Source organism: Gymnoscopelus braueri (assembly GCF_963280865.1).
Source record: "Gymnoscopelus braueri genome assembly, chromosome: 23".
NCBI lineage: Eukaryota > Metazoa > Chordata > Actinopteri > Myctophiformes > Myctophidae > Gymnoscopelus > Gymnoscopelus braueri.
In genome coordinates, this window is record NC_137625.1 from 40,737,537 (window position 1) to 40,798,484 (window position 60,948).

Consider the following 60,948-nt stretch of genomic DNA (forward strand, 5'->3'; position numbering starts at 1 on the left):
TTTGTCCTTCAGCAGCTTGTTGTCCATGTGCGAGAGGACGGTGTGGAGAGCCATGGCAATAGCGTCGTCGGTGGATCTGTTTTTGCGGTATGCATACTGCCACGGATCCAGCGAGGCAGGTAGCGTGGAGCTGATGTATTCCCTCACCAGTTTCTCGAAACACTTGCTGACGATCGGGGTGAGAGCAACAGGTCTCCAGTCGTTCAGGCATGTCACTTTGGCCTTTTTGGGAATGGGCACAATGGCTGACATTTTGAACCCTGCAGGGACCACAGCCAGGGAGAGGGAGAGGTTAAAGATGTCAGCGAAGACACCCGCCAGCTGGTCTGCACATGTCTTAAGGACCCGGCCTGGAATCCCATCAGGTCCGGCTGCCTTGTGGATGTTGACCCGTGTGAAGGCTGTACGCACTTCTCTCTCCGAGATGGTTAGAGGGTTGTCCTCTAGCCACCGGACAGTCAAATGTTCTGCCCACTTTAAGCCCTAATCATTTTGACAGTCTGTCAACAGAACCTACTTTAGCAAGTTCACACTTTTGAGGGTTACTTGCATAATATCCTATAACCACACTAACCACACTTCACACCCACAATGTTTACATTTCCTTCTTCTGCTGTGTGTTTTTAAAAGTGTTGCATAGCGAGTGCTGACAACTTAATTCGCTATTTTCGTGCCTTTTATACTGGTTTGTGGTTTTAACAAGAAACATGGAGACTGCTCAACTAAAATGAGAAAACAAAGCGTCCTAACCTACATACATTGTATTGAATGAGAGCAGGGTGGAGCGCAACTGTGGATCAGCAAGACCAATATTTAAAATAGATAAGGGCAATTTCTCCTATGAAAGCAAACAGGCAGGTGCTCGAGCACTGGTTGGCTCCTATGTGTGTACCTGATGGAGGCCCTGCATGCTACACAGGTTAAACAAACTGCATGCTAAACAGGGAGTCACTCGTTGCCAAATAAATTAGTGCTTAATTGTCAGATGCCATGAAAGCTGTGAAGAAGCTGTGAAGAACACACTGCTCTACTTCACCATTCTGAGGTTCGATGGATTTCACACGGAACAGTATGTGTTGTCACGCATGGTGAAGTTATGTGTCTTCTAGCTGGCTGACAATTTGGTCTAAAAGGATAACACAAAAAAGTCCTGTGGACTTTGAGGTCCTATATATTCAATTAATCAACATAACAACAAATAACACCAAAATACAATATCATCACAAATACAAAACACTAAATGTGCAGAGTAGGGGGGAAAAAGGGGGGGAAGTGGAGGTAAAAATGGGGCGGGGGGGTCTGGGTTGTGAGCTGAACAGAATTTTAAAGTTCTATGCAAGGCCACAATGCACACGCCATTCACATTTTTGTATGACAGCATGGAAAGCATTCTAAAAAATAAGAATATACAGTATGGGGTCCCTGGCTTCATCTCTCTGGGAAACTTAGCCCCAAAAACTTTGAAGACCCCGGATCTACATAAAAGCGGAAATACATCAACCAGGCGCGCAAACGTATCCATATATCCACCACTTTTTTTTTGTTCTTGTTTCATCTATAAAAAAAAACTACGGTAATGGCGACAGCAACAAAGGAATGCGCTAAGTCCATATTTGTGATTTCAGGGATGAAAAACGCACTCACAGACCAAATAAACATACATTATAAGGTTCTATAAATTAATTGTGAAAACATTAGGGACCAGTCGAAATTTACAGAAGGGGGTCCCTGGAGGAAAATAGGGGAGGGTCATGGCTTTCTAACTTTAGTCCAAGGGAGGGTCAGCTAATTTGACTTTGAATCCAAGGGAGGGTCATGCAATTTTGAATTGATAAAATAGTCCGTTTTTTATATACCTTTTAAGTACAGCAGAACAGTGGTCAATGACCCCTCTCTATTTCAAAGGATACAAAGAATTCAAATCAAGTAAAACAACTTGGTCTATTTAGAATTAATGACGGTCGTTAACAAGCCATCAACGTACAGCAAGTGAACGACCCAGTCAAATCTATTCAGTGTCTTAACGATGGTGGTTGAACAATTACAGGCATTCAACAGGCATTAGGCATATTGGAGAGATGCATTATCCCAATTTCCAACACAGAGATATCCTCTTTCAAGTGTGTTTTTGTTGCTCATAGAATTACATACACCAGGTAGGTTATACAATGACCAATTTATAACTGGAAATTCATAATCATTTGAAGTAATTCTGTGCATGTGATTAATTTGGACCTATATGGACAGTTGTGTATCCACACGTTTCCTAGGGCGTTGTGGGCATCACTTCCTGTCGATTTAATCCAATGAAATCCAATGATATCCAATGAAATCGACAGGAAGTGATGCCCACAACGCCCTAGGAAACTTGTGGATAGATGCCAGCCTAGATCCATAAGTAAAACCAGAATCATCAGGCCATAATTGCAGGGCTGCCAACATTGGACTGTCAGAATCCAGGAGACACACGGCCATAACTTTTGAAGGAAACATCCGGAGACAAGATAAAATAAATCCGATACAATTTGGACCCAAGGAATAAAGTGATTATTGTTAAGATTCAAGCACATCTTGACTCTATATTAGGCTACAGGACAAAAACAGCACAAAAAACTGAGCTGAAAATGTTCATATCATATATTTCTGTTTTTACTAAATAGTTCTTACCAACTGCATTTTCTTAATCCTTGACGTGTGTATTTAAAATTCTGCCATGTACCAGACTGAAATAATGTCCCACAGGGTTAATTTTTAACCCTATGTTACACCCAAAAGGGAAACATAGCAAATATCTGGAAGAATACAACATACAAACAAACACATATTCCATACAATTTGGACTCGAGGAATGTATTAAAATTGTATTCTTAAGCATATCTTGACTCTATTTTGGCCATAAAACTGAGCCAACAATGTTCAGATTACATCTATATTTGTCTTTTTACTAAATACTTGTTGATAGTTTTCTTGACGACTATTTTCTCATAATCCTTGGAGTGTGTATTTAAAGATTGCGTGTGTGTGTGTGTGTGTGTGTGTGTGTGTGTGTGTGTGTGTGTGTGTGTGTGTGTGTGTGTGTGTGTGGGTGTGCGCGTGTGTGTGAGTGTGAGTGCACACGTCTGCGTCCCTGCATTCCCAGTAGGCTATGAAGGCTTACTTTGTGGCTCCTAGAATCTCAACCTAGAGAGAACTTTCAACTATCAGGCTGCTCTCCTGTTGAAACCATCTTCGAGGTTTGGTCCAGGAGGCAGACACTGTTAGTTTAAGAGCAGGCTAGGCTTAAAACGTTCCTTCCATTTGGGGAACAACAGCACCATCAGCATCCATAGTCTCTAATGTCGTCATAGCCAGTGCAGTGCACGTTTGATTACCTCATCAACAAATGACATGACCTGCCTGGTGAAACATGTTCAACAACTCTTCCGAACGTGTGGTGAGGTGAAGTAAGTAAGTATGTACATTATATTTGTACAGTATATAACACTTCTCACAGAGAGAACTCACAAAGTGCTTCACATACAACAGAAATAAAAACACAGCATGAAACATTCAAAACAACAAAAACACACACAAATTCCAGAGGCTGCAGCTCTCAAGACCTGTAGAAGGGCATTCCATACATTTTAGTTTTTGACCTTGACCTTTTTTTGTCCCGCGGGGGAACTCCTCCTCCGCCTCCTCCAGCTTAAAAAAAACAAAAAATATAAGACATTCCACAAAATGCTTGTTTAAACAGTAATGTTTGTAAGTGGCTCTAAAAAATTCCACAGAGGCTGACTTTTTTCGTTCCACCTCTCAAGACCTGTGGAAGGACATTCCATACATTTTCTTTTCTTTTTTATTATCTTTCTTCATCTTGTGGGGGAATGCAGAGGGGGAAGCAGTTAGGGCTTAAGTGTCTTGTTCAGGGACACTTCGAACCTTAGGCTTCCCAGGCGGGCTCTCTAACCATTCAACTATGGCCGCCAACCTGGTACGAGGAATAATAAAAATAATAAACGTTATTTATATAGCACCTTTCACGACATAAATGCAGCGCAAAGTGCTTTACAGAACAAAACAAAAACAAACAAAAATAAAAATGTATAAAATACACAATAAAACAGTGGCATAAAATTTATGGCTAAAACAATACATAACAGGCAGTGAGGCAGTGAGCAAAACAGTAAAGACATGAATAACAACGCAGAGATTTAGAAGAGAAAAAATCAACTAAAAGCAAGAGTGAAGAAATATGTCTTGAGCTGTGCTTTAAAACTGTCCACAGAGGGTGCCTGTCTTATGTGTAATGGGAGTTTATTCCAAGCCGTCGGACCGTAGAAGCAGAATGCTGCTTCGCCGTGTTTTTTATATGACATTTCAGGCACTTCGAGTAGGCCTGCACTAGAAGACCTGAGGGGGCGGTTTGGAACGTATTTAGGGAGGAGGTCATAGAGGTAGGAAGGTGCCAGACCATTGAGAGCTTTATAAACAAGTAAAATTAATTTAAAATCAATCCTAAAAACAACCGGGAGCGAATGACCAATAGACTCTGGACGGCTGACCTTAGGGTCCTGCTGGGCACATGATATTGTTGTAGCAGGTCATTGATTGATTGATTGGTTGAATATTTTATTAGGCAAAAATGTAAAAGAGCACAGTTACATTTAAAATACTTTGTCTAAAAGGTCTGTTCAAAAAAGTCCTTGCGGTCTTGTTTCCAATGAGGTCCTTGGTATTCAATTCATAGTCATATATAGTGGCACCACAGTTCAAATATCAATACAAAAATACAGAAAAAGATAGCACTATGTACAAACAAAAAATAAAAGAAGCAGGGAAAAAAATAATAATAAAGCTGATGTACAAAAAGGGGGGGGGGGGTCGTCTGTCTAACAGGAAAAATAGTATACCTCCTTTTTTGGCCTCTCGTCCTAATAAAAATAGCGAAATCAACAGGAAGTTAAAACATTTTATTAAAAAAACAAACACTGGGTTTGGTGATGCTCTATATTGTCTGAATTTTTATGTTTACGTTTGTTTACATGCTAAAAGAGTGACTTTGAGAGCTGTTTTACCGTATAATGTAAGTCAACGAGGAGCATATTTAGAATAATCAATGACTGACGCACACAAGTATTTAGTAAAATGACAAATATAGATGTAATCTGAACATTCTTGGCTCAGTTTCTTTCACTTTTTGCCCTAAAATAGTGTCAAGATATGCTTGAATCTTAATAATACCAATTTTTATGAATTCCTTGAGTCCAAATTGTATGGAAATTGTGTTAATTTGTATGTTGTATACTTTCAAATATTTGCTATGTTTCCCTTTTTGGGTTTAGGTAGGATAAGTGTTAACATAGGGTTAAAAAATGAACCAGTGGGACATTATTTCAGTCTGGTACATCATGGTCTGGTACATCATGGTGATCATTTTGGCTCTGTTTTTTAGGTGCTGTTTTTGTCCTGTAGCCTAATAAGAGTCAAGATGTGCTTGAATCTTAATAATAACCGCTTTAATTAATTCCTTGGGTTTTATTTGTCTCTAGTTGTGTCCTTCAAAAGTTGTGGTCTTTTCTATTTCTTCCATTTTCAGGTTTGGGTTCAGGATATAATAATAATAATAATAATAATAATATTATTATAGGATATGTGTAATAAAGGGTTATTATTATTTATATTATATTATTATTTCACCCTGATACCTGACAGAATCTTAAAATACACACTTCAAGGATGAAGAAAAACCAAGTGACGGAAAAAATCCACCCTATGCGCGTGGACCCCACTTTCTATCTAGACTATGTACTGTATGATGGCATGCACTGATCACCCACCCCCAAGCGGGGGGTCTGGGGGTCCTTCCCCAGAAACTTAACATAGGAGGATTTCCTGTGTTCTGGTTTTGGGATTTTGATACATAATCCAGGAGAAAATCAGGAGACATGTCAATCCATGAGATTATCAGGAGATCCTGCAGGATCCAGAAGTGTTGGCAGCCCTGCATAATTGATAGCCTAATTTGTTTTATATATAGGCAACAGTGTAGTCACTGTAGTTAATAATTAAAAGGGCAGTGACAAATTTGTAAAACTACTGGTTACCAAATACTCAACTTCAGATCTTCAATCTGACCAGGATTCAATGGGTTTCCCACATGTAAATTGAGAACACTATCCATTCTGCTACCACTACTACAGATACTACACTGTGCATTTAGCAAGACGTATACAGTAATGTTCTAATCAATGTGGAAAGCAAAACATCGGACATAATCAGTTTTAAATGTCATGTTGTTGTATTTGATGGGGAGGGTTAGGGGTGTCAAGATGTAAGATGTCACGATACGATACATGATGTTGGGCATATGATATCGATATGATACATTATTAATGTTCTTTTCTCATGTATCATCAACATTGGCCATCATCTTTAGTTTAAAATAACTTTATAAAGCACTTTAAAAAACAATTACAAAGTGCTTTGTACACACAAATAAATACATTTGTGCAAGCTTAAGGGAGAAGTGAAGTTCTCACTAACTATAAACCCATTGTTTCAGAGGACAGATAGACACTAATATAACAAATATAATATAATATAACACTGCATAACTATAAATTCCACAAACCTCATATTTTTGTAATCTGGACTTTTTAATTTAATTGCTTTGATGCATGTCACATTAACGAGCGTCAACGAGCATCAGCTGACACACAACACCTCCCCTCTGCAGTGCTTTAATCTGAAAGTGACTGGAGTCTGTTACATTTCTCTCCAAAATACTATGAATATGATGGAAGACATGATTAATAATTACTGTGATACATGCTTACATTTCATATCATACATCATACAGTAACTAAGAACTCCTATTTATACAAAAAATAATATATATATATATATATTACGATACAGTATGACATCATGACAATACCTATCGTCACATTTTAATGTCACGATAGGCTATATCGTCGGACAATATATCGTGACACCCCTAGGCGGGGAGGGTTACTCTTTTTTTTTAATCACTTGGGGAGGGTCATTGATTTTTTTTTGTCAAAGGGAGGGTCATGGCATTTTAGATCAGGGCAAATAACTTTATACTTTCAAACTGAAATATATATATACAAATATATATCAATACAGCACAATGCAACACATTTTCTTTTGGAAAATATATGAAAATGTTAATGACAATTATAATTGTCGATTATCTCAAATAATCGCAATTAGGCAATTATGTAATAATTGTGACGGGCTGTGCATCTAACACTTTTCATTTGGGGTTTTGGGTGCACCACTCAGAAAGATGTAAAATTCTAGTCTGGCACACTCCCTCTCCCCTTGTCGCCTTCTCCTCTTGCAGCCTCGTGTCAGCCTCCTGGGAGCATCAACCCTGCTGTCCACGCAGCAGAAGCCTGCCTTGAGTGCCTCTCCCCTGGCTTCCTCAGCCCCCCGGGTCCTCCGTCCTTGATCAACTGCCTTCCCAACTTATCTCAGAGCCTCATCTGTAAACTCTGAGCGATGAATCTGTCCCCCCCCCCCCTCATTAAAGCAGTGAAGGAAATACAGCCCCCACAATGCCTCTGGAGCAGTGGTTCTCAAAGTGGGGGACCTCGTTGGGGGCGGGGGGGTTCAAGGGTGTCCCCAGCGGAATCGGTTAATATAGCATTGAAATCACTTTAACCACTTTAAAGCTATACTGTATATGTCAGCTGTTTGAAAATAGCCGATCGTGAGCTTGTAGATCGGCTATTTATTTGTTTTAATCATGAAAAAATATATATAATTGTGAAACCCCCAACACATATCTTGTGTTGGGTGGGTCCCTGATACAAAAATATTTCCAGATGGGGGTCCGTGACCAAATCCATATTAATTTCGGGGTCCTTGACATACAAAAAAATACCCAACAACATTTGGGAGTCCTTGACATTTGAGAACCACGGCTCTGGAGGAAACTGCTGGATAATGTATCGCAATATTATCAGTGATTCTAGAGCACTGAGAGTAGTGAGCAGATCCTCAGTAACTTAATACAATTCTGACTTTTACCTCCTAAGCTATTATCCATATAATCATCCTTTCATTAATGCTGTGTGAAATAATCAAGTCAATGTTTCATGTCACGAAATATGGTTATTGTGTGTAAGTGTTGTTGAGTCTTTGAATGAATCGCTATACAATCAATATGTCTAAGTTACTAAATGACTTGGCAGAATTCCATTGTGTGTGTGTGTGTGTGTGTGTGTGTGTGTGTGTGTGTGTGTGTGTGTGTGTGTGTGTGTGTGTGTGTGTGTGTGTGTGTGTGTGTGTGTGTGTGTGTGTGTGTGTGTGTGTTTGAAAAGCATAAAGCCTACAGCTGTAAGAGTTATTCGCTTTGGACAATGTCACAGATATACAATAGTTAAATAGACCTGCTTCTACATAATGCTTCTGTAACCACTTGGATTCAAACCAGAGTCTCCCCCATGGGAGATATTAAACTTATGGGCTACAGGCGGGGCTACTCTGTTACATTCACCTCCAGTTGACACCCGCCCCACCAGGCAGGGCTACTCTGCTTCAATTCCTCAGTGTTTGACCAGAGATCTATTTCCCATTCACACACCCTCCTCTTTCCCACATCCTTTTGTGTTTGTGGAGCCGTTTACAGTAGCTTTGGCAAGTTTCAATTTCTATGAGGAAAAAGTGCAAAAAGACACGCATCCGATCCCACACCTACAGCACAGGGTGCTGGATCAAAAGTTTGTCAAATAAAATAAACAAAATAAATGTGTACGACAAACAAAGCTCCTGTTTGCAAAATGTATTTGAGAGTGACCATGCTCTTCTGAGTAATATATACAGTATAGTGTAATAATAATTTAATTTTTATTTATTTATATTGCACGTTTGAAACAAATCTCAAAGTGGTAAAGTGCAGAATTGTTTTGTTGTTGCATAAAACTATCTAAAAAAAAAAAAGCAAGGGGGGGAAAGAAAACTTAGGGGGTGAAAAACCTGAATAGCTAAACGAATGCTTTAATAAAAAGGAAAGTCTTTAGTCCTCTCTTGAAAGCATCAACAGTAGACTGTGGAGCTCTTAGTGTCATGCAAAAGTGGCACTTTTCAGCTACAGTCACCTTTTTGAACCCAAATAGGGCAATTGTGTGACACCTGACCCGAAAGAAAACAACATGTTGTCACCTTTTTCACCTCGGGGCTGTTTGCATGCCTGTAGTGTATAAGTCTGAGTTAGAGCCATGGTGGCTCAAAACGTCTCTCTCAAATCATTTCTGCAAACGGGAGATGTGTTTGGCGTGCACATTTATTTTGTTTATTCTACACGTTTCTATTTATTATCACCGGAAGCAACACTGATATTGATTTAAGGCATGACATCAAACAATTCTCCAAATATGGAACTGGTGTCATTTCATACCTGTACTTGTTACTAGCAATGCATTTGGCTGATCATGCTACTCTGTGAACATTTAATGCATTTTGTGTGTGCTTACTGGAACACACTTTCTAAACACAGAGCCTTACTCACCTTTCTGTACTCATTAGAGTCTCACATATATTTACCACTGTTTCCTCTGGAGAAAATAAATCAATACACTAATAATAATAACAATAGTAATAATAATTAATAATGACAGTGCCCTGTCGTACAAGCACAAACTGAATGCATTCCAAATATGACATACTGGTTGTGAGCGACTGTTAGCATCATATCTAATGCTGCAAAATGCTACAGTATAGGTTAATATGCAAGGCTGACTTGATTTATTTCTTTTCTTAACTATGGTTGGATCCAAACAGTGTTCAGACTAGTAATGGCTTCTTGATGTGGTAGTAGTTAAAGGTTGTACTTTACTTTAAAGTTGTATGTGTGCTGTCCATTAGACAAAGTGGTAGTACTAGATCAGTGGTTCTCAACATGTGGGTCGGGACCGCCATGGGGGTCCCCAAATGATTGTGAGGGTCCCCTGATGATTAGCTTAATGTGCAACATTGTTTTCTCACTCGACAGTAAACAAACCAACATACAGTATAATTTCCACATTTCTATTAATAATAATAAATGTTATTTATATTGCACTTTACATTTGAAACAAACCTCAAAGTGCTACAGTACAGAATAAAAAACATTTGCATATAATAATCTAAAAAAAGGAGCGTCTTAAAAAAAACTGTTCAAAAAGCAAGGGGGGCAAAGAAAACCTAGAGGTTAAAACCTGAATAGCTAACCGAATGCTTTATTAAAAAGGAAAGTCCTTAGTCCTCTTTTAAAAGCATGGACAGACTGTGGAGCTCTTAGCTGGTCCGGGAGTGAGTTCCACAGTAGAGGGGCAACTGAGCAGAAGGCTCGGTAACCCATGGTGCGTTTCTAAATGACAATTTACTTTTGACTTTTAAGACCTTTTTAATACTGCAAAAAAATAATAATAAGACTATTACTGCGTCAGAAGTTATCAACAAACTATACATTAGCCAAAATAACTGAGAAAGAGGCACAAATTGTGAAAATTGCTGATCTACATGCTCACAACGCCTCGCAATGCATGTAGAACAGCTATTTTCACAATATTTATCTGTGGAACAGAGTCAAACAAAATTTACTTCCTCAACTCCTACAATTCCAAGTGCTTGTCAGGGTGGTGGCTCCCCAGTTCAAATGTGTTTTTTTTGGGGGGTCGCTAGAGGCTGTTCCCAAGCTAAATGATAGTTAGCTTAGGGTCCTTGAATTTAAAAAGGTTGAGAATCACTGTACTATGTTTACAATTATGGACACCATTTTGCAGTGAATATTAGTTTTGTTGTCAAACCTACACCAACTTTAGATTTTTCTACTGCACGCACTATAGGCAAATAATGTAAAAAGCATGGCAGCATCATGACACACAAACCAACCAATCAACAAACTGCCAAAGATTCATTTCGGGCTTTCACATTACAGCTTTTTAACATTTGTGCCTGAATACATCAATTAACTGACAATTTAATTACTTGGGTTTGAAAAAAAAAAAAATATTACTCCAATTTATTGAGGAGAAAATGTGCTTGAATATAAATTTGGGGGTTTGGGTCAGGCAGAGCACAGACTTTTACAAGACTATGTGAATGTCTACAGCTGAATGTCTACGGCTGACATAAAGATAATAGTAAACGGATTTGTTGCAAGCTTCTACTAGAAGAAGTTGTGTACAATTAGAGCGTATGACTTCCTTCTCACTATTACCATGCTGTGTGCAGTATTATTGAAAAGCAACCATCTGGAATTGCATTAATTGGGTGCTCTTGGCTGTATCTATAAAACAAGGTCATGGCATGGACCCTAATGTCAGTTGGGGAGTCTGGGGACATTGACAGCAGGCTTATAGCTGTATAGCTACATGCTAAAGAGAGGAGTAGCATAGAGGTAATGGAATAATGCAATTCATTCTTAATTATATCGCTGGTGTTGAGATCGTGGCAACAAATTATGACAAACCTGTAATTGAAATGTAACCTGTTTGTCTTGGCAGCCCCACCTGGCTAGTGAAGTACAAAAGTAGCCTATTTATGACCTTCCTTTTGATGATGATGATGATGATGATGATGATGATGATGATAGAGTATGATGATTGTGAGGAACAAGAAAATGGAAGTTAATTCTACATAATTTACATTTATATGGGAAGAGCATTGGCCAAGCCCAGTAAATTCAGTGCTCTTCTTATCCTTCATTCAAGATAATTCAAGAGCCCCCTTGATAAGTTCAGTAGTTGAATGGACCTGAGGATTGGGAACTATTGTCCTAAGTGATTAGCCTTTTGTGGCTCTCAAAATGTAGGATATTTAACAGAATAGTCTTCAAAGATTTCTCTGGCCCCAAATCAGGTAACCAGAAGAACTTTGGCCTTTGTACTTTGAAGAAGGGTTGTGTCGAAACAAACAGGTTACTTGTTAGGCTATGTACGTTTGTCAACATTTTTGAGAATGTGTGTTGGCAATAAATGAAATGATACTCAACTAAGCATCCTTTATTTGGTGGATATCATGGATGTATTACATGATGACACTGAAGAAGACAAACCTCAATCAGCAATACTATGTAATAGCCATGTAATTGTCAGTCTTACTGTATTTAATAAGATCCTGCCTTTCAAATGATTAATAAATGACCTCTAGTTAGTAGGGGAATGCAGCGTTCGTTGGCCTGGTATGAATGCTTTTTTTCTCCACTGATATTAATTCAGACATAAAGACCTTTTATAAAGGGTAGCATCCATTTTTCGGTTAAAACAAAAACTTTTTTGTTAAAACGTTAAAGCTCTATATTCTGATAGTAAACATTGCATGTTTGTTCAGTAACAGGGGTCACCGGGAATGACCCATCTGAAATCGGGAGAGAGTACCCATTTATCAGCTTTCATTTTATAATGTTTCAGTTTTCCTCATCACTTCCAATTTCACTTATTATATCTTGCATCATGCATGAGTTCTCTCTCAAAAAAATTGTTATCCAACCTAAAAATGCATTTTCTGTTTTTCTAAAGATCACTATCAGAATCTAGAGCTATTTTTAACCAAAACAATTTAAACAAAAAATAAATAAATACAAATAAATAAATACTTTCCCTACTTTTAATTTAGCAATCAAAGAAAAATCCTTTAGAACAGGGGTCTTCAACAGGGGCGGGGGTATCAGAGTTATTACAGAGGGTCCGCCAAATCTTTGTGTGATATGATTGATAAATGTTTTTACATTAACCACTTGAGCCTTGGAGCATCCCTTCTGAGGAGAACTTTAGCCCAAAATAGCAGATCTACAAGCTCACAACGCCTCGCCCTGTGAGGTGTTGTGAGCTTGTAGATCGGCTATTTTCCCTTTAGTTTGGTGTAGAGGGGAAAAAAAGAGCAGAGAAAGGACAAGTATTGGGGGGTTTAGTGGGTAACCGTCTGAAAATACATATTGACATGAATCCAACACAATGCTACACATTGATTGTTGTGCTGCTGTCAAACAAGTTTATGAAGCTATCTATGAAATCTATGAAAAAGTTGAATCTGCAACACAGTGATATACAATATGTAGGGGGGGGGGTGTCTCTGCTTCATCTTTCTCTCAGCTAAGGGGTCCCCCTTGGCCTGAAAAACGCTGAAGACCCCTAGCTTTAGAACAGTGGTTCTCAACCAGTGGTCCTTGGTGTGGGGGGGGGGTACCAGGGGTCCACAGCTAAATTAGGTAACATAGCGTCACAATCATTTTCACCACTTAGCTTTGGCTATTCAAAAACAGCAGATATACAAGCTCATAGCGCGGAGTGCCGCGCTATGAGCTTGTAGATCTGCTATTTTTGAAAAATCTTGAAAATGTGTGCATATATCTTTGAATATATATATATATTTTTTTTTTAAAGCGAACATTTGAACTCAAATTTGCTTCTGGGGTCCCTGGCACAAAACATTTTCAGATGGGGGTACGCGGCCAAATTTAGGGGTCCTTGGCCTGAAAAAGTTGAAATTATGCCACTGCAGACACGCCCATTTGTGTGGACACGCCCACACAAATGGGTTTGGACTGGAGAATGGCCATTTAAATTAAGGGCGGGACTACTCCTGATGCCTGCTCTGCTGCTCCACCATAACATGTCCTTCTGTGTCTGTGACTCACATGAACAGTTCATTCTAGTAGACATAGAAGGAATCGGCCATTAACAAACCTCTCACACAATGTATGACCGAATGAGGAGGCAGTACAGTGCCCCTGATGGCCATCAGACTGATGGTCAGGAGTTCAGGAGGGTCGCGGTCAGAAGAAGGGCGTCTGTAGGTGTTGTGCACCGTGTGCACCACCACGCTGCTGTAACAGGTGAGTGGACCGCGTACCGCTGTCCGTGCACCGTGCACGCCTCAAGACGATAGATTAAGCTACTCTACAAACATAAATAAAGTTGCACGAGTTGCCAAGTTGGACCAAGAATGTTGTGCAATATTTTTCAAAGTGATATGACTGTTATGAATAGTCAATATCAGATTGGCATTGCATCCCTCTCCCCAATGTAATATACTATTCAATCTACCAACCCAAGGAAACTATTTTTGCATAAAGATCAAGGCCACCCTCTGGACTAATGCCACTGACCCTTTTATGCTCCCATTTCATTTTCTATGTATTTTTGCAGCTGTGAATTACAGTACGTCTGCTTTTGATAATTTTCTTAGCGATTATTCCATTAATAACTTTTTCGATTAACAGAATAATAGGGAAGCACAGTTTAAAAAAAAAAACAAGCTCACAAGCTCGAGCTCTGAGCTTGTACTGTAGATAGGCTATTTTCATTTATTTTTTAAAATCTCTTGAATTTTATTGAAACTTTTCACCAATAATGACAAGCCCAAAATGGTGATAGATTATTAATCGGTTATTTTATTAAATGATCAATATATTTATTTTGTATTATCAATTAAATCTATTAGCTTGATTAACTGTTGAACCCATACTGTGAATGATAACTTCTGATCAGAGTCTTAGAGCATCTCAACCCAACAGACAGGCTGAGCAGTCCTCTTGATTGATTAAAATGGGATATAGTCCTGCTCTCAGATGGAAAGCATTGTCTTTGTGTCTTGGTTATAGCTAGCCCCTACGGAAACTCTCCCTCCGCTAAGTAGCTCCAAGATGAGGTCCCTCGTTAATTCCTGCCGGCTGCGGTCGACATTTTCGCACATTTTCCAGTTTTACATGTTTCTTACCCCTTTCTGCACATCGTATCCAAAAAGCAAAGCAATTGCGCCACTCTCTCAGATGTTTTAAGTTCTAGCGGAACATAACAGCTTCCAACGTGTTGAAGAAAGTATTTAATTTGCCTCGGTTTTCATCCGGTTCCATGTTTTTAAGACATTGCGCAAGAGTTGCGCCCGTAGAGATAACATTACTGATTACCCTACTGGTCAAATGTTGAATTGCATCTTCTAATGCAAAATATTATGGAACCGGATGAAATCCGATGCAAATTAAATACTTTCTTCAACACGTTGGAAGCTGTTATGTTCCGCTAGAACTTAAAACATCTGAGAGAGTGGCGCAATTGCTTTGCTTTTTGGATACGATGTGCAGAAAGGGGTAAGAAACATGTAAAACTGGAAAATGTGCGAAAATGTCGACCGCAGCCGGCAGGAATTAACGAGGGACCTCATCTCGGAGCTACTTAGCGGAGGGAGAGGTTCCGTAGGGGCTAGGTTATAGCCTACTTAAACTTTTGTCTAGCCAAACTAAGCCAAAGTAATTTCCGCTAATCAGGGCAGTGTTTGACACTTTGCTTTGGCAAGGTAAACTAATGTTTTTCATGCCAATAAAGCTCCATTGAATTAAACACATTTTTTCTCATTTTTTTCTTCTTTTTGGACCAATGCAAGAGAGCAATCTAATTAGTTTTTATTTATTTATTTATGTATTTTCTTTTAGAGTGAGAGGGAGAGGGAGATGGAGAGAGTAATAGTAATGAAATGTTACTTTGTAGCTACTGTAAGGAAGTACTGCTCCGTGTAACCATGTATTATACTGGGTGTTAACCACATAAACCATAACTTCCCTAATCTGGGGACGAATATTTGGTGAAAATAGCCGAACTACAAGTACACCACGCGTCCGCAATGTGTAGTGATCTTGTTGATCTGCTATATTTGCCGAAGATATTTGATTTGATGTAGAGGGAAGAAAGGAGCAGACCAAGTATAGAACCCTGGGGGACCCCGGCCAACTATAGGGTTTATGTGGTTAATAAATACAGAAGTGAAAATAAGGAATCAGGCTTGCAAAACTGCACATGACCAACAAAACCTTTTTTTTTGCCCAAGCTGATCATTCTGCTTAGTTCATTGTGGTACGTGATGTACGAAGTTGAACTTTGCTTATAGTTTGCACAGAAAGAATCAGGCATTCCTAGAATAATAAGCTTGACGACAACAACATGAGGTAAGCGAAGCACAGTTGGCTGTATGATATGAATGTAACGCTAGACTCCACGCAGACCATTTTGACTCTTTCTGAGTTAAACTAACAATCAGGATTTTGTTTAGGGAACGAGAGGACTAAAAATACTCTGTTACAAGTAAAAGGCCTGTGTTCAAAATGTTACTTGAGTTAAAGTACAAAAGTATTAGCCTCAAAATATACTTAAAATATCAAAAGTAAAAGTACTAACATGTTTGAAAAAAGCAGATCTACAAGCTCACAACGTGTCGCAACGCATTGTGAGCTTGTAGATCTGCTATTTTCAATAGCCTATGTATAAAATGGGGCTAAAGTGGTTAATGCATGTTTCATAATATCATAATTTATATCTGAAAAGTAGCTAGTAACTGAAGTTGTCAAATAATTGTAGTGGAGTAAAAGTACTAAATTTGCCTCTGAGATGCAGTGGAGTAGAAGTAAAAGTACTGAAAACTGGAAATACTTGAGTAAAGTAAAAATACGTCAAAATTGTACTTAAGTACAGTACTTGAGTAAATGTACTAGTTACTTTACACCACTGGTACTGAATACATTAGACTTTGCAAAGAGAGATTTCCAAGAACATTGGAACAATGTGGCGTGCATTTTTTGCTACATCATGTGATATTAAATAAATGGTTTTGTGCAAGTTCACCTTCAGAAGAGGAACAAGGCCGTTAAACCACATCTGTTCACTAACTAAGCAGTTTAAACCCGGTGTCCATATTTCGGGCATTTCGCATTTCATTATAGCCAAGTTATAATGGGTTTATCTAGTGAAGGGGGCCTGTCTGATTTAAAATGAATATCAAATATCTCAATTTTGAATCAAGCAACATAACCCATTAAAACCGGGAAAGCGTCCGTCATTTTAGATTTTAGCGTTGTCTATTCAAAAATAGCAGATCTACAAGCCCACAACATGTCACTTTGTGCCGCACTGCGAGCTTGTACATCTGCTATTTTTTTAACATTTTTGAAAAATCTTGAAAGTGTTTGAAAAATGTAGTTTAGTGGCTTTTGTAGAATCGGCCTCAGGTCTTAAAGGGATAGTTCACCCAAAAAAATATCTTTTTTTATTGATTAGTTACCCCATGGAGACTTGAATTCATGGATATATATATATTTTTTGGACCGGTAGGCAGCGGTTCCGGTAGGAGTCAAGTGTCCATGGGGTGACTAATCGATAGAAAAAAAGCCATTTTGAGGGTGAACTATCTCGGTTAAACTGTCTGGGGTGCACACAAAAACCAGAGTAGATGTTAACATGACCCAGAAAGTGTTTTTGAGTTCTCATTAGATGTTAATGTGTGCTTGTTTCCAGGCAGTGGTGAGCAATGATGTGTCTGACTCACATACAGTAGCTGTGGGAGACCATGTGACAACTTCACATCACCTAGAAGGATCATTTGGTGTGTGTGGGTGGGTGGGGCGCACGAGACTTTTCACATATTGTGATTTAATAATCCCAGATTTCCCAGAATCCCAGAATCCTTCCATATTTGTCCAAAAATGATGGCATCAATATGACATCAGAGACCCACATGGAAGCAGTGGTGGATAAAGTACTCAAATGTTTTACTTAAGTATGCAATGTAGAAGTACTCGGTTATAAGTTAAAGTCCGGAATTCAAAATTTACTTGAGTAAAAGTAAAAAGGTATTGGTATCAAAATTGTACTTTAAGTACGAAAAGTAAAAGTACGCGTTGTGAGCTTGTAGATCTGCTATTCTCAAATAGCCTAGGTATAAAATAGGGTGGTTAATGTATGTTTTATAATGTAATAATTTATATCTGCAAAGCAACTAGTAACTAAAGTTTTCAAATAATTGTAGTGGAGAAGTAAAAGTATAATATTGAAAATTGGAAATACTCCAGTAAAGTAAAAAATACCTAAAAAAGGTACTTAAGTACAGTACTTGAGTAAATGTTCTTAGTTACTTTACCCCACTGCATGGAAGCCATGCCGTTATTAGACCCAGTCTATGTTTTCTTGTTTATTTTTTCCCCCTAACTGAATATGTATTTGCATCATGTGAATTAGCATATGCTACATCATGACTAGGTGCTAAAACGGTGTGCTATATGGGAAGGAGCACTGCTGTTGATAATTCTACCATACTGTCTCCTACAGGGACTCTTAACCCAGCTCACCTGCAGAGATCCGGGAAGTCGCCAATCCGGGAAGACACCAATGAGTCGACACCCCTCAGTCTACCCAATAGGGGCATTGAGAGCTGCTGTAGTAAGCCTGCCAAGTTGTCCCCAAGAAGCCACAGCCTCCTCATGACACGGCGCCAGACACCCAGCCCCTTCCAGAGGAGGACAAGAAGCTTCAGCCCGGCCAGGAATTCCAAATCCTGGATTGGACAAAACAGAGACCCTAACACCAGGTTCAAGCATTTCTTTAGTTTTTGTGATTTGTCTTGTAAGACGAATCATAGACTCAACGCAACAGCACACTAGAATTAGTCTGTTATTGTATTTGTTAAATTTAACTGTAACCATGATGTGTAAATGGCTACTTTTATGACCCAAAAACGGTACATTTTGTTCCCCCAGTCAATCCATTGAGAGAAGGGGACGTTCCCCATTGAAACCACTACTGTCTGCCAACTGCAGTATGTCTACCGCCAGGACCAAAGCGCCGTCTAATTGCAGACTCAGCCCTACCACAAACGGAACAGTGGCCCACCTTGACCCCGGCGGCACCACAGGGCTCTCTCTGGAACATACCAACGGCGTGACCCTGGGGAGCGAGGAAGGGAAAGAGGGCGTCGGAGGGAGAACCGCCGTATTGGACTCCTTGTCAATGTCACCCCTCTGCTTGAATGGGACGGCCGTGGAGAACAGGACGACTCTGGAGGGGTCTAGAGATGAACAGACCGGGGAGGTTCAGTGGAAGAAAGAGCAAAAGCAGGAGGAGAGCAGAGAGCAGCAGCTGTGGAGGACGGCCAATGAGCTCCTGCAGACAGAGAAGGCCTATGTGGATCGGCTTCACTTGCTGGACCAGGTTGGTAATGCTGTATTTGGCCTTTCATCATGGATTAAACTTAAACTCAGGACCCCACAACTGGTTTCAGTAATTTTTATAAGATTAAAGAGAATTAGAACGGGTCAAACTAGCAATAGAATACATGTTCTATTAAATTGTAAAAATCGATGTTCAGAAGCATCTTCCATAAAACCCTATTTGGTCTCGGGTATTTCATAAAAGCAAAGGTTAAAGCCTCATTCTGCAATTTCTTCAACTGGTTGGCTGTATGTACAGCAAGAACATAGGTTTAGAACGATAATGCCTAAACATCATGATTCTACATAATTATTCAGCTTATTATTCTGCTAATTGTTAAAAAAGGAAACCCAGCACTAGTGTGGAGGACTATGTTTTCGCTGTAATCTCTGCTTTATTCAAGATTTGATTTGATACAGATGGCGTTATTATTCCTTTTGTGCACCTTATCAGAGTAGAAGCTGTGTAATGAAACGGCAAAGTCTTTCTTTACCCATGTCATGCTAATGTCCTGGTTCTCAAACTCCCGTCCTTCTCTCCAGGTGTTCCGTGTGCGTCTGACAGAAGAGGCGGCTCGAGGCTCGTTTCCTCCAGAGGTGGTGAGGAGCATCTTCTCCAACATCTCCTCCATCCACTCCTTCCACAGCCAGTTCCTCATGCCTGACCTGCAGCACCGCATGGACCACTGGTGGGCCCCCAAATAATTGTCAAACACTTAAGATTTTAATGCACATTTTTTGTTACAAAAATTACATGCAATTTTTTGTTCAAAACCTTGATGAAGAAAATGTGTTTTCATTGTGATACAGATAAAGAAGAACTTAAAAGTATACTACGTTAGTTACATTGATCCAAGCCCGAGCACAATTGATTGGATGATCATTAAAATAAACATGCTCTGAAAATGCACGAAGCCCACCAATCTGACCACTTAACATGGCAGCTGAATGGCTGCCGTGTTAAAGGGGAATACCACTCATGTTCAACATTGAACCATGTCATAATATACCTTAGAGCTGTTGTGTGGAAATAAGGAAAAAGTCCACCCCCCCCTCCCCCCTCCCTTCAATGTCGCCTAGAACTGGAGAATCAATTGTTGGGGTCATGTGATCAGTGACATACGGAAGGTGTACTCTTTGCCCCGCCCTCTAGGCTGCCTCATTCACTAGAATGGGGAATCTCACTTCCAGCTGAAACAGTGCGACTTGCAGTAGTTTATAATGGAATATGGTTATATATCACATTTCACAAGATATTGTACTTGTAGATAATAGAATTGCTTTAACAAGTCTTAACTTTATATTGAAGTCGCACTGTTTCAGCTGGAAGTGAAATTCACTAAATTTTTACTCATTCAAGAGTACACCTTCCGTATGTCACTGATAACATGACCCCAACAATCAATTCTCCAGTTCAAGGCGACACAACAGCTCTAAGGTATATTATGACATGGTTCAATGTTGAAAATGTACTCCCCTTTGAGTGATAAGATGGCCACTCTCAGCGGATTCAGAAAAGGTTGGAATAATAATAATAATACATCTTATTTGTATTGCACTTTTCATTCACAGGGAATCCCAAAGTACTACATGGTAAAAACACATAATCAATCATAGACCGTTAAAAGCAGGGTTTAAAAGCAAATGTGGTTACACAACAATTTCACACGAAAATGCTTTCGTTTTTAGGCCTATTTTAAAAGAGTCCCAGGTCTGCGGTGCTCTCAAATCAATAGGAAGGCTGTTCCACAGGCGCGGTGCTGCCGAGCAGAAGGCCCGGTCCCCCATAGTGCATAGATTTGTACTGGGGACCTCGAGGAGGAATATGTTTGCAGATCTCAGGGTGCGGGTGGAAGTTTGTGGAGGCTCAATTAGTTTATTCAGAGCGAAAGGTGATGAGACTACAATGTGTAATATTTTCAACAAGACGCCTAAAATTACGTGAAGACCTAAAGAGACCGGCTGTTGGTGTTTCCAGGCGAAGGTAATTAGCATGACTGAACTGTTGACCTTCCCACTGTGGCCAAACGTAGGTGGGAGCACCCAGGCCTTGGAGACGTAATGCTGCAGCATGCCCCCTTCCTCAGAATGTATGGCGAATACGTCACAAACGTGAACCAGGCCATGGAGCTGCTGAGGACCTGGACCGAACGTTCAGCTGCATTCAGGAATGTCATTCAAGACATACAGGTTAGGACTGTCCATCGACACCAGCAGTTCCCAGAGTCTCAAAAGTGTTTTGGGCCGACCTGAGACTGCCGATTCAGCAAATGTCTTCTAAACAGTTTTCTGAAAAACCTATGTTGCTATATCAGTGGTGCTCAAACTTTTTCATGTCAAGAACACCCAAAATTATGTGTAATTGGCCGCCGACCCCCATCTCAAAATATTTTGTTCCAGGGACCCCCAGAAGCAAAGATTTGAGTTCAAAATGTTCGCTTTGGGAAAAGAAATCTAGATTTTTTTGCAATAGCAGATATACAAGCTTGTAGATCTGCAATGGGGTCCCTTAGCTAAATGATTGATAGAACCAAATGGACCCTTACAGGTCTGTAACTCGGTGCACAAATGGAACCAAAACGGACCCCATTTTGTACGCTCTCAGGATTTTACTGTGAAGATTCGGATCCCAGAGATGAAAATCATTTTAAATAATTTTAAATACTATATGCGTGGCCTAATGCATAGTATAATCCTTGATATTGGACTAAAAAAGTGGGTGTGTGTGTCTCTCCGCCTCTCAGAACCAGGGTGTGTGTGACAGGCTGACTCTGCAGCACCACATGTTAGAGCCGGTCCAGAGGGTTCCTCGTTATGAGATGCTGCTCCGGGACTACCTGAGGAAACTGCCCGAAAACGACCCCGATTACAGCCTGGCTCAGAGTGAGTTAAAACCACCCCGATTACAGCCTGGCTCAGAGTGAGTTAAAACCACCCCGATTACAGCCTGGCTCAGAGTGAGTTAAAACCAGTGATTCTCAACTGGGTGGGCTATGAGGATATGGTAAGAGGGCCCCCAAACAACTGGCAAAACACTAATCTTTTTATGATAACATAACGTCATATTTTTTCCTTAACCTACTTTGAAGTGAACTACGTAAGTTCAATTGATAGAGCATTAAAATAAACATGCTCTGAAAACGCACATGGCCCACCCACCTGACCACTTAACACGGCAGCCTAAGTGGTCAGAGGGGTGGGTGTTGGAACACTTTTGAGATTTTCAAGTGGGCCCTGATCCAGAAAATGTTGAGAACCACTTAGTTAAAATGACCCCGATTACAACCTGGCTTGTTCCATGAATGGATACACCGTTCATAGAAGTAGGTTCCTAGTAGGGTTGCCAACATTGCCTCCCAGCAATACAGGACGGGTCGGAGGGGTCGGACAGGGGGGGGAAGCCATATAGCGTATTTCCCAGCGCTATTTTCCCACACATCAATCAGCTGTCTCGACTCTCTCACACACACACACACACACACACACACACACACACACACACACACACACACACACACACACACACACACACACACACACACACACACACACACACACGGGATGCAGCCACCTGCTCACCTGCAGCAGCCGTGGGGGGAGGAGGAGACGGCTCGTTCTTTCAGAATATCCCGCACAGTTTTGGGGCCAAGCACGTTGGCTGTGGTTATTCTTTGCAGTATTTGAATCATTAAACATGGCACTGTTGGCCTAGCGGTCCAGGCACATACCACATATAGGCTCTAATGACGTTACCGTCGACCATTTTGTCTCTCCCTGTGTCTCTCTCCCTCTTTGTTGTAGTTCAGTCCGTGTTTAACTAACTATACGTTAGTATGATAAACTAACGTAACATCACATGCAGCAACTTTGTCATTTTTGGTAGAGCAATGTTAGATGCATCTTTATTTTGTGTCACCCGCTTGTGCATGTATGTGCCGGCATGTTGTTTTAGGTGGTTTTGTCCTCCATGACCGATTGATTGCTTGATTGAATACTTTATTAGACAGAAAGGACAAGTGATGTTGTGGTCCAAATATGGGGCGTCCCGACTAATACGGGACTGTTGGCAATCCTAGTTCCTAGCTGTGTTGATTTTGACAGTAGATTTTGATTTAGTTTTTTTTAATTTTTTTTATTCATCTGAAATTTTTTAGTTTTTGTCTAGTTTTAGTCGACTAGATATGCAGTTGATTTAGTCGACTAAAATGTAATTTGCTAGGCTTTGATGGCGTTGTAATGGCTGATTTTACACTAGGTTGCATGCCGAAAATAGCCGATCTACAAGCTGCGTTGTGAGCTTGTAGATCTGCTAATTTCTGTGCGCAACACCCGAGTGCGACCAGTCATAAAATGACTCTACTGGATCTCTTCTCCACTAGTCACCCCCTAACATTTGTGTATAGTTTTTATTTGTTGACGAAATTGTCAATATATTTAGTCATAGTTTTAGCCATCATAGCTTAGTTTTTATTTAGTTTTTATTTAGTTTTCGTCTGTGAAAAAAGGTAGTCGACAAACATTTTTTGTCATAGTTTTAGTCTGCGAAATCAACACTGGTTCCTAGGGATTTATTAGCATCTGTGAGAAGCTATCGAGGGACAAAAGAGACGCAGGAAAACATCATGAACATCGTCAACAACACATTTTGGGTCACAGCATACTTGATTAAAAATATATAGTTGTGTAAGGAGATTAATGTTTGGGGTTGTGTATTCGTATTGCATTATTTATCTAGGGGTCTTCCAGACATCCTTTTTAGTCTGTGTCTTCGTCTCTGCCCACAGAATCTTTGCAGACCATCTCCATGGCAGCCATTCACTCCAACAGCGCCATCCACCAGGCTGTATGTACGATGCCAGACTACCACACTAGTTTGTCACTGCAGCATCTGTGTATAAGATGTATTTCGTTGCTGTCCGTTTTAAAAATGTTGAACCAATGAAAAGTATTAGAGCTTGTGACTAAACAACTACATTGGATCCATTGTAACACAGGTTATTTTTCCCGAAATACAAGGTTTCCAACCAACAGTAGCAAAAATTGTGGATCTACAAGCTCACTTTACAAGCTTTTAGATCTGCTGTTTTCACAATTTGTGGTCATTTTTGAACATTTTCACCTATAATGACATGCCCAATACAAAATAGGGATGCCAGGTTAGAAGTGCTTAACCCAATCAATTAGCTTAGTTTTTTGTTTTGATTGTCATTATGGATGCAACATTTCTCATCCACTGCAGCCATTATAGTGTTAACTGTAATGTTTACTGCTGTCCATGTAGGAGAAACTGAAGAAGAAACTGAAGATCTATGAGATGATCGGAGAGGAGAACGTAGTGAACCCATCCAGCGAGTTCCTCAAGGAGGGACGCCTCCTCAAGCTGGCCGCCATTAACGCCTCGGTCTATCTCTTCCTGGTTTGTCCAAAGCCTTCCATTTCACTGTGCTTTATTGACTTTTACTGATAACTCTCCCCAGAGCCGGCCCTGACCAGTTTGGTGCCCTATGGCTTCATGTCTTTAACAAAGGCTAGCCTCGGTATGAGACAGAATAGAGTTTGCACACTGTAGCTCCCTTCTATTACTTCATTGTGGTTGTCGTTTCTTTGGTCTGAAGAAGAGCATTGTTGCTTGAAACGTTAGGTGTTGGTGGATGCCACAATAAAGTACTAGAAGGGAGCTACAGAGTGTTCGAACTCTTTTCTGCCTCGTACTGAGGCTAGCCTTTGTTATGGTATGGTATGTTATGGTATGGATGTGCGTGACCTCCTCTGTTCTTTATTGGCTTTATGTTTTTAACATGATGCAGGGCTTTCCAATAGTAGCAAGCTAGGGGTGGGGAGAATACTTTTGGCTGTAAAAGCCCAAAATCGGTGGCTTCTGCCACATTCGAATGAAACTATTCCATCTTATACAAATTACTGCATATATTAATGAGTTTATCTCACATTAATTACTTAACTTCTTATCTAGCCTATGTATTGATTTTAAATTGAGATTCAAACTCCTCAGCATTCGTGTGCAACTTTTTTTACTGTAATCTATATGCCTGCTACTACAGTGGTTCCCGACCTTTTCTAGATCAGGGGTCCCTATTGAAAGTCCCTATTAAATATGGTTGGTTGCAGACAAGAAAACATGTGTCACATTTAGATGAGGCCACAAATGATGCCTCTAAAAGAGACTGTGAATATTGACGGATAAGTATGGCACATTAAAATGATGCAAAAAGTTAAGGTTTGGGATGTGACCCTCCGTAAAGTTTAGTCGTTATCTTTTCCTCTCAGTTCAACAACTTCCTGTTGTGCTGCATTCCGAAGATCAGCCTGGTGGGACAGCGTTTCACTGTACGCACACAGATCAGAGTGGAGTGCATGCAGGTGCAGCAGACTACCAACTACGACCATCCACACACCTTCCAGGTCTCTGGCAAGGAGAGCACCCTCGAGCTGCAGGCCAGGTGGGTTTGTCCTTCAATGACCTGTCAATATGCAAGGTGCCAAGTAGTTATTGTGAATCTGCAAGGTGCCAACTAGTTATAGTTAAAACTATTTCCATAAGCCAAAAGTATGAATGTAATGCCAGTTAATTTTCTTTCCCTTTTCAGTTCTGAACAAGAGAGAGATGACTGGATAAAGGTACTACAGATTATCATTTCTTCAGAAAAAAAGAGGGGGAAAAAAAAGAGGGGGAAAAAAAGATGACTATCTCTTCTTTACAGTCCATGTCAATGATAGCTAAATGTTTTCCAGGTGATTCAGGAAGCCATTGATGAATACCAGAAGAACCATGGAACCTTTAAGCTGGCTTCCAAAGAAATAGATGCAGAAGTTACCGTAAGTCTTCTTTCTTTCATTCTTTCTTTCTTTACTTTCTCATAAGGCTGTCTTTATTGAGTTTTTCATTATAACAATGTCAGCACATACAGTACAGTTGTTGTTTTTTACTCCCTACATACATACACACAAATTATACACAACAATATCAGGCTGTACTGTCCAATAAGCATAATCCAGCACATACAGTATTATCTGGTATCACATTATTGTTATTGCTTTATTGCTGAGGGACCAAGGAAGCGCTCTGTATAAAGTTCATCAGATCAGCGTTTCACCAGAACCATCCGAGCCCACTCCGAACATGTGTTACACGCCCCAGGGGTGTGGCTTAGTAAACAGATTATATTTTTTTAACTGATCTGCAGGTTCACCTGATCAAACGGGAGACAGTCAGTTTTGCTGTTGTTTGTTCTCTCTTCCTTGTGCATCTGAAGAAAGATGCCACCTTGTGGCAAAAAGTGGGATAGGTCTGTTCCTAAAATAATAATAAGTTCCCTGCTCATTCCAAGACACAATAGGGCTCTTAAACATACAAAAACACAAACATAATACAACAAAAATGTGACATGTATACATTTGTGTATGTCACACACGCATGCATGCATGCTGTATCTCGCAATCTGCTCATCTGATCAACTTCCACACTTGCTGGGTATATTGCTGAAGAATCAAGGAAATGCGAAGTCCATTGGATCAGCAGTTCTGCAGAGCAGGCAGACTTGAACCAGCACTATGGGCATTGCACTATAAAATAAAAAAAGCAAGGAAGGTGTACAGTACATACAGTACAAAAGACAAAAATGTTGAACCAATGAAAAGTATTAGAGCTTATGACTAAACAACTACATTGGATCCATTGTAACACAGGTTATTTTTCCCGAAATACAAGGTTTCCAAACAACAGTAGCAAAAATAGTGGATCTACAAGCTCACTTTACAAGCTTTTAGATCTGCTGTTTTCACAATTTGTGGTCATTTTTGAACATTTTCACCTATAATGACATGCCCAATACAAAATAGGGATGCCAGGTTAGAAGTGCTTAACCCAATCAATTAGCTTAGTTTTTCGTTTTGATTGTCATTATGGATGCAACATTTCTCATCCATTGCAGCCATTATAGTGTTTACTGTAATGTTAACTGCTGTCCATGTAGGAGAAACTGAAGAAGAAACTGAAGATCTACGAGATGATCGGAGAGGAGAACGTAGTGAACCCATCCAGCGAGTTCCTCAAGGAGGGACGCCTCCTCAAGCTGGCCGCCATTAACGCCTCGGTCTATCTCTTCCTGGTTTGTCCAAAGCCTTCCATTTCACTGTGCTTTATTGACTTTTACTGATAACTCTCCCCAGAGCTGACCCTGACCAGTTTGGTGCCCTATGGCTTCATGTCTTTAACAAAGGCTAGCCTCGGTATGAGACAGAATAGAGTTTGCACACTGTAGCTCCCTTCTATTACTTCATTGTGGTTGTCGTTTCTTTGGTCTGAAGAAGAGCATTGTTGCTTGAAACGTTACGTGTTGGTGGATGCCACAATAAAGTACTAGAAGGGAGCTACAGAGTGTTCGAACTCTTTTCTGCCTCGTACTGAGGCTAGCCTTTGTTATGGTATGGTATGTTATGGTATGGATGTGCGTGACCTCCTCTGTTCTTTATTGGCTTTATGTTTTTAACATGATGCAGGGCTTTCCAATAGTAGCAAGCTAGGGGTGGGGAGAATACTTTTGGCTGTAAAAGCCCAAAATCGGTGGCTTCTGCCACATTCGAATGAAACTATTCCATCTTATACAAATTACTGCATATATTAATGAGTTTGTCTCACATTAATTACTTAACTTCTTATCTAGCCTACGTATTGATTTTAAATTGAGATTCAAACTCCTCAGCATTTGTGTGCAACTTTTTTTACTGTAATCTATATGCCTGCTACTACAGTGGTTCCCGACCTTTTCTAGATCAGGGGTCCCTATTGAAAGTCCCTATTAAATATGGTTGGTTGCAGACAAGAAAACATGTGTCACATTTAGATGAGGCCACAAATTATGCCTCTAAAAGAGACTGTGAATATTGACGGATAAGTATGGCACATTAAAATGATGCAAAAAGTTAAGGTTTGGGATGTGACCCTCCGTAAAGTTTAGTCGTTATCTTTTCCTCTCAGTTCAACAACTTCCTGTTGTGCTGCATTCCGAAGATCAGCCTGGTGGGACAGCGTTTCACTGTACGCACACAGATCAGAGTGGAGTGCATGCAGGTGCAGCAGACTACCAACTACGACCATCCACACACCTTCCAGGTCTTTGGCAAGGAGAGCACCCTCGAGCTGCAGGCCAGGTGGGTTTGTCCTTCAATGACCTGTCAATATGCAAGGTGCCAAGTAGTTATTGTGAATCTGCAAGGTGCCAACTAGTTATAGTTAAAACTATTTCCATAAGCCAAAAGTGTGAATGTAATGCCAGTTAATTTTCTTTCCCTTTTCAGTTCTGAACAAGAGAGAGATGACTGGATAAAGGTACTACAGATTATCATTTCTTCAGAAAAAAAGAGGGAGAAAAAAAGATGACTATCTCTTCTTTACAGTCCATGTCAATGATAGCTAAATGTTTTCCAGGTGATTCAGGAAGCCATTGATGAATACCAGAAGAACCGTGGAACCTTTAAGCTGGCTTCCAAAGAAATAGATGCAGAAGTTACCGTAAGTCTTCTTTCTTTCATTCTTTATTTCTTTACTTTCTCATAAGGCTGTCTTTATTGAGTTTTTCATTATAACAATGTCAGCACATACAGTACAGTTGTTGTTTTTTACTCCCTACATACATACACACAAATTATACACAACAATATCAGGCTGTACTGTCCAATAAGCATAATCCAGCACATACAGTATTATCTGGTATCACATTATTGTTATTGCTTTATTGCTGAGGGACCATGGAAGCGCTCTGTGTAAAGTTCATCAGATCAGCGTTTCACCAGAACCATCCGAGCCCACTCCGAACATGTGTTACACGCCCCAGGGGTGTGGCTTAGTAAACAGATTATATTTTTTTAACTGATCTGCAGTTTCACCTGATCAAACGGGAAAAACGGGAGACAGTCAGTTTTGCTGTTGTTTGTTCTCTCTTCCTTGTGCATCTGAAGAAAGATGCCACCTTGTGGCAAAAAGTGGGATAGGTCTGTTCCTAAAATAATAATAAGTTCCCTGCTCATTCCAAGACACAATAGGGCTCTTAAACATACAAAAACACAAACATAATACAACGAAAATGTGACATGTATACATTTGTGTATGTCACACACACATGCATGCATGCTGTATCTCGCAATCTGCTCATCTGATCAACTTCCACACTTGCTGGGTATATTGCTGAAGAATCAAGGAAATGCGAAGTCCATTGGATCAGCAGTTCTGCAGAGCAGGCAGACTTGAACCAGCACTATGGGCATTGCAATATAAAATAAAAAAGCAAGGAAGGTGTACAGTACATACAGTACAAAAGACAAAAATGTTGAACCAATGAAAAGTATTAGAGCTTATGACTAAACAACTACATTGGATCCATTGTAACACAGGTTATTTTTCCCGAAATACAAGGTTTCCAACCAACAGTAGCAAAAATAGTGGATCTACAAGCTCACTTTACAAGCTTTTAGATCTGCTGTTTTCACAATTTGTGGTCATTTTTGAACATTTTCACCTATAATGACATGCCCAATACAAAATAGGGATGCCAGGTTAGAAGTGCTTAACCCAATCAATTAGCTTAGTTTTTCGTTTTGATTGTCATTATGGATGCAACATTTCTCATCCATTGCAGCCATTATAGTGTTTACTGTAATGTTAACTGCTGTCCATGTAGGAGAAACTGAAGAAGAAACTGAAGATCTATGAGATGATCGGAGAGGAGAACGTAGTGAACCCATCCAGCGAGTTCCTCAAGGAGGGACGCCTCCTCAAGCTGGCCGCCATTAACGCCTCGGTCTATCTCTTCCTGGTTTGTCCAAAGCCTTCCATTTCACTGTGCTTTATTGACTTTTACTGATAACTCTCCCCAGGCCCTGACCAGTTTGGTGCCCTATGGCTTCATGTCTTTAACAAAGGCTAGCCTCGGTATGAGACAGAATAGAGTTTGCACACTGTAGCTCCCTTCTATTACTTCATTGTGGTTGTCGTTTCTTTGGTCTGAAGAAGAGCATTGTTGCTTGAAACGTTACGTGTTGGTGGATGCCACAATAAAGTACTAGAAGGGAGCTACAGAGTGTTCGAACTCTTTTCTGCCTCGTACTGAGGCTAGCCTTTGTTATGGTATGGTATGTTATGGTATGGATGTGCGTGACCTCCTCTGTTCTTTATTGGCTTTATGTTTTTAACATGATGCAGGGCTTTCCAATAGTAGCAAGCTAGGGGTGGGGAGAATACTTTTGGCTGTAAAAGCCCAAAATCTGTGGCTTCTGCCACATTCGAATGAAACTATTCCATCTTATACAAATTACTGCATATATTAATGAGTTTATCTCACATTAATTACTTAACTTCTTATCTAGCCTATGTATTGATTTTAAATTGATTCAAACTCCTCAGCATTCGTGTGCAACTTTTTTACTGTAATCTATATGCCTGCTACTACAGTGGTTCCCAACATTTTCTAGATCAGGGGTCCCTATTGAAAGTCCCTATTAAATATGGTTGGTTGCAGACAAGAAAACATGTGTCACATTTAGATGAGGCCACAAATGATGCCTCTAAAAGAGACTGTGAATATTGACGGATAAGTATGGCACATTAAAATGATGCAAAAAGTTAAGGTTTGGGATGTGACCCTCCGTAAAGTTTAGTCGTTATCTTTTCCTCTCAGTTCAACAACTTCCTGTTGTGCTGCATTCCGAAGTTCAGCCTGGTGGGACAGCGTTTCACTGTACGCACACAGATCAGAGTGGAGGGCATGCAGGTGGAGCAGACTACCAACCACGACCATCCACACACCTTCCAGGTCTTTGGCAAGGAGAGCACCCTCGAGCTGCAGGCCAGGTGGGTTTGTCCTTCAATGACCTGTCACTATGCAAGGTGCCAAGTAGTTATTGTGAATCTGCAAGGTGCCAACTAGTTATAGTTAAAACTATTTCCATAAGCCAAAAGTGTGAATGTAATGCCAGTTAATTTTCTTTCCCTTTTCAGTTCTGAACAAGAGAGAGATGACTGGATAAAGGTACTACAGATTATCATTTCTTCAGAAAAAAAGAGGGGGAAAAAAGAGGGGGAAAAAAAGATGACTATCTCTTCTTTACAGTCCATGTCAATGATAGCTAAAGTGTTTTCCAGGTGATTCAGGAAGCCATTGATGAATACCAGAAGAACCGTGGAACCTTTAAGCTGGTAAGCTTTAAGCAAGTCTTTATTGAGTTTTTCATTATAACAATGTCAGCACATACAGTACAGTTGTTGTTTTTTACTCCCTACATACATACACACAAATTATACACAACAATATCAGGCTGTACTGTCCAATAAGCATAATCCAGCACATACAGTATTATCTGGTATCACATTATTGTTATTGCTTTATTGCTGAGGGACCAAGGAAGCGCTCTGTCAGATGTAAAGTTCATCAGATCAGCGTTTCACCAGAACCATCCGAGCCCACTCCGAACATGTGTTACACGCCCCAGGGGTGTGGCTTAGTAAACAGATTATATTTTTTTAACTGATCTGCAGGTTCACCTGATCAAACGGCAGTCAGTTTTGCTGTTGTTTGTTCTCTCTTCCTTGTGCATCTGAAGAAAGATGCCACCTTGTGGCAAAAAGTGGGATAGGTCTGTTCCTAAAATAATAATAAGTCCCCTGCTCATTCCAAGACACAATAGGGCTCTTAAACATACAAAAACACAAACATAATAAAACAAAAATGTGACATGTATACATTTGTGTATGTCACACACGCATGCATGCATGCTGTATCTCGCAATCTGCTCATCTGATCAACTTCCACACTTGCTGGGTATATTGCTGAAGAATCAAGGAAATGCGAAGTCCATTGGATCAGCACTTCTGCAGAGCAGGCAGACTTGAACCAGCACTATGGGCATTGCACTATAAAATAAAAAAGCAAGGAAGGTGTACAGTACATACAGTACAAAAGACCTTTTTATCCCACGATTTTGTAACCCCATTTCTTTACACCCAGTGCCAATTGTCTATGTAATCCTGGGCACTACCTTCCCTCTGCCAACCTAGGAAGGCCAGGGCCGAGCTCATGCCTCCTTCAATGCATGAGAGCCAACTGACCTTCTTGTCACCTGACAGGGGAGAGTTTCCCTGGTTGGACGTAGCGCGTGGAAGGAACACGTTATTCCAAGTTTTTTTCCCCTCCATCAGGCGCCCCGGCTGGCCAGGGGGAGGCAGTATAGTGACCAGGATTACTGCATGTTTTTGTGAGGGTACCTACCCAAGGGAACACGGGGAGAACATGCAAACTCCACACAGAGAGGACCCCCTGTTGAAGACCCATGCTCTATTTTTTTACGTTGATCTCTCCTGCCCTCGGTCACCGTGGGATCATGTGTTGTGTGTTCTCTCTCCCAGGTGTCCAGTGACGGTGTGATGACCCCAGCACCTGGCAGAGGGTGTGGTCTGTGATCCCTAGGACTGAACCACCACTCCTCTGCCTATACGCTTCTCCACAGGTACACACACACACACACACACACACACACACACACACACACACACACACACACACACACACACACACACACACACACACACACACACACACACACACACACACACACATACAAGTACACGTACACGTACACGTACACATACACATACACATACACATACACACACACACACACACACACATACATAGGGCTGTCACAATCATGACATTTTCTTGCCGATTAATTGTCATACAAATAATTGCAATTAACGATAAATATGTGAACATTTTTCAATATGGAAACACTATTATGATGATCAGGCGATTATATAATAATTGTGACAGGACACGCACACACGCACGCACGCACGCACACACACGCACACATAGTTCTTCGATTTACAACCCACCATTCAACAGTTCACAGAAAGAACCTTGCTGATGTAAAAAAATTACATGCTACACTGTTATCCAATGTAAAAACCATAAAGAATTGCCATGCTACACTATGTCGTCCAATGTTAAAAACTTAAAAAGTGCCATGCTACATGATGTACACTATGTCATCCAATGTAAAAACCATACAGAAAATGCCATGCTACACTACAGTAAGCAACCTGCAGCTGGCTTTTAGATACAAAAATAATCTTCCACTATTGTACCTTTTTACTCTGATATAATTTGCACATGAACATGGTGTGAGGAGAGTACATAACATGATGAATGGGGCTATTTATTTCCCCAGTTACCCAACACCCACACTCACCTGCCTCGTGACATCAACTCCTATTCCATCCATATCAATTTACTGTACACCTTATATACAGTATGCTACCTCAACTTCCACGATTCACTTATCCCCACTCTCCCCAACAACCAGGATGCGAAGCCCCTGTCCAGTGTGCCTCTGCTGGACTACAGCGTGGAGGATTCTCCCCGGGCGTCTCCAGAGCTCCATGTACAAGCCTGTTTCCGCCTCCACAAGTCCAGGAGCAGCCACGTGTTCTGCTGCCATTCCCTAGAGCTCCAGCGGCGCTGGCTGGCCGTCCTAAAAGCTGCAGTGAGGAACGAGATGCTGACTGGCAACAAGAATGCCACTACTGGAGACATATCTGTGGCTAACGGCCACGATGTCATGAATGGAAATGTCATGGACAATGAAGTGGACTACAGCACAATGTTATTTTAACTGTGAGAGTGTTGAAGTATCGTTTCAAACATAAGTTCCATATAAGTAATCATATTTCATCCTGTGTCACAGTACTGTCTTGATTCTGAGTTTTGTGCTAGGAGCAGTGGGGGTTCGGGTAGGTACAGAGAGAACACCTCAAATTGATTGACAAAAGAAACTCGTGTTTACATCTGGAAGAGAAGCCTTTGTCATATTGTATTCAGACTTTGAAGCTCGGCCCCCTGGGGTCAGAGAGGCACCCAGGTGATGACACCCCGTCTTGGGCTTTAACCACAGAGCCATTCTTTTGTCTTAATTTGAACAGATTATAATAACCATTGTTCCCCTTGTGAGAGTCCGCTGGTCACAGACAGTAAATGCATAGATGGCAGAGACAGGATGTCTACCAAAGATCTTTTGGGTTTAACTCTCAATAATAAGAGTCTTTTAAATGAGTAGTTGGAATGATTAAAGTTTTGATAACTATGACTGGTGCTGTTAACAAAGAAAAGAAACCAGTTAGTTCAGTTATGTAACCTTTCTTCTTGAATATAAGGAAAATGATCTCTTACAAACATCTCTTTTTGTGTAAATCATTCATTTAAGGTTGAAAACATACATGTTATGTTGAAGATAATAAGATGTTAAACAATGATTTCATAATATGAGTTTGTGTAATAGTAAAGTTTGATAATTGGACATAAGACAAGTTGGTACATTGTAAGAACATGTTAATGGTATACCAGGCTGTGGGCGGGGACTCGAGCCACAACTTCCCAGAATTCATGTATTTGATGTGTTAGGCTTACAGGAATTAGGGGCTGGGCTTAAACCACCTAGCTCCTCCTCTGGTTGCAGGAGGCAGACAGTGTATAAATAATATGTTTCAATGTGATTACTGTGCGCTGCTAAATCAGACCCACCTGGCAGTTTGCCAGTCGGGCGGTAATAAAAACTATGCTTGACTTCAAATCCTTGGACTGGATCTTCTCTCATTGAAACCTTTTTCCAGGAAACTGATTACAGCCACTCTTGGGATCATAAAATATACTTCAGTGTACAAATGGAACCAAATGGACCCATGAGGGTCCATTTGGTTCCATTTGTACACCCTCACAGTTACTGACCCGTAAGGGCCCATCACAGTTGCAGACTCGTAAGGGTCCATTTGGTTTCATTTGTACACTCTTAGAGTTACAGACCTGTTAGGGCCCATTTGGACCCCTTGTGGTCCCCGGACCCGACGTTGAGAAACGGTGGTTTAAAAACTTAATAACAGAGATGAAGTCTTCCTGTATGTGTATGTGTATCCTGTCTACTGTGTTGACCTTGTCAAGTGTGTTAGGCACTTTTTAAATGTTTTTAAGTAAAATAAACTATTTGAGACTTCTGGTAATGGCGGCGAACAGGACGGTCGCATAGAGCTGTGAGCTCCCGTTTACCAACTTATTTAAAACCGCGCTACAGACTAGAAAACTGGACAAGAAGAAATATAAACTGATGGGAAATGAGCGCAAGACAAAGTGCGAGAAACCAGGACAGAAGGAATAAAGAAAAAGACCAGAAACGAGACGGAGAGGAGTGCGCGCTAGCACCCGAAGCTAACAAGCTAAACATGGACTCGCTTCAGGCTAGTTTGGATGGGATCAGCAATCAGATATCGGCCCTTCGGAAAGAAATGAAGGAAGACCTGAGATCATTGAAAGAAGAAATTACAGCCCAAATGGACAGTAAATTGTCTGGATTCAGCGAGGACATTAATCAGAAATTCACCCACGTTAACACGGTGATGGAAGAACAGAAAACTAAAATGGAGGCCGCGTTGGAACGCACAGAAGAGGTGGAGCAGTGGAGCACAGAAGTAAACCAAACACTACAAGAGTTGCTGGAAGAAAGAAAGAAATAAGATGATGATTAAAATAGACGATTTAGAATGTAGACAAAGACGCAATAATTTAAGAGTATATGCAATGAAAGAAGACGCCGAATCGGAGAGTGAATCAATGGCACAATTCATGGCTGAATGGCTAAAACAGGAGTTGGCAATTGACACAGATTTGTCAATCCAGCGTGCCCACCGGGCCCTGGCGCCGAAGCGTAACCCAGACCAACCACCAAGATCAATAATCATCAACTTCCAGCAATTTGATGTGAAGGAGAAGGTTCTGATAACAGCTTGGGGAAAGAAAGTCGTGAAATTCGGCGATACAAGAATCTACTTTGACCACGACTACTCTGAAAGGGTGATGAAAATACGCAAATCCTTTGCAAAAATTAAGAGTGCATTAAAAGCAAAGAGCATTGGCTTCAATACACCCTTCGACGAGCTGCATATCCACTGGAACACTGGAAACGTTATCTATTACAACACCACTGATGCAGCCAAAGACATGCGTAAGAGAGGCGTGGAGATCCAGGACGAGGAGGGCGACACCGATGAAGATGGGGACGAAGGCTGCGCGGGTGAGGAAGGAAGAAGATCTACTCTTATTGAGAACCTTAAAGCTGCCAAACTTGCCACTTGGGAACGAGTAGACAAAAGAAGAGATCGAACCACGGAGACAGGACGGCGCACGAGAGGAAGACTCCAGAAATATCGACATTAACTTTTTGGTGGATGTTCTGAGCCGGGAGACAGTCAGCTGAGAGGGAAGTATGTGAGGAATGTAGGGAGAGGGCGCGCGCATGTAAACAGAAAGGTGGGGGTGAGGAGAGAGAACGTAGGACTAGAAAGAGGGGAATGTTAAAGGTAGGGTAAGTGATATTTTTTGGTTAAAACAAAAAGTATTTTTTTAAAAGGTTAAAATACTATATTCTGATAGTAATCATTGCTATAGAGTGTTTTTTCAGTAACAGATGTCTCCCTGTCTCTCCAGCTCTTTAATAAACAGAAAATACATTTTTCGGTAGGTGTCAAAATCTCAGCCAATCAGGAGAAAGTACCCATTTTTAAGCTTAATTTGTATAGTTTTCAGTTCAAATTTTGCATGCTCATTTCTTAGTGTCATCACTTCCAATTTCACTTGTTTAATCTGTGTCCTGATTGAGTTCTCTGTCCTGGTTGGATAAAATTGGAAATGAAACTACAAAAAAAAAAAAAAAAACTACAAAATACATTTTCTGTTTTATAAAGAGCTGGAGAGACATGGAGACTCCTTACATGGACAGGACACCCTATAGTAACGAGTACTATCAGAACATATACCCATTTTGCAATTATTTGAAACTTTGCAAATCACTTACACTACCTTTAAGAAGGCGGAGGGGTTGCGGGCGCGCGCGTGTGTGTGTGTGTGTGTGTGTGTGTGTGTGTGTGTGTGTGTGTGTGTGTGTGTGTGTGTGTGTGTGTGTGTGTGTGTGTGTGCGCGAATGGGGGATGCTTTAATTTTAAGAGCGCGGGTGCAGACACTCGGTCAGTGTGGATGTTATTTGGGATTGGAAATATATATGACATAATTTCTAGTTTTTTCTGTCATTGGGAAATATCACTAAACATTTGGTTGGTTTGAAGGGAAGCAGAACAGCTTTCAATTCTAGTATGGGTATTCCTTTGGGGGTAATCAATACTGGATGGGGGCCCCTCCTTAACGAAGGGTTTTCCCCCACAAAATCAGAAGGAGGTCAACGGGGGAGGAGGGAGGTTGACAACTCTTTTTGGAAGTCCAAGGTGTTTTTGTTTTTGTTCTTATTTCAAGATATAACTGAAGGATACTATTTGTTTTTGCATTTTACGTTTTTGACCATTATTATCTTTGTATGTGACCGCAGTAATAAACTAGGGGGGAAACGCCATAACCAACTTTTCATCTCATCTCGGAGCTGTATAGCGGTGTTCAAGTTATGACCGATATAATAAAACACTCTTGACGACGTTCTTTAACTGCAGGGAATGAATACTTCCGGCGCATGCGCGCCCAATACAGTCTGGTCTTAAAGAGACACACACACAATTGTACTTTCAGTACATTCATTCACATGACATCTCCCCTTCTTTGAGTCAGAGACAGTGTGTATACTGTTGAATAAAAAATTAGTGCAGTGTCCTCTCAAACGAGCAAATAATCTGAGCTCTTAGCAGTGCAAGGTAATACTGTGACTACAATATCAATCAGTTCCCTTTTTCAAAATGAACCAACAAGAGAAAATAGAAAAGTGCAAGTGCTATAATAACAAAACAATACTTCCTTTCCCCCTGTTTTTTTTTTTCACACAGAAGAAAGTCACAGTAGAACATAAACCAACATTGTGTGTTTCTGTTTTTGTTTTTTTTACTGAGGGTATGGGGTAGACAACCCAGTCACCTCTATAGCTGCCGGAGGTTATTCTGCTCCATTGAGGCAAGCCACGTGTTTAACACACAAAGTCAGTAAACCTTTCTGGTGGACGGATGACCCTGCCCCTGGAAGTCACCTGAGCTGGTTCTGGAAGACGATTCGCAGGCCCCGCCGGGACAGTCTCACGAACAGGGGAAACAGGCTCCCTAGCAGGTGACACGGCCCCTCTGACAGGTGAACTCGGAGGTGTAAGCCGGGGTGGTGATGGTTGGTCGCTCGCCTGCATGTCCTCTGCCTCTCCAGGAAGGAATGTAGGTCGTAGGTGGCGCCTGTTTCTCCGCAAGGTCCCGTGGTCCGTCTGGATCAGATAGGACCTCGGAGCTGAGTGTGGATGCTGAACCGTTGCTGCTGTCGTCCAGCCGGACTCACCGTCGAGTTTCACTGCCACGCTCTGCCCTGGGCTGAGAGGTGGAAGTGCTCTGGCACCGTAGCGTCGGTTGTAAGCATGCCTGTAGCTCCTTTTCGCCCTGGCATCAGCTTCGCGCACCTTAGCGAAGTTGGGCCACACAGGCAACAGCACTTTATCAACTGTAGGCACCGTCGTCTTGATCTGGCGGCCCATCATCAGCTGCGCAGGACTGGCACCCGTGGCTTGTATTGGTGTAGCTCTGTAGCTCATGAGAGCCAGAAACGGGTCATCCTGCCGTAGAATCCTCTTCGCCGTCTGCACTGCTCTCTCAGCCCCACCGTTGGCTTGAGGGTAGTGAGGACTAGAGGTGATGAGCTTAAAGTCATATGTCACAGTGAAACTCTCAAACATTTTGCTCGTGAACTGTTTGGCATTATCAGTGTGAAGCTCATCTGGACAACCCCACCTGGCGAAGATATTTTTCAGACGAGCAATTGTGGTCTCACTCTTCATGTCTGGTAGATGAGCTATTTCTATGTAGCGAGAATAATAGTCAACAACTACCAAGTAGTTTTCTTTCTCATACTCACAGATGTCCGCCCCAATCGTCTGCCAGGGCCTCTGTGGTAGTGGCGTTGTAATCAGAGGCTCCTTCCTCTGTGTAGGTCTGACTCGCATGCACTCGGGACATTTTGTCACCAGTTCCTGGATCTCTCTCTCCAGCCCAGGCCACCACACACTCATGCGTGCCCGTTCTCTGCACTTGGTGATGCCCTGGTGCCCGTCATGCAAACGGTTGAGTATCTCTTTCCTCATACTGTGAGGAATCACGATGCGGTCTCCGTACAGCACGAGACCCTTTGATATCGACAGGCTGTTACTGCAGTGGTGATATGCTTTGCCTTGTGCTGGTACACTGCTCACGTACTTCGGCCATCCCTCTGTGATCAGTCTGCTCACCACCAGAAGGTCGTAGTCCACGCTCGTTTCCTGCTTGATCCGGTCCAGTTTGGATGGTGACACTGGCCACGCTGCATGAGCTGCGTCCTCGAACACTGAAACATCAGAGGTTAATTCAGACACTTCACTCGGAATTACAGATAATGGCTGCCTGGAAAGTGTGTCAGCTACTGTCAGTGTTTTCCCAGGCACGTACTCTGCAATGGGGTTGTACTTCATCAGACGCATCAGCAATCGTTGGCACCGCAGGGGGACTCTATCGAGGTCCTTGTTGTTGATCAGAGGGACCAGCGGTTTGTGGTCTGTATGGACTGTGAAGCTGTCTAGGCCATAAAGGTACGTGGAAAATCTTTCACAGGCCCAGACAGCAGCTAGACACTCCTTCTCTATTTGCGCGTAGCGCTTCTCAGCATCAGTTAGTGTCCTTGAACAGAATGCTACTGGTTTCAGTCCATCTGAGTGTCTCTGTAGCAGTACACTGCCCAGCCCGTAGCTGCTTGCATCTGAACTCACTGTTGTAGGTTTGTTTACATCATAGAATGCTAGTGTAGGTGCAGTGGAGAGGAGTTGCTTTACCTTGCGGAATGCGTTGTCTTGTGCTGCGTCCACACAGCCTCGCACTTCAGCAGGTCGTTGAGTGGCTTTATCACTTCTGATAAATTAGGCAAGACGCGCCCGAGATAATGGACCATGCCTAGGAACCTTCTTAAGCCCGGCACGTCACTTGGTGACTGTAGCTCTGTGATGGCGCTTACTTTTGAGGGGTCAGGCTGGATGCCCTCACTGTCAATTCGATGCCCCAAGTAGCTCAGCTGCTTTTGGCGCAGGAAGCACTTCTTGTCATTGAGCTTTAGACCTGCGCTCTCCAGGATACGCAGAACATTCTGGAGTCTCTCCTCGTGCTCCTTATCATCTGTACCATGGACAAGGATGTCGTCCATGTACACCTCTACTCCCTCTTGGCCTCTGAACAGCACTGACATTTCTCTCTGAAAGATCTCCGGTGCACTGGAGATCCCGAAAGGAAGCCGCTTGAAAAAGAATCTACCCACTGGGGTGATGAATGTGGTCAGTTTAGCTGTTTCTCTCTCTAGTGGAATTTGCCAGAAGCCGCTTGCTGCGTCGAGCAGGGAGAACACTCGAGACTCTGCCAGCTTTGGCAATATGTCATCTATGGTGGGCAGAACAAATCTCTCCCTCTTCACAGCCGTGTTTAGTCGTTTCAGATCAACACAGATCCTCACCTCACCACTTTTCTTGGGGACTGGAACTATGGGAGCACACCACTCAGTTGGCTCACTGATCTCCTCTATGACGCCGCACTTGAGCATCCTCTCCACTTCCGTCTTGACTTTGGGAAGCAGAGGAGCAGACACTCTCCTCGCTGTGTTAATGCTGTATGGGACAGCATCGTCCCGCAGGCGTATTTTCACAGGTTTTATTTTTAAGAGGCCCAGATCCGCCCCGAATGTGCTCTGAACCTCCTCCACTCTCTTTACTAGTCCCATTGCCACCGCAACATTACGGCCTAACAGGTTGCTGCCATTAGCTGTCTTGATCACATGGATGTTGAACTTATATTGCCGGCCTTTGTACTTGGATATGGTAGTGAACAGTCCTAGACATTCAAGCCTACCTCCGGGGCTGTCAAAAGCACTGGATAGTCACTGGATAACTGGGGCAGGTGTTTGAGCTGATGGTAGGTGTCATCCGAAATCACACTGGCATCTGCACCAGTGTCAATTTTGAAGGTGACAGGAGTTTCACAGACGTTCAGTTTAACAGTCCATGGCCTATTGGAATCTGTCACGTAGAGATATTTTGTTTTTATCTCACCAAGGAAGTGTCCTTCACTGTAATTGTCATCCTGCTGCTCCATTGTTGTCAGCTCATTCACTCTTGCAGAGCGGCACACGACGGCAAAGTGCCCAATCTTCTGGCAGTGTCTGCATTTTGCCTGCCTGGCTGGACACTGCGCATTATTCGGGTGGTCCCTTCCACACCTGAAGCACTTAGTTTCTGTAGCACCACCATCGCGATGCCCTGCTGTTTGGAAGCCGCCACTGCCCCGTGCCCTTCCCCGTCCACTGTTTTGTTGGAAAGGCGCAGCGCGCGCATTGTGTCTGACCTCACTCAGGAATGTAGCATCTCCGCAGTTACAACAACTGTGTGCGACCTCACTGAGGAATGCTGCATCCCCCGAGCCAGCTTTAGCCTGTTGGCTAACTTGCCCCTTTATCTGCTCAGACTGTCTCACCATCTCAACGGCCTTCTCCAGCGTCAGATCTGCCATTAATTGCAGTTTCTCTGACATCTCTTTATCCAGGATTCCTATCACCAGTTTATCCCGAATATTTTCGATCTTCACCGGACCAAACTGGCAGGTCTCGGCCAGCTCGTAGAGCGTCCGGATGTATTCCTCCGCAGACTCGCCCCTCTTTTGCGAGCGGAGGTAAAAACGAGCACGTTCGTGGATAATGTTCACTTTCGGAATGAAATAATTATTCAATTTGTCCAACACAGTGTTATAGTCATTATTGTCCTCTCCTTCTTCTTCGTCCACCCCTACCTCGAAATGCAACGTGTTGAAAACTTGCTCAGCCTCCTTTCCGAGCGCATATAACAACGTGCTAACCTGCACAGCTCCATCCTCCTGGTTTAGCTTCGTGGCTAGCCGGTAGCGCTGGAACCGTTGCCTCCACTCCGGCCACAGTTCCGGGCGGGTGAAATCAAAGTTGTCGGGAGGGTTAAACTTGGCCATCTTCACTGGTTTACTTCTGACACCATGTTCAAGTTATGACCGATATAATAAAACACTCTTGACGACGTTCTTTAACTGCAGAGGTTATTGTCTTTATTTAGCTTCTCTCGTAGACACACAGCTGTGTTGTTCTCGTAGCATACATGGGAATGAATACTTCCGGCGCATGCGCGCCCAATACAGTCTGGTCTTAAAGAGACACACACACAATTGTACTTTCAGTACATTCATTCACATGACAAGCGGAGTGAGAGGTTCTTTATGGAGCTAGGGGTCTTCAACAGGCCTTTTGTAGATGTCGTGTATTATGAAGCATAAACTGCAGGTTAGCAGGCTTGTTGGTGGTAATAATGAAGAAGAGGAGAGAGAAGACGTCAGGGTTCCCATGTTCCATGGTCATTTATTCATTCAAGTACAGCATCATCATAGAACCCAGGGCAGAGAGCCCTCTCCAGCAGCCCCCTCTGGGCACAACCATCTCAAACAAACATCTTACACCGTTCTTATAGTAGCCATTTACCACAGATGCCATTCTAAATAGCCATATAAGGTATGTTCTATAGATAAGAGCAACGCAATGGCCATTTGGCTCAGCTGTTATAGATTGACAGCTGTTGCTGAGTTAGAACTAGCAATTTCACACATTCACCAGGCACTCACCAGTCACACACACTCATGATTACTCTTCTGACTTTAGCATATTTGTTCTACTAATAATCTGTTTTTACTTGCATACTGTCATATAAAATATAGCAAATAATACGACATTCCCCCCACGAAAGACTTTAACGTCTTTCGCAACCACGTATATTAAATAAAACAGTTTGCAAGAAAAACATAAAAAAACAACATTCTCCCACCTACACCCCCCATGACCAATCAATGGCTGAAACCTAAACAAAGGACATTTAGGAAGAATTAACATCAAACATCACCTCAGACAGAACAACTCAGATACAGGAATAGGAATTACACAATAGTCATACAGTGATTCACCTTAAATTTCAGAATAAAAAGAAAATACATCAATACGGTGCTGAACTTTCTCATTTCGCATCGATCATCTCGAAAATAAAAACACCAGTCAAAATGCATTCACATTCCCTAATCAGTGCGCAGGTCTCTCTGTTGTCTTTAAACCCTGGGATACAATGTTACCTATATCTATACACTGAATGTGAGTTCACACTTTTCAGGTGCCGGATGCAACCCTGTGCTTTCCGGACTAGCATCAGCGCATCGATCATCATCAATCTCAGTCTTTCAGCGCATACAACGAAAATAAAAAAACTCCACATTAAACCCCAGCGACCAGAAAGTGAAACAAAGTCCTCACATCACACTTTTACGCACGGCAACAAAAATAACGCTCCGTAGTTTAAACCACTTTATCACTAAAATACAACCTCCCGTCCTGAATGTTCAGTGTTCCCATCCGATAATGCTGCTGTTGTCGCCTCCAGCTCAATGTCCACGCACGTCAACAGAATAGCTGAGCGCAGGTCCAGATGATATCATTGTTCCAGCCAAAAAGATAGCCTCCAGTCTCACACCACCTCCCCCCACGGATAACTTTGACACAGAAAGTTGTCCGCACCTCCGTCTCCATGAGAAGAGTAGACGCGTCGTGTAGTAGCCATCCGAGATCAGGTCAGGAGCGGTAGTAGTCATCACAGCGTCGCTGCCGCTGCGAGGCATTCATCGTAGGTCGCCCTGAAGTCTCCATGGTCTGCTCCGCGGTGGTCCTCCTCGCCGTAGGAAGACACCCACGGGTCCGATTCTCCGCACAGGCCCGCATCACGGCCACCTCAAAATACACAGGTTCTTTAATCGAAGCACACACCGAAAAGTACGCACAACGATGGAGCTGGCCCGCCATTGTGTCGTGTATTTATGAGGCATTAAACTGCGTGTTATCAGGCCCGTTGGTGGTAATAATGAAGAGGAGAAGAAGCAGAGAGCAGACGTCAGGGTTCCCAAGTTCTCCATGGTCATTTATTCATTCAAGTACAGCATCATCATAGAACCCAGGGCAGAGAGCCCTCTCCAGCAGCCCCCTCTGGGCACAACCATCTCAAACAAACATCTTACACCGTTCTTATAGTAGCCATTTACCACAGATGCCATTCTAAATAGCCATATAAGGTATGTTCTATAGATAAGAGCAACGCAATGGCCATTTGGCTCAGCTGTTATAGATTGACAGCTGTTGCTGAGTTAGAACTAGCAATTTCACACATTCACCAGGCACTCACCAGTCACACACACTCATGATTACTCTTCTGACTTTAGCATATTTGTTCTACTAATAATCTGTTTTTACTTGCATACTGTCATATAAAATATAGCAAATAATACGACATAGACAAATGTATTTACATCAGTGTGTTTATGTAGTTTATCAATGTTTAATAATAATAATAACAGCTAATGTCCTAGCCCTGAAACATGACTGTCATACCACAAGCGTCATGTGAACCATGGCTACTAATGTCCCTGCCTTGTTGACATAATTATTTTAGCCTGCTTTATATTATGTTCTTTATGGTAATTAATAGAAATCATATTGATTTAGAGGGAGGGGAAGCATAATTTCTTAATTCATTTTCAGTAATCCCATCAGCGTCTTTTAGCGACGAGGTCTACCTCTTCTTGACGTTGTATGACGACTTTTTTGATGGTGTTTTTGCAACTCAGCTGACTTAAATGAGGTCCGACTCGGACGACGTATGTACGGCGTATGCACGGCGTATGGACGTAACGTTGTATGGACGTCATATGGTTGCGCACAATGGGGCAGCCGGCAGACAGATTACTGTCATGGATGAACTTCAACCTGGTGTTTGCACTTTCTTCATTTTTGACCCGTTCATTCATCTACATAAACGTTTGGATTTCAAATATAAAGTTTTTGACCCTGGCGAGGGTGGGAGTTGAAAGTGTTAGTTCTGCTTGTAAGGCACCTGCGCTATCCATAGTTCCCATAGCTCAGTCGGAAGAGCTATTGACTTCAGACCACAAGAGCATGGGATCATATCCCAGCACAGGTACTTCGGCATCTGAGCAATCTGGCTCCCATGGGTCTATTAACTTTTTTTCACCTTTATCATAAAGGTTGCTGCTGGACAATATATAGAGGATGAAATGCATAATTTATTAAATAATATAAAGGTAATATGAAATACATTGTTAAAAAAATGAGACATGATGCTTTATTAGCAAGACAGTCTTTTATTATATTATTCCTAATTTTGCCCTTTTTCCCCTGAAACCCCTTTACTGTTAGAGTAGAACTGTCAATCTCTGCTGATGATGTGGCCATAGCTGAATGGTTACAGAGCCTGCCTGGCAAGCCATATAAATCCCAGGTTCGATCCCAGGCCTCAACAATGTGTTAAAGTGTCCCTGAACAAGACACTTAAATGAATAGTTCACCCAAAAAATACTTATTTTCTATCAATTACACACTCCATGAAGCCTTGAATTCATGGAGATTTTTTTGTTTTTGACACATTCCTGAGCAGACTCAGACATATTGGTTGGATGCATGGCGCATATAATAGGCTATCGCATTGTAGATTAGTAGGAGATAATTCCAATATTCCCTATACACTCCTCATGTTTAAGCCTAACTGAATTATATATTTATGGACGACTTGTGCATTTAATTTGTCGGCAATACTTTGCCACGCTTTCTCCCTGGATCCATGTATTGCGGCCGTGTTTCCTTTCTTGCTTATTATACATTTTACTTCCTCGTATGATTCCGGGGAGACATCAAATTTCTCTTTTGGGTCTTGAGTGCCAAGACTCAAGACCCAAGACTCAAGACCCAAAATAGCAGATCTACAAGCTCATAGCGCGGCACTCGGTGCCGCTATGAGCTTGTAGATCTGCTATTTTTGAATAGCCAAAGCTAAGTGGTTAAAAATGATTGTGACGCTATCAGTGGCGTACCCACCGTAGAGGCAGGAACTAAAATCTCGCCTCTCCTAGAAAATGAAGTAAAAGACTGACTGAAAAACAGGCAGTGAAAAAAATCCAAACATAATAGTGGCCGTTGGACCATTAGCCCTCCTCCTCGTCCATTCACGCGGGCAGGCAGCTAATCACCACCGAATCCATTCAGCAGAGCGACCCTCGCCTATATAGTGATGCAAATGTCTGCCTTTGTCTTCATGGGGTACCAGGAGTGCCAGGGGTGGGGGTCTGGGCCATCATCACCTGTACTCACCTGGCATAAAAGGGGTTCTGAGAGCAGCTTGAGCCATTCATTACTAAACTACAACATGAAGAGACCACCGCTGAAGAATTGATTGATTGATTGATTATACTTGCATATTATTTTTATTAACGTTTTTCAGTTTTGTAGTTAGTGTGTGTAGTGTTGTTGTTAACTTGTTTCCCCCGAGATTTTTCCCAGAGTACCCCCCCCCCCCTTCGTGGGGGGGGATCTCGCCTGCCCTAAATGTAATTCCTGGGAACGCCACTGTTCCATGAGCTGCTGCAGTGCCGCTCTGGTTTTGGGCTCCATGATTGGTCAAGTTCAAGGATTCTGCTATCGACTTTCATGGTCTTTTATAGGAATACGTGAAGCCTGGCTTTACCATCCTGGCTCGAGTCGACACAGCCTGGCTTGACAAGGTCTAGCTCGACAAAGTCGCTCCTTTTCAGCCTGTTCATGGAACGGAATAAACCAGGCTGTACGGACCAGACTTTGTCAAACCTGGATTTGACTTAAATCCAGGCTTATTTAATTCTCCTTTCATGTAATAGGCCCCTGGAGTGAGAAATAGAGATAGATAAAGATGCCTCTGTATGTTTTACTGTTCAACATAGATACTAGTCTCTCTCCTCTCTCTCTCTCTCGCAGTTTTGGAAAAAAACAAAATAAATGTTTCTCCTAGTTAAAGACAGCAAAAAGTCATAAAAGAATAAATGGTGCAGAAAAATACTCTATCTAAATAAATACATCTTAAAAACAAAAATAATTCATGTCATAAAAAACAAGCATAACCAGATAAAACAGTATACCATGATACTGTACTACCATGGTATCATGATACCGACCTTGATACTGACATTATACTGACCTCTCTCTCCACTGACCATGATACTGACCATGATACTGACTGGCATGATACTGACTGGCATGATACTGACCATGAAACTGACCATGAAACTGACCATATAATCTGAGTTCACAGAGTCTCTCGCATAAAAACGAGAGGGGCGAGAACAGTACGGACTCAACTGCTTTACACAATACCTTCGGTCCATACAAAGTTACGGCAAACATCTCTTGAATGGACAGCCCCGCTGGATGTTAAAATAGTTTATTTTACTTAAAACCATTTCAAAAGTGCCTAACACACTTGACAAGGTCAACACAGTAGACAGGATACACATACACATACAGGATGTTGTTGGTATTACATACCTCAATATTATCCCAAGACTTAATCTCTGTTGTTAAGTTTTTAAACTGCCGTTTCTCAACGTCGGGACCACCAGGGGTCCAAATGGGCCCTAACGGGTCTGTAACTCTAAGAGGGTACAAATGAAACCAAATGGACCCTTACGGGTCTGTAACTCTAAGAGTGTACAAATGAAACCAAATGGACCCCTACGGTCTGCAACTGTGATGGGCCCTTACGGGTCAGTAACTGTGAGGGTGTACAAATGGAACCAAATGGACCCTCATGGGTCCATTTGGTTCCATTTGTACACTCTCACAGTTAAAATAACATTGTGAATTTTACAGTGTAGATTGGGGGTCTCATCTTTCAGGAGTGGTCTTCCTTTATGCTGTCGAGTCCAACGTCATTGTCCATGACATTTCCATTCATGACATCGTGGCCGTTAGCCACAGATATGTCTCCATTAGTGGCATTCTTGTTGCCAGTCAGCATCTCGTTCCTCACTGCAGCTTTTAGGACGGCCAGCCAGCGCCGCTTGAGCTCTAGGGAATGGCAGCAGAACACGTGGCTGCTCCTGGACTTGTGGAGGCGGAAACAGGCTTGTCCATGGAGCTCTGGAGACGCCCGGGGAGAATCCTCCACGCTGTAGCCCAGCAGAGGCACACTGGACAGGGGCTTCGCATCCTGGTTGTTGGGGAGAGTGGGGATAAGTGAATCGTGGAAGTTGAGGTAGCATACTGTATATAAGGTGTACAGTAAATTGATATGGATGGAATAGGAGTTGGTGTCATGAGGCAGGGGAGTGTGGGTGTTGGGTAACTGGGGAAATAAATAGCCCCATTCATCATGTTATGTAGGCCTACTCTCCTCACACCATGTTCATGTGCAAATTATATCAGAGTAAAAAGGTACAATAGTGGAAGATTATTTTTGTATCTAAAAGCCAGCTGCAGGTTGCTTACTGTAGTGTAGCATGGCATTTTCTGTATGGTTTTTACATTGGATGACATAGTGTACATCATGTAGCATGGCACTTTTTAAGTTTTTAACATTGGACGACATAGTGTAGCATGGCAATACATTATGGTTTTTACATTGGATAACAGTGTAACATGTAATTTTTTACATCAGCAAAGTTTAGATCTTTCTGTGAACTGTTGAATGGTGGGTTGTAAATCGAAGAACTGTGTGTGTGTGTGTGTGTGTGTGTGTGTGTGTGTGTGTGTGTGTGTGTGTGTGTGTGTGTGTGTGTGTCCTGTCACAATTATTACATAATCACCTGATCATCATAATAGTGTTTCCATATTGAAAAATGTTTTATCGTTAATTGCAATTATTTGTATGACAATTAATCGGCAAGTAAATTTCATGATTGTGACACCCCTATGTGTATGTGTGTGTGTGTGTTGGTACCTGTGGAGAAGCGTACAGGCAGAGGAGTGGTGGTTCAGTCCTAGGGATCACAGACCACACCCTTTGCCAGGTGCTGGGGCTGTCTCCATACTGCAGGAAGCTGCTCATCACACCGTCACTGGACACCTGGGAGAGAGAACACACAACACATGATCCCACGGTGACCGAGGGCAGGAGAGATCAACATAAAAAAACTAGAGCATGGGTCGTCAACAGGGGGTCCTCTGAGTTACTACAGGAGGTTCACCAAATGGTTTGTGTAATCGGGATGCCAGTGGGCAAAAAAAAAAAACATCCCTATTTGGGGGACGGGGGCTTGTAGATTGGCTATTTTTTGCAAAGAGGGGTTTGGTGTAAAGGGAAAAAAAGAGCTGACCAAGTACAGAGCCAAAAGGTCAAGTTCACCAAATTGAGGTTTTAAGTGGTTACCGGTATATGTCTGAAAATACATTAACATGAGATGTCTCACCAAACAACACAATGTAACACAATTGTATACAATATGTGCGAGCTCCTGGGTGCTAAACCCGAATCAAGCATGCGCCCCCAAATCTTTTTTGAAGTCCCCATGAAGACAAAGCTGCATACATTTGCATGCCTATGGGAGCGCACCCACCAATGAATGGACAGGTTGTCCGAGCCAATGGGTGAGCTACTGTAATGTAAATGTAAAATGCGGCCGCATGAAGTGGGCCGCATTTCTACGGGCGAGGAGGAACCTGCAGGATCGGCGGCGCTGTTATCAGGCCCCTCATACACAAATCTAAATAAGATAGGCTGCATTAATATATAGGAATCTGTGGGTCCTCGTCATTGAAAGGTTTGAGAACCACTGGTGTAAATAAAGTTCATGTCCACAGGAACGTGTGTCTGTCAGTTAGCTCACCTGAGTCACCTCCAGTGTCCTCCTCGTCTGGCCTTCCCCCCTCTCTGGTCTGTCCCGGCCAATCAGGACGGAGTAGCAGTCTTTACAGACTTTGTTCAGCTTGTTGCCGTCGTACTCTAAAGCCACCTTGTTGTCTGAACACTTCCAACACACCACCTATAGGAGAGCCGACCAGACAGACAGACAGACACACACACTTCTCAGAGTGGGGTCCACGGACCCTCTGGGTCTCAAAAGTTTCAGTTATTATATTTCACTGGTCTAATTTTCTCAATAACCGTTCCACATGAATGTTTTTTTAAACAGTAAGCAAACTTTGGAAGCTAATTGGTATGGAATATCAGAAATATGTATTGACATGTTTATCACATGAGTCTTGATAATGTGTAGGGGTGTCCAGTGGGTACGGCTATATAAAATATAAAAATGTAAAAATGCATTTCAGAAAAGAATAAAAATCAATTGTAACTGAGGTAGCAGGTAGGTGCCAGGTAGCCTACTGCTTAGCTAAAGATGTCAGTCTCATCAGGTGAAATGCATGGCTCTTTCAGGAAAATGTTCATTTCAAATCATCTCATGCTAATGGCTGTGGAACTGTTGACAAATCTCTGACTGACTTTTTAAATTTCTAGGTATGCTACTGTATTTGTTTTATGATGCCTTTGGAGTAGGTGTACATTTCTTTGTATTCTGAATGCAATGAAAATAAACATCTCATCTTTTCTTGCTTTTCATCTTTGATTCTTTGCATTTGTTGCATTTGGACTTCAATGGATCTTGCTCTGTTTGTGTGATATTGTTGCATAGGATGGAATCAGTAAAATCGATTAAGTTGCTGGTCAAGACAGGTGAACCAACACAATGTGCCGTTTTTATTTGTTTAAACTGAAACGGGCATCACAACTGGAACAGGCCTCGCCTCATTGATGAATTAAAAGAGAAAAAAAGTTTTCTGTAAAATCCCCACAGTGAATAAAATAACCTTATTTCTCTCTCTTCTGTTCTCAGACCCTTACGCTGTCCATGGTGCTGAATGGCGCATGTCAGAGCTAAGGTTAATTATTGATTTACACGTTATGTAGCCTACAGAAGTTACTGTCGAAGGGTGAGACTGAATTTGAAAGGTTAGCCAAGTTGTGTCAAGCAATTTATGCACACCTTTTGCGTTTTTAAAGTTAAAGATAAAAATAATTATAATTAAAAGTAGACTGGTGGTGCTTCTAGGATCAACGGGAAGAATAAAATATTTGAGATTAAAGAAAAAAAAATAGGAGAGGAGGTAAATCCAATTACTTTTATTTAACTTTATTGTAACAAGAAAAGTTAAAAACGTGTTTTGACCTGATCAGAGCAAGAGTAGACCAGTCTGGTAAAAAAAATTGGGGTTTTTAGCTTTTCTTGTTACAATAAAGTTCTTTTAAATTTACGTCCTGCAGTTTTTTGAGCACTCGGAGGCTTTCGTATTTCTTCCGACAACACACAAAATGTTCGCTTTATATATCTCTGCTGTCCGGCCGGAACCAGCTAAATCCAAAATGGTAATTGTTCAGGAAATGAAAAACAAAATATCAATTTTTCTGAAAATGAAGAAAACCTTATATTTTTAAAACAAAGCAATACTGCCTCATCAAACTTGGTATTGTGACTTTATATATTATCAGATACTTGCATGTGTCATTATATTATCACCACTTTACCCAAATCCAGCTCAAGCGGAGTTAGGAGTTTTGTCCAAACACAAATCCAGCGCAAGTGGAGTTAGGAGGTTTTGTCCATCATTGATAAGAACAGCTGGCAATGGATCTCAAAGCTCACAACACATCACAACGCATTGTGAGCTTGGAGATCAGCTATTTATGGTGAGCGCCATCCTCATATACTAAGTATAGATCAAGCTGAATTCTGTACTTAAACAACTTTTATTTTAACATGCATTGTAAACAACCATGGATCTAACTGTTACCACTGTTGTTCTTCTACAGTTGAGTGCAACAAACAATTCTGCCTCAATACTCAATCATGTATTTAACAAAAGCAATCATGGCACACCAACAATAAATAAATGGCATATAAATACAAAATACATTCATGAAAAATAGAATCTGTAGCCTATCAAATCTGCAGCCTACTGCACTAACAATAACAACCACAGTTGAATTTACCTATCATATACCTATCAACATTTCACACTGTTGTGTGTTGCGTGTGTGTGGTGGGTGTTTCTTAGTGCTTTAGATTGTCATAAAAGCTGTGAAAGTCTTTTGGCATGATCTCCTTGAGCTCTTGGAGATGTTTGAAACAAACTCCTGCACACACTCATTCTCTGTCCATTAACATTTAAAAAGAAAACACGAGCAGATGACCTTTGTGAAGACACCCTTCTCCTCTTTACTGGGGTGACATCTATCAAACCTTGCACATACATTCTCTTCTCTTCCCAGTTTTGTTCTCCCAAAAGCATTGAAAAATCTTCTCCCTGTCTGCCTCATACAGTGCAGAGCTTCTCTGAGAGCCTGAGAGGAGGGGGGAGTTGTTTGTTTTTGACGGACAGTTTGAGGGTCCAATGGAGTTAGGAGTTTTCGTCAGAGGCGCTTTTTAATACTTTTCATATGTTATTATTAAAAAAAAAATTACACAGATGTAGAGGGGGTTCAATAGCGTTGATTTATGAAAAAAATGGAGTTAGCTGGTCCCGGCTGGACACATATCATATTGAAAGATTTGCACACAAATTTTCACGATTTTTTTGTTGTTGCAGATCTACCTGATCTAAGAACTTCCTAGCGCGACACGAAGTGACACTCAATGAGCTTGTATATCTGCTATTTTTTAATAGCTAAAGTATAAAATAATGGTTAACCCATTAAGACCTGAAGCCGATTCTACAAATGTTTTCTAAATCCCAACAGTATTCTGAAAAAAAATATGTTTTTATACCAGTGGTGCTCAAACTTTTTCATGTCAAGGACCCCCAAAATTATATGTATTTGAAGCAAAGATTTGAGTTAAAAATGTTCGCTTTAAAACAATATATATTCCAAGATTTGCACACATTTTCACTATTTCTCAAAAATAGCAGATCTACAAGCTCGTAGCACGACGAGCTTGTAGATCTGCTATTTTTGAATAGCCAAAGTGTAAAATAATGCTTTTTAGCTCAAATCAAAAAGTGACACAGATGCGTTCCAGGTCTTAAAGGGATTCTAGGCAACATTAAGCCTGAATTTTAAAAATATTTATCTATATATATTTTGCTTTTTTCCCCCTCTATCAGCCACTATATAATGATGCTGGGGTGTTTTCCTGCATTGAAACACAGTCCTCTTTCTGAAATCCGTATTTTCCCTACAGTTTATGTTTGTCCGGGACGTAAATGCACGGATGCGCATATGCGCGTCCGTGTCCGTGTGAACTGTTCGAGTGAAACCGAATGGAACCGAGTGCAGCCGACAAAAATGGAACGAGCCGCCATTGTTTTCTGTGGGCAGTTTTTACTTTTTACTTTCGGTTTTAAAACGCTCTCAAACTTCTTTTTTGAGGCACGGAATTTACTTTAAAGATATCGTTTGGATAGAATTTAGTTGTTTAACTTCATATATGTGGTCAATTTATCATGACAGAGCCTATTTAAAAATACATTTTCTGAGAACCGGCAGGGGCGGGCAGTGACACGCATTGTATCCGAATAAAGCAACCTATTTTAGAACCCTGCGTCACCCCCTGGTGGTCGGGGAAACAAACTGCTGATGAGGAGGGGGGGGGGGGGGGAGTGGAGGGGCGGTGTTTGACGGGGGAGTGGAGGGGCGGTGTTTGACAACAGTTTTTTTTTTTTTTTTATCTCTGAACTTGCCTACAATCCCTTTAAAGGGTTAAAGTGGTTAAAATGATTGTGACACAGATGCTTTCCCGGATTGAATGGGTAAACAACCATTCAGTATGAACCCTAGCATTCCTATTCTTGGGTGAACATTCAGCAAAAACAGACATGATCACGACATGTCCAGTTGTGACACGTTGTGTTCTATGAAGATGTTTGGTAGGATAAGGATAGGATAATCATTTTTTTAACAGGTCGTTCAGTTAAGTCCTTGCGGTCTTGTTTACAATGAGAACCTGTGAGCAATTAGGGGTTAAGAGTCTTGCTCAGGGACAGATATCATTTCATCGACACATATGCTGACCTGGCCTGGATTCGAACCTGGGGCAACCAGGGCCTCTGGCTCCCTAGGCGGGCTCACTAACCACTCAGCTATGGCCGCCCCCATAGTGTGTAAGTGGTAAAGAATAAAGCCTGCGTGTCACTCACACAGCCACAGGCTCGACAGTGGTGCCTCCTCCGGGTGAGAGCGTTGAAAGCCTCCTGACATTTCATACACACAGTCACTTCATTGTCCCTGATCCAGCGAGGGGCGCGCCGACCCAGCTCCTCTGTCTGTCAAACACACACAACATGTCTGCTTTGATTAACCACAATTTAAAAAGAAAAACATAAAAACAAAAAGATACCTGTAGTTAGACAGTAAATGTTCCAGAAGAGGAAGAAAATTGGTATAAAATGGTCTAATTGCCTTCTAAAATATCCATATGTAGCAGATAAAATCACGGCCAGAGGCTTTGGCTATTTGGGGGACCAAAGTTTGGGAACCCTACTGTGGGAGTCTAATCAAGGATACCCATACCAAAATACATAAGTGCCAGTCTTCAAAGATAAAATTTGGGAGATGCCATTTGATAGATTAGGGCTTAACATGTTTAGCAAAACTATTTGTATGTACAGTGCTGTACTGTATGCACTGTACCTTCCTTGCTTTTTTATTTTATAGTGCAATGCCCATAGTGCTGGTTCAAGTCTGCCTGTTCTGCAGAACTGCTGATCCAATGGACTTCACACTTCCTTGATTCTTCAGCAATATACCCAGCAAGTGTGGCAGTCGATCAGATGAGCAGATTGCGAGATACAGCATGAATGCATGCGTGTGTGACATACACAAATGTATACATGTCACATTTTTGTTGTATTATGTTTGTGTTTTTGTATGTTTAAGAGCACTATTGTGTCTTGGAATGAGCAGGGAATTTATATTTTAGGAACAGACCTATCCCACTTTTCGCCACAAGGTGGCATCTTTCTTCAGATGCACAAGGAAGAGAGAACAAACAACAGCAAAACTGACTGTCTCCCGTTTTTCCCTGTTTGATCAGGTGAACCTGCAGATCAGTTTTAAAAATATAATCTGTTTACTAAGCCACACCCCTGGGGCGTGTAACACATGCTCAGAGTGGGCTAGGATGGTTCTGTTGAAACGCTGATCTGATGGACTTTACATCTGACAGAGCGCTTCCTTGGTCTCTCAGCAATAAAGCAATAACAATAATATGATACCAGATAATACTGTATGAGCTGGATTGTGCTTATTGGACAGTACAAACTGATATTGCTGTGTATAATTTGTGTGTATGTAGGAAGTAAAAAACAACAACTGTACGTGCTGACATTGTTATAATGAAAAACTCAATAAAGACAGCCTTATGAGAAAGCAAAGTAAGAAAGAAGACTTACGGTAACTTCTGCATCTATTTCTTTGGAAGCCAGCTTAAAGGTTCCATGTTTCTTCTGGTATTCATCAATGGCTTCCTGAATCACCTGGAAAACACTTTAGCTATCATTGACATGGATTGTAAAGAAGAGATGGTCATCTTTTTTTCCCCCTCTTTTTTTCTGAAGACATGATAATCTGTAGTACCTTTATCCAGTCATCTCTCTCTTGTTCAGAACTGAAAACGGAAAGAAAATTTACTTGCATTACATTCACACTTTTGGCTTATGGAAATAGTGTTAACCATAACTAGTTGGCACCTTGCAGATTCACAATAACTACTTGGCACCTTGCATATTGACAGGTCATTGAAGGACAAACCCACCTGGCCTGCAGCTCAAGGGTCCTCTCCTTGCCAGAGACCTGGAAGGTGTGTGGATGGTCGTCGTTGGTAGTCTGCTGCACCTGCATGCCCTCCACTCTGATCTGTGTGCGTACAGCGAAACGCTGTCCCACCAGGCTGAACTTCGGAATGCAGCACAACAGGAAGTTGTTGAACTGAGAGGAAAAGATAACGACTAAACTTTACGGAGGGTCACATCCCAAACCTTAACTTTTGGATCATTTTAATGTGCCATACTTATCCGTCAATATTCACAGTCTTTTTTAGAGGCATCATTTGTGGCCTCATCTAAATGTGACACATGTTTTTTTGTCTGCAACCAACCATATTTAATAGGGACTTTCAATAGGGACCCCTGATCTAGAAAAGGTTGAGAACCACTGTAGTAGCAGGCCTATAGAGTACAGTAAAAAAGTTGCACACGAATGCTGAGGAGTTTGAAGCTCAATTTAAAATCAATACATAGGCTAGATAAGAAGTTAAGTAATTAATGTGAGACAAACTCATTAATATATATGCAGTAATTTGTATAAGGAATAGTTTCATTACAATGTGGCAGAAGCCACCGATTTTGGGCTTTTACGGCCAAAAGTATTCTCCCCACCCCTAGCTTGCTACTATTGGAAAGCCCTGCATCATGTTAAAAACATAAAGCCAACAAAGAACAGAGGAGGTCACGCACATCCATACCATAACATACCATAACAAAGGCAGAAAAGAGTTCGAACACTCTGTTGCTCCTTCTAGTACTTTATTGTGGCATCCACCAACACGTAACGTTTCAAGCAACAATGCTCTTCTTCAGACCAAAGAAACGACAACGAAGTAATAGAAGGGAGCTACAGTGTGCGAACTCTATTCTGCCTCATACCGAGGCTAGCCTTTGTTAAAGACATGAAGCCATAGGGCACCAAACTGGTCAGGGCCGGCTCTGGGGAGAGTTATCAGTAAAAGTCAATAAAGCACAGTGAAATGGAAGGCTTTGGACAAACCAGGAAGAAATAGCGCTCCATGGCCGAGGCGTTCCTGGCGGCCAGCTTGAGGAGGCGTCCCTCCTTGAGGAACTCGCTGGATGGGTTCACTACGTTCTCCTCTCCGATCATCTCATAGATCTCCAACAGTCTCTTCAGTCTCTCCTACATGGACAGCAGTAAACATTACAGTAAACACTATAATGGCTGCAATGGATGAGAAATGTTGCATTCACAATGACAATCAAAACGAAAAACTAAGCTGCTTGATTGGGTTAAGCACTTCTAACCTGGCATCCCTATTTTGTATTGGGCATGTCATTATAGGTGAAAATGTTCAAAAATGTCCACCAATTGTGAAAACAGCAGATCTAAAAGCTTGTAAAGTGAGCTTGTAGATCCACTATTTTTGCTACTTTTGGGTGGAAACCTTGTATTTCGGAAAAAATAACCTGTGTTACAATGGATCCAATGTAGTTGTTTAGTCATAAGCTCTAATACTTTTCATTGGTTCAAAATGTATAAAACGGACAGCAACGATATACATCTTATACACAGATGCTGAAGTGACAAACTAGTGTGGTAGTCTGGCATCGTACATACAGCCTGGTGGATGGCGCTGTTGGAGTGAATGGCTGCCATGGAGATGGTCTGCAAAGATTCTGTGGGCAGAGACGAAGACACAGACTAAAAAGGATGTCTGGAAGACCCCTAGATAAATAATGCAATACGAATACACAACCCCAAACATTAATCTCCTTAGACAACTATATTTTTCAAGTATGCTGTGACCCAAAATGTGTTGTTGACGATGTTCATGATGTTTTCCTGCGTCTCTTTCGTCCCTCGATAGCTTCTCACAGATGCTAATAAATCCCTAGGAACCAGTGTTGATTTCGCAGACTAGACGATTTGTTTTTGTCAACTACCTTTTTTCACAGACGAAAACTAAATAAAAACTAAGCTATGATGGCTAAAACTATGACTAAATATATTGACAATTTCGTCAACAATAAAAACTATACTAAAATGTTAGGGGATGACTAGTGGAGAAGAGATCCAGTAGAACTATAAGACAAGCCATTTTATGACTGGTCGCACTCGGGTGTTGCGCACAGAAATGAGCAGATCTACAAGCCAGGTTGTAATCGGGGTCATTTTAACTAAGTGGTTCTCAACATTTTCTGGATCAGGGCCCACTTGAAAATCTCAAAAGTGTTCCAACACCCACCCCTCTGACCACTTAAGCTGCCGTGTTAAGTGGTCAGGTGGGTGGGCCGTGTGCGTTTTCAGAGCATGTTTATTTTAATGCTATATCAATTGAACTTACGTAGTTTACTTCAAAGTAGGTTAAGGAAGAAATACGACATTATGTTATCATAAATATATTAGTGTTTTTCCAGTTGTTTGGGGGCCCTCTGGCCATATCCTCATAGCCCACCCAGTTGAGATTCACTGGTTTAACTCACTGAGAGCCAGGTTGTAATCGGGGTGGTTTTAACTCACTCTGAGCCAGGCTGTAATCGGGGTCGTTTTCGGGCAGTTTCCTCAGGTAGTCCCGGAGCAGCATCTCATAACGAGGAACCCTCTGGACCGGCTCTAACATGTGGTGCTGCAGAGTCAGGCTGCCACACACACCCTGGTTCTGAGAGGCGGAGAGACACACACACACACACACTTTTTTTAGTCCAATTTCAAGGAATATGCTATATGCATTAGGCCACGGACCCCCATTTAAAATGATTTTCATCTCTGGGATACGAATCTTCACTGTAAAATCCTGAGAGCGAACAAAATGGGGTCCGTTTTGGTTCCATTTGTGCACCGAGTTACAGACCTGTAAGGGTCCAATTGGTTCTATCAATCATTTATTTAAGGGACCCCATTGCAGATCTACAAGCTTGTATATCTGCTATTGCTAAAAATCGTGATTTTCTTTTTCAAAGCGAACATTTTGAACTCAAATCTTTGCTTCTGGGGGTCCCTGGAACAAAATATTTTGAGATCGGGGTCGGCGGCCAATTACACATAATTTTGGGTGTTCTTGACATGAAAAAGTTTGAGCACCACTGATATAGCAACATAGGTTTTTCAGAAAACTGTTTAGAAGACATTTGCAGAATCGGCAGTCTCAGGTCGGCCCAAAACACTTTTGAGACGCTGGGAACCGCTGGTGTCGATGGACAGTCCTAACCTGTATGTCTTGAATTACATTCCTGAACGCAGCTGAACGTTCGGTCCAGGTCCTCAGCAGCTCCATGGCCTGGTCAAAGTTCTTGACGTATTCGCCATACATTCTGAGGAAGGGGGCATGCTGCAGCATTACGTCTCCAAGGCCTGGGTGCTCCCACCTACGTTTGGCCACAGTGGGAAGGTCAACAGTTCAGTCATGCTAATTACCTTCGTCTGGAAACACCAACAGCCGGTCTCTTTAGGTCTTCACGTAATTTTAGGCGTCTTGTTGAAAATATTACACATTGTAGTCTCATGACCTTTCGCCATCTTGCACTTTTTAAGTCGCTCTGAATAAACTAATTGAGCCTCCACAAACTTCCACCCGCACCCTGAGATCTGCAAACAGATTCCTCCTCGAGGTCCCCAGTACCAATCTATCCACTGTGGGTGACCGGGCCTTCTGCTCGGCAGTACCGCGCCTGTGGAACAGCCTTCCTATTGCTTTGAGAGCACCGCAGACCATCAGACGACACTGAGGCTTAATCAGGAGTTATAGGCCAGGGGTAGGCTGAGAGGTGGACACTGCTCTTGTCTTTGTATGTCTTTATGTATGTATTTTGTTTTGTTTTTCTTGTGTCATGTCAAATGTGTGTACTGTTTATTGTTGCATACATGGCTGCTGGGTCACAAGACAAATTTCAGTGTGAACTGACAATAAAGTATTATCGTATCGTATCGTAGACCTGGGACTCTTTTAAAATAGGCCTAAAACTTTTTTATTTACGAAAGCATTTTAGTGTGAAATTGTTTTTAAACCCTGCTTTTAACGGTCTATGATTTATTATGTGTTTTTACCATGTAGTAGTAGTACTACCATGTAGTTCCTGTGAATGAAATGTGCAATACAAATAAGATTTATTATTATTATTCCAACCTTTTCTGAATCACTCAAAGGGGAATACCACTCATTTTGAACCATGTCATAATATACCTTAGAGCTGTTGTGTCGCCTAGAACTGGAGAATTGATTGTTGGGGTCATGTGATCAGTGACATACGGAAGGTGTACTCTTTGGCCCGCCCTCTAGGCTGCCTCATTCACTAGAATGGTGAATTTCACTTCCAGCTGAAAAAGTGCGACTTCAATATAAAGTTAAGACTTGTTAAAAAAAATCTATTATCTACAAGTACAATATCTTGTGAAATGTGATATATAACCATATTCCATTATAAACTACTGCAAGTCGCACTGTTTCAGCTGGAAGTGAGATTCCCCATTCTAGTGAATGAGGCAGCCTAGAGGGCGGGCCAAAGAGTACACCTTCCGTATGTCACTGTTCACATGACCCCAACAATTGATTCTCCAGTTCTAGGCGACATAGAAGGGGGGGGGGATTTTTTCCTTATTTCCACACAACAGCTCTTAGGTATATTATGACATGGTTCAATGTTGAACATGAGTGGTATTCCCCTTTAACACGGCAGCCATTCAGCTGCCATGTTAAGTGGTCAGATTGGTGGGCTTCGTGCATTTTCAGAGCATATTTATTTTAATGATCATCCAATCGATTGCGCTTGGGCTTGGATCAATGTAACTAACGTAGTATGCTTTTAAATTCGGATTCTTTATCTGTATCACAATGAAAACACATTTTATTCAAGGTTTTGAACAAAAAATTGCATGTCATTTTTGTAACAAAATTTACATTAAAATAAGTGTGCTTATTACAAGTGTGCTTATTACAAGTGTTTGACAATTATTTGGGGGCCCACCAGTGGTCCATGCGGTGCTGCAGGTCAGGCATGAGGAACTGGCTGTGGAAGGAGTGGATGGAGGAGATGTTGGAGAAGATGCTCCTCACCACCTCTGGAGGAAACGAGCCTCGAGCCGCCTCTTCTGTCAGACGCACACGGAACACCTGGAGAGAAGGACGGGAGTTTGAGAACCAGGACATTAGCATGACATGGGTAAAGAAAGACTTTGCCGTTTCATTACACAGCTTCTACTCTGATAAGGTGCACAAAAGGAATAATAACGGCATCTGTAACAAATCAAATCTTGAATAAAGCAGAGATTAAAGCGAAAACATAGTCCTCCACACTAGTGCTGGG

General features: G+C 41.7%; 2 protein-coding genes across 2 annotated transcripts; one reads left to right on the plus strand and one right to left on the minus strand.

The window, feature by feature from the left end:
* Positions 1-13,689: 13,689 nt before the first annotated feature.
* On the plus strand, positions 13,690-34,148 carry LOC308079655 (uncharacterized protein; the record flags this gene model as incomplete). Its single annotated transcript, XM_080421206.1, has 21 exons — positions 13,690-13,828; positions 18,087-18,345; positions 18,515-18,965; positions 19,508-19,653; positions 20,998-21,154; positions 21,709-21,847; positions 23,749-23,807; positions 24,246-24,380; positions 25,250-25,422; positions 25,570-25,600; positions 25,715-25,798; positions 26,956-27,090; positions 27,960-28,132; positions 28,280-28,310; positions 28,410-28,493; positions 29,659-29,793; positions 30,655-30,827; positions 30,975-31,005; positions 31,119-31,172; positions 32,379-32,479; positions 33,338-34,148. 20 exons carry the CDS (start codon positions 13,690-13,692, stop codon positions 32,430-32,432), a joined length of 2,643 nt encoding a protein of 880 aa, XP_080277332.1. The 3' UTR covers positions 32,433-32,479; positions 33,338-34,148.
* Positions 34,149-47,788: 13,640 nt separating this feature from the next.
* LOC308079789 (FYVE, RhoGEF and PH domain-containing protein 4-like) lies at positions 47,789-60,711 on the minus strand. The gene is made up of 12 exons (XM_080421386.1): positions 60,610-60,711; positions 58,857-59,013; positions 58,169-58,307; positions 57,266-57,324; positions 56,684-56,827; positions 55,674-55,846; positions 55,496-55,526; positions 55,312-55,395; positions 54,058-54,183; positions 49,752-49,907; positions 48,866-48,991; positions 47,789-48,136 (listed from the first exon to the last, which is right to left on the minus strand). The coding sequence occupies exons 1-12, from the start codon at positions 60,639-60,641 to the stop codon at positions 47,819-47,821; spliced, it is 1,545 nt and encodes a 514-aa protein (XP_080277512.1). The 5' UTR covers positions 60,642-60,711; the 3' UTR covers positions 47,789-47,818.
* Positions 60,712-60,948: the final 237 nt, after the last annotated feature.

Excerpts from the sequence above, each read along its gene's own strand:
- LOC308079789 (XM_080421386.1), bottom strand. The coding sequence starts at position 60,641 with ATGCCTGACCTGCAGCACCGCATGGACCACTG. Across the intron at positions 59,014-60,609 it reads CAGCACCGCATGGACCACTG|GTGGGAGCACCCAGGCCTTG; the intron begins GTGGGCCCCCAA and ends GGCCAAACGTAG. Across the intron at positions 48,137-48,865 it reads GCCTGTACGCTTCTCCACAG|GATGCGAAGCCCCTGTCCAG; the intron begins GTACCAACACAC and ends CCCAACAACCAG.